We start from the raw sequence: 72,089 nt of genomic DNA on the forward strand, positions 1-72,089 counted from the left end.
GATGAGTCATTTGCAAATATCTTCTCCCATTCTGTAGGCTGCCTTTTAGTTTTGTTGATTGTTTTCTTCACCGTGCAGAAACTTTTTATTTTGTTGTAGTCCCAATAGTTTATTTTTGCTTTCACTTCCCTTGACTCAGGAGACCTATCTAGGAAAATGTTGCCATGGCCAGTGTCAGAGACATTACTGCTTGTGCTCTCTTCTAGGATTTTTATGGTTTCAGGTCTCATATTTAGGTCTTTAATCCATTTTGAGTTCATTTTTTTTGTGTGCAGGGTGGTCTAGTTTTCCCAACACCATTTGTTGAAGACACTGGCTTTTTCCCATTATTTATTCATTCCTCCTCTGTCAAAGATTAACTTGGCCATGTAATTTGTGGGTTTATTTCAGAGTTTTCTGTTCTCTTCCATTGATATGTGTATATTTTTATGCCAGTATCATACTGTTTTAATTACTGCCACTTTGTAATATAACTTGAAATCTGGCATTGTGATACTTCAGTTGTGTTATTCTTTTGCTTTGGCTATTCTGGGTCTTTTGTGGTTTCATACAAATTTTAGGGTTGTTTGTTCTAGTTCTATAAAAAATGCTCTTGGCATTTTGATAGGGATTGCATTAATTCTTTAGGTTGCTTCGTGCCATGTAGACATGTTAACAATATTTCTTCTAATTCATAAGCATGAAATGTCTTTCCATTCCTTTGTGTTGTCACGAATTTCTTTCATCAATATTTTATAGTTTTCAGAGTACCAGTCTTTCACCTTTTGGTTAAGGTTATTCCTAGATATTTTGGTATTTTATTGTTTTTGGTGCAGTTGTACTTGGGGCTGTCTGCTTAATTTTACATTTAGCTATTAGTATATTTTTCATTACTAGTGCTTAGAAATACAATAGATTTTTAAAAATTGATTTTATAGCCTGTGACTTTACTGAATTCATTTATCAGTTCTAGTAGTTTTTTGGTGGAGTCTTTGGGGCTTTCTATATGTAGTATCATGGCATCTGCAGATAGATGTTTGCTTCTTCCTTACCAGTTTGGATGCCATTTATTTCTTCATGTTGTCTGATTGCTGAGGCTAGAACATCCATTACTTTGTTGAATAAGTGGTGAGAGTGGACATCCCTGTCGTTGTTCCTGACTGTAAAGGAAAATCTCTGCTTTTCACCATTGAATACCATGTTGGCTGTGGGATTTTCATAGAAGGCTTTTATGACATTGAAGTGTGTTCCCTCTAGACCTATTTTGCAGAGTGTTTTATCATGAATGGATACTATACTTTGTATATTTGAAATCTTTAATGGAGTAAATCTTAAGTGTTCTCACTACACACACAAACATGGTAACTATGTGAGGGGATGGGTAGGTTAATTGAGTTGGTTGTGATAATTATTTCACAATATGTAAACATATCAAAATATCACATTGTACACCTTAAAGATAAGCAATTTTATTTGTCAGTCATACTTCAATAAACCTGGGAGGAAAAAAAAATAAACCCAGAAGTGGAAATGTTAAAAAGCAAAAATTGAGGGTGATTCAGAGGTGGGGACTGACAACACATGAATGGATATAAGTCAAGGAACAAAAATTCTTGGGTGATATCAGGTGATATCAGTTGAACCAAGTAGATTTAAGTACAGCCTGGTGGGAGAACAAGTTGGACTAGAAGAGATGTGATGACTTTTGGGAAAATGGAATAGACAACGTATTTTGATCACAGGCAGATGGGAAACAGGTTCTGTGATGGTGATGGAGCCCAGAAGCAAACGGTAATAAAGGTATTGTTCGAAGGGCATGCCTAGCTCTCCAATACATTTCTCAGGAATAGAGGTAACTCATTTTTGCAGAAGGAAAAATTGCAGTAGGAACACTTTTCATGCCTCTCTCGAGGGTGAGGGGGAGTGACTTCGTTGGTGGTAAGGTCAGGAGAGAAGGCTTTGCAACTCAGCCCCATCCGGGGGATGCCAGTCTGTCATCAGGAATCAGGGATTTTTGTTTTCTCCATGTGGGAGGACTTCCTACTGGGGTAGGTAAGCTTTAATCCAGGAACAAAAGCAGGGGGAACCTCATTACACCTAAGCCCAAGCTACATTCTCCAATTCAGCACCAACAATAGTAAGGCATCATCTCTCTGATACCTAAATTTCTCATGAATAAATAAATAAAATCTTTATTTTAAAAAACTTCTCAATTGATTCTGAACTTGGATGGAAGCAGGCTGCAACTGTCACCACCCTAAGTTCTAAGAGCCATGATGAAGAAACTTTGAGAGTAGAAAAGTTGTGAGCAGTTGGTGATATTCAAGGTGTGGCCAGCAAATGGACGGTCTGATGGAGAAAAAGGCCATGGAGTATGAGGAGGCTAAGAATCTATACACTGAACTAGTAATATCGTAAGTTGTTAGCATGACGCTAAAGTCCCTGAGGAAGATTTCAGGAATTAGGCAGATAAGGAAATACAGGAGTGTATCATCTGGGACAGAAAACAGCAATAAACTGTTGGTGAGGGTGTGAAACAATGATATATACCGTACACCTGCATCGAGAATGTAAATTGATACGATATGGTTTGGTATTATCTGGTAAAACTTAAGATGTGCATATCCTATGATGTTACCGTTCTGCTCCCAGGATCTACTTTCAAGAAACTCCTGCACATTAAGACAAAATACATGTTCAAATATGTTCATAGAAGTTTAGTTAGCATTAGTAAAAACAAATTGCCAAAAACTGCTCTCATAGGTTGCAGTGGACTATTATACAGTAATATATGGAATATTATATAGCAGTAAAAGTGACCAATTCTCAACTATGCTTAACAGCACTGTTCTGAACCAAAGAAGCAAGGCAAAGGAATATTTAAAGTATAGCTCATTTAAAAAGTGAAAAACTGGCCATATAATCTATATTATTTATCAAATAACTCGATTTTTGTTTTTCTTCATCGCTTACTCATGGTCTTCTCAACACTATTTGAGAAGGTTACCAGTGTACAGGTCATAATTCAAGCCATCTCACTTTAACTGCGCTATCGTTATTTAACCTGTTATCATGAAATTTGTACCAAAAAAAAAAAATCCCTCATTGCTGAGATAACCACTCTGCAATGATAGAAAAACAAGGAAAACAAAGAAGATGGGAGTAACATTGTTCAAACAATTTTGTCATTTATCTCTAAAAGTGTTAAGTGACTTGACCAAGATTCCTCAGCTGAGATGGAGAGAACTAAAACGTGAACGCAGGCGTCTTGCTCCCAATCACCGGTCCTCACACTTCAGGGGGCAGCCCACTCAGTGGCAGGTCTCACTCACAAGTGTCTGATGGAGTCGGTCTGGCAAAGGGCCTGAGTTTCCAATCCTACCATGCTTCCTGGTAATGCTGACTCTGAGGAGGACCAACTAGCTTAGGTAATGAGGATAATAGAGTCATCCTACAGGATACACACACACACACGCACACACACACTATAAAGGATTAATGATTCCACAAATGTAAAGCAGCTAACACAGTGCCAGGCACGGAATAGTCACTGTACAAATGTCACTTTTTACTATTATTACTGTTCCTCTAGAAGGAACTATCAGTGAACAATGCATCCACCCTGAACGGTCATGTCCAAGTCCTACTGGGTACGCCACCTTCCTCCCTTTTCCCACTGTATCCTCCAGAGCTCTTCATTTTTTTTTCCCTTGTAGTCGGGCATTTTTTTTTCTTCTGGATTTTCTCATTCTCATTCTTCCGAGAGGTTACTGGGTATGCCACCTTCCTCCCTTTTCCCACTGCATCCTCCAGAGCTCTTCATTTTTTTTTTTCCTTGTAGTCGGGCATTTTTTTTTCTTCTGGATTTTCTCATTCTCATTCTTCCGAGAGGTTACTGGGTATGCCACCTTCCTCCCTTTTCCCACTGCATCCTCCAGAGCTCTTCATTTTTTTTTTCCTTGTAGTCGGGCATTTTTTTTCTTCTGGATTTTCTCATTCTCATTTTTCCAAGAGGAGAATCTAAGAGGTATTTAAACTGCCCTTTCCTGCTAGAGGTGGCCTTCCATGAGCTATCTCTGACGTGTTGGTGTTGCCCACCCCCTTCCCAGCAGGGTAGAAAAGAACAAAAGGATTGAGAGGCTCAGAGCCCCACTCTGCTTCATTAAGATGAGAATCTGATGAAGTCACAGCCAAGCTAAAAATCCTTCCACAGCTCCTTCCCAGGAGAGAGACTCGATCTTCCCTGCGAGTGGCCCTTACCAGCTCGTTCTGCTCCTTCACATACCCATCGCCTGCGTCCCAGCCCCTTGGGGACCAACTGAGGCTTCTGAACCTGGAGGGCCCCTGCGTCAGGCTCCTTCTCCCATGTTCCTCTCTGGCACCATCTCTCTATTTTTCATCCACATGGCTGTTTATTTCCTACTTATCCCTCCACATCTGTTCAACCATTATTGCCTCAGGAAAGCCTTTTCTAGCTTTCCAGATTAGTGCAGATCACAGTTTTATGCTCTGGAGCACCTTCATCTTTGATTTCAGAGCATTTATCACCGTTTGTAATATTTACATATGTGATGATTTGGTTACTATTTACGTCCCTCACTACAGCAGTATTCGATGGAGCTTTCTGTGATAATTGGAATCTCTTATAATATTGAACCCTTAAAATGTGAGTAATATGACTGAAGATCTCACGTTTTAGTTTTATTTAATTTTAACAGCCACCACGTTAGACAGCAGAGTGCTAGACCGTAGACTCATAGGGAAAGGAATCCTAAGTCATTGCTCACTGTTGCATTCCCAGCTTCCATCAGTGCCTGATAAATGATCTCACTCAATATTTCTGAACTGAATGATCTCTCTAATGTCCGTATATTTTAATACTATAAAAGAGTTGGAAGTCTTTTTTTTCCTTTTTCCATTAGAATAATTTCCTGTTTTGTTTTTTTCTCCTAAGAAATTAAATCAAACACTGGTGATTTGCTGTGTGTGTGAAATTCTCAATCGTCTCAACCTTACGCACGACCTCTACGTAGGTGATGCCCACCGCTTCAGTCCACTGGAGAACTGAGAGCACACTTTAACATTCTTTGTAATTTAAAAGAGTGAATTTATTTGGAACTACTTTTTCTTTTCGTGAGAGGTTTCTTCTAAGTAGCGCTTATTTCTCAAAGCATTTTTAGCTTGGCTTATTTAGTCAGAGCATGCTGTAAGTCTGCGCTATCATTTGACAATTTAAAATCATTTCTTCTTTTTTTAAATTTTTTTTTCGTTTTTTCTTTATGAACAAAGAATTAGAGACACACGAAGCTTGTTGAAGTAGAGAAGTGGCCATAGGATGATTTATAAGTAAGAAATACTTTAGTTTCTAAGTATTATACCATTTGCCTACATTTCCAAAAATTACCTAAAAGTATTCAGGGATAAGGAGCTTTCTTGAATTAAAAATGCCCAGTCTCAATTTTTTGAAATCTAATCCTTACCATTGGGATGACTACACTCCCAGAAGGATCTGAACTAGCCCCTGGCATGCACTTGCAGGTCCTCAGAACATGGGTTTTTGTCATTCAGTGTGTTTGTCTCTGAGTAGAAGTGCCTACCAGGAACATACAGTAAAACCTAATGCTGTTCTCCCTGCGGGGAGGATTACCTATAATCCTACTGCTCCCAACTCCGTGAAGACTTTGAGGTTCAGGAGGCCGATGCTTGGCTCACTGTGGGGACAGCTTTCTCCTGCTACAGGTTTGCTTCGGCAGGACTTCTAAAGAAGCTCTTGCTCCTCTTCTTGCTTATGACTCTGCATCCTGAGTTTGAGACTGGGTCACACAGCCTCTGCCACGGACTGTTTATTAACGGGGGTAGGATTGTGTGCAGCTCATTATTTTTCTGGGACTGTACAGTCTCTTTAAAGGTCATCTTCTTTTACTTCCTATAGCAAGTCAGCTAGAAAAAAAAAATGATCTTACATTCTCAAACATACCCTGCTATTATTATTATCTTTTTTTTTTGCATCTTCTTTGAACTAAAAAAGTGCCCTTCTGTGATGGTGTATCTTTTATCCATATACTTGATATCTGTTTTCTGTATGTGGACCCTAGGAAAGTTACCACCATGAAAGTTAAATATTGCAAAATAAGATTAACATGAAAAGTTCAGCCTTAACACCAAGATGTAAAAGATCAGGCAAAGGTGTGCAGAGTCAAATTGAAGAGAAAGGTTTGTTCTCAGGCAAGAATGGGTGATACTCAATTAAAGGGTGTTTTCAACATAAAATACGTATCAGTCAGAAGAGGATAGGTGGGGAGATATCCACGGAAACCAAGAGAAAGGAGAATTGAGGCAGCAAATGTTGGCAGTGCCCGTTCCAGGGAACCGAACCCTGGCGTTTCCTTGGCTTGGCATCCCCGTGGGAGGGGAGGACTCGCTCCCCAAGGGAACACCGGGGCGATTAACATGGCTTCATATTAATTTGCCTCCGGGGCAACACGCAGAGAGAGGCTGGCGTAGGTGTCTGGCTCTCTCAGCAGCTGCATCTCCAACGCGGGACAGAGGACGTGGCCTACCGTCTGCGCCACGACAGCAGGTTTCTGAGCTGCAGTCTCGACAGTCAGTGCTGAACCCAAAACATTTCCCTGGTCAAGAGGTTTGCTAGCTTCTGCAAAGAAAACACGAAATGCCAGCTAAATTTGATTTCAAATAAATAAGGGATAATGTTCTAAAAGTCATTCTCATCTAAATTTCAAACTGAACTGGATATCCTGTGTTTTGTCTGATAACCCAGCTTGGTAGAGCTCTACACCCACTGCCTTGTCCCACGTACAGGTCACCCCCTGGCACCACACTGGAAGGAGTTCGTATTTGAGGGGGAAGCAATGGCCTGTGTTTGATAAGGTTTATGATTCTTTCCATCTGTTACCTGATTTGAGCTTCACAGTGAACATTGAGCTGCGCCAGGATTCGTGACAGGTGTCCATCATCATGAGAATAATGAGACCCTCGGTCACTCTTGTCCCCCGGCCTGCTGACTCAGTGGGGGCCCAATTTCGTGTCATTTGGTTCCATGTGCTTACCTGTTGGCTCCCCCTTTGAACACTTCCTCCAACATCATTTTCAAAGAGTCAGTCGTTTCATTTGCTTCCTGATTAACAAGGAAGTGCATTGATACCTAAGACCTTCGTGGGATTATGACACACGGAGGTTCAGAACGTGCCCCAGCAAACTCTTCTTGGCGTTGACACCGTCGAGTGTGGTGATTTTCTAATTCAGAAGTCTTTCCATCGCTACTTTTCCCCAAGTACTGAAGATTTCCTTAACTGCTGTTCCAACATTTCTTCCCAAACCTTATTTCAAGGAAAGACCTTTTTGCTCAAGTGACCTAAGGTCAAAAGCACCCAGTCATGGGATTGACTAAGTTAAATGAAGGCAAGTGGGCAGCCTGTAGGCAAGACTGATATGTTACTTTACTATTTAGACAGGGAGCATTTCAATTACTTTGAAAAGACTAGCATTTGGTCTTTATGCAAGGTGGAAGGTTCTAGGGATGTTTGTAAACTTCCTGTAAAAATTATTAAGATCAATAGATAAACTATGAAAAGCAGTGAATCCTGCCAGGACACAAAAGAGGATGGTATGATTCAGTCTTTTTTTTTTTTTTTTTTGCCTGGAAGTTCAATGAATTCACAGTCAGCAGGTCTATTGAGAAGCAGGGCTTGTAGCTTCAGTGTCTGAAATCTGTCTTTGAATCTAATGACTCATTTTGCGACTCTGGGCAACTTATTAACTTCTTTTTATTCTAATCTCATCTGCTGGAAAAGAGATTTAATAATAAACGATTCACAGGAGGCTATAATCCTGAGTCATTAATGCAAGAATCTGTGGGGAGAAAGTACTGCTGGCTGCTAGAGAGGGGGTGATAAAAGTGATTCTGAAAGGCGACATCTGAAAATCTGGAGACAGTAACAAAATAAACTTGCAACGCCACAATTATGGTTAAAAAAAAAAGCAGCAGCAACAGAGAACTTAGAATCAAGAAGTTGAGTCATTGGAAACGCAGGAAGATGCAGAGGCACATAGGGGTAGGAATGAACGTCCCCTACGACTGGCGTGTGGCCTGCTTGTCCCCAGGATCCCACGCCCTTCTGCATCCTGGCCCTCTCTGCCTTCCCTCTGCCCATGCACTGCATCCTGCTAAGGGCTCTCTCTCTTTCTCTTTGCCACCCCAACCTCAAAACTTGTTCCGGAATGCTCGTTTGTGCTGAGGTCTAAAGTAGTGAGTCAAAGGGGTATTTTGTAGGGATTGTTTTGTAGGCTGGCAGCAAAATGCCTTCCTAGAAAATCATATTTTGGGTTTAATATTTGAGAAAGAAAGGCAAAGCCTGCAAGTACAGGTAGGAAGGAGGCGACTGAGTTTTCAAAGAAATGACGCTGTGGGGTGAAGGATCCCAGCCGGAGCGACACAGGCTCGTGTGGGGAAACCTGGGTGTCTCGCTCCGGTCTCGAGCTGTCCACACTTCTGTTCTGGGACGGCCCACCCCAGGGCCGGTTGTGCTTTTCCCTGTGCGTGGAAGTGGATGGAGCATAGGCCAGTCCCAAGGAGCTCAAGTGGGACAGTGGGGGAGCACAGGTGACACGGCACCTGAACCCAGGGACTCGGAGGAAGTGGGCTCCTGAGGCCACAGGTCACCGAGACATGAAGCCCCTCACCTCTTCCAGCATGTGTGGCCCTTTCCGCCGCAGAGGGGACAGGGTCCAGCCCCTGCTCAGATCTGTGCAGCCGGGGCCTGCGGGCGGGGTCTCCCCTGGGCCCTCACGCCCCTGTCCCCAGGCAGGGTCTCCCCTGGGCCCTCACCGCCCTGGTCCCTCACCCCCCTGTCCCCAGGCAGGGTCTCCCCTGGGCCCTCACCGCCCTGGTCCCTCACCCCCCTGTCCCCAGGCAGGGTCTCCCCTGGGCCCTTACCCCCTGGGCCCTCATCCCCTGGGCCCTCACCCTCCTGCCCCGCTGGTCCCCCGCCCCCCACCCCTCCAGCCTGCTTCCGGGGCCCAGGCCAGAAAAAGGTTCCTTTGAACTCTGAATTGTGCATCTAAATTAACGTCTCACACAGCTGAAAAGTCATTCCTGTAACGTCTCACCCTTCGGAAAGATTTTCCTACTTTAACACAGACCACGCGGGGGCGGGGGCGGGAGCTGTGCAGTCGCCGGGTGTGCGAGGCCTCCAGGGATGCGGGGGGCGGGAGGGGGCGGGGGTGCAGGTGCAGGGGGGCTGCGAGGTGGGGGCGCGGGGGTGCAGGTGCAGGGGGGCCGCAAGGTGGGGGCGCGGGGATGCAGGTGCAGGAGGGTCGTGAGGTCGGAGGGGCGGGGGCGCAGGTGCAGGGGGGCGGGTGGCGGGGGCGCAGGTGCAGGGGGGCGGGGGGTCAGCCTGGGGCCCGGGGTGCTCCGCGGGGCCCGCGTTCCCGGGAGGCGGCCCCAAGGGGCAGGGGGCAGCGGGCCCGGCCGAGGAGCAGCGCGGCTCCCGGGAGCGGGTCGGCGGCCGCATCGCCCCAGGTGCGGCTCCAGCTCAGGGTCTTGGGTCCGAGCCCCGCGTCGGGGTCCACAATACCTAAAATCTTTACAAAAAAAAACAAAATTAAGATTTCACTCCTGTTCCTTCTTTCCCTTCAAACTGCTTTTTAAAAGCCCCGGAACATTCTTAAGCTGCTTCTTCAAAGGTGATGCTCTGGAGAACCGAGTTCAGGATCCTCGCATTTCTTTTCCACCGTTTGCTGCTGCTGGAGATCTCCTCGCTTTAAAAAATGATTTTTAAATGACACGCTCACAGCTCATTTTAAAATAGCCTCTTTCCATTTCTGCAGAATTGCCTTGGAGTTCAAACAAAATGAGTCACCCAAGGGGGAAAAAAAAATCGCAAGCCATTTTTATGCATTATCCAGAGCAGAAATTTAATTTAATGGCACTGATACAGAACTCCTTCGTGCAGCGATTTTAAAAGTCAGTTCGTTCCTTTCCTTTCATGACAGCTAACAAGTCCAGGTCTCAAGCAGCCGAGAGGGTGAGGGATGGTGCTCATGGGGGTGCTGGCGGCCAGGGAGGGGGCCCCCCGAATGCCACCGGGCAGTGATTCCCCGATGGAAGTTGGGGCAGGTGCCCGCAGTTCTTGCCGCCTCCCCGCGGGGTTAGGGCAGTGCCCCCGGGCCCACAGCTTCGTCCTCGCCCTCCTTCCCACTGGAAGGATTCTCCCATGGGAGACGGGAGGGTGGCCAAAGGGAACTTGAAACGACTTAAGATTCCTTTCAAAGTTCCAACTGGCCTTCCCCACCTCATGTCTCTTTGCCCCACATTTCAGAGACCCTCCCCAACGGGCCCGCTGGGAACCCCGGTTTCTGCCTGAGGGTCCGCTCCTCCGTCACAGAAGCAGATGGATGTGCCCGTGTGCCCATCCCTACATGCTCTCATTTTCCCCCAGAAGGAAATCTACACCTTTGGGGCAGGGGACAATGCTGGCCCAAGGGCTCCCGGTTACACGTTGGTGTGACGTCCTCTCAGGTGCACCATTTGATTTCTTCTTAAGGACACCTTCTTTATTTATGTTTTATTCAGTCCAGTGAACACATACTGTTAGGAGTCTCATGATTCACCAGTCCTGGAATTGCTCAGGGGTCATCACAGTAGGTAAGGCCCTGACCTGCTTCACTCACCCTGCCCCCACAGCTCCCTTCTGGAAGCCTCCACTTGAAGGCTTTGAAGCCTTGAAGCATTGAAGTCTCTCGTTGGGGTTATCCCCCCTTCCCTTGTGCATTGGTTGTGTTCTAAATCCTACATAGGGTGAAGTCATGAGGTATTTGTCTTTCTCTGACCGACTCATTTCACTGAGCATCAAACCCTCCAAGCCCGCCTAGGTCACTACAGATGGCAGGTCTCAAGTCCTTTCCATAGCTGAGTGATCATCCTGCGCGTGTGGGCACGCGCGCTCTTCCCACCCGCTCCTCGGTGGGGGACACTTGGGCTGCCCCCATGTCTTGGCTCATAAATAACGGGGCAATAAGCAGGGGTGCACGAACCATTTGTGCTCGCGTCTCCCTATGGGGAACACTCAGCCGTGCAACGACTGGATTATAGGCTAGTTCTGTCTGTCTGAGAAACCTCCACACTGTTGGCCACAGTGGCTACATCCGTTCGCTTCCCCAACAATACGGGCGGCTCCTTCGCCTCCACATCCTCGCCACCACCGCCCACTTCTTGTAGTTTTGGCTCCAGCCATTAGGACGGGTATGGGGTGGCGTGTCATCGTGGTTTTGATTTGCATTTCCCCGATGATGAGCACTGCTGAGCCCCTTTCCATGTGCCTGTTTACCATCGGTAGATCTTCCTTGACATGTCTAGTTGGATTATCTGCCCATCTTTAATAGGATTATTTGGTTTTTGGGCGTTGAGTCATAGAATTTCCTTATATATTTTGGATTTTAACTCCTAATTGGATATATCGCTTGTAGGTATCTTCTCCCATTCAGTAGGTTGCTTTGTTGTTTTCTGGATGGTTTCTTTGGCTGTGCAAAAGCATTTGATTTTGCCCTAGTCCTAATAGTTTAATTGTACTTTTGTTTCCCTTGCTTGAGGAGACAATTCTAGAAAAATGTTTCCGTAGCTGGTATCAAAGAATTTACCGCTTATGCTTTCTTCTAGGACTTTTGTGGGTTCGGGTCTCGCAGTTAAGACTTTAATCCATTTTCAGTGTATTTTGGTGTATGGTGTAAAAAAGTAGTCCAGTTTCTTTCTGCAGGTTGCGCTCCTGGTTTCCAAGCACCATCCGTTGAAGAGAGTGTTTTTCCCTACTGTATATTCTTGCCATCTTTGTCATAGGAAATTTGACCATAAAATAGCAGGTTTATTTCTGGGCTCTCTACTCCATTCTGTTGATTTATGTGTGTATTTTTTTGTGCCTGTATCGTACTGTTTTGATTACTATAGCTTTGCAGTATATTTTGTAATCTGGGATTAGGATTTGTTTTTTTCTCAAGATTGTTCTGCATATTTGGGGTCTTTTATAGCTCCATACAAATTTTAGTGTTAGTTTTTAGTTCTTTGAAAAATGTTCTTGATAGTATGATAGGGACTGGATTAAATCTGTAGATTGGTGTGGGTGGTGTGGACATTTTAACAATATTCGTTCTTCCAATCTAAGCGCATGGAATATCTTTCCATTTGTTTGAGTCATCTTCAACTTCTTTCATGTGTGTTTTATAAGCTTTGGGGTACGGGTCTTTCACTGCTTTGGTTAAATTTATTCCTAAGTGTTTTATTATTTTTGGTGCAATTATAAATGGGGCTGTTTTCTTAATTTCTCTTTCTGCTATATCACTATTAGTGTAAAAAAATGCAACAGACTTCTATATATTGATTTTGTATCCAGCGACTTTACTTGAATTTGTTTATGAGTTCTAATAGTTTTTTGGTGGAGTCTTTAGACTTTTCTGTATATAGTACAATGTCATCTGCAAATAGTGAAAGTTTACTTCTTCCTCACAAATTTAAATGCCTTTTATTTATTTTTCTTACCTCATTGCTATGGCTGGGATTTCCAGTACTATGTTGAACAAAAGTGGTGAGAGTGGACTTCCACTTCTTGCTGCTGCTCTTAGGGGACATGCTCTTAATCTTGCACAGTTGAGTATGACGATAGCTGTGGGTTTTTCATATAGGGTCTTAATAAATCCCTATATTGAGGTATATTCTTTCTAGACCTTTGTTGAGAGTCTTTTTATTATCATGAATGGATATTGTACTTTGTCAAAGGCTTTTTCTCTATCTGTTGAGATGATCATCCAGTTTTTATTTTCTCTTATTAATGTGATGTTTCATGTCGATTGAATTGTGAATATTGGACCAATTTTGCAACCCTGGAATAAAGCCCACTTGATCGAGGTGGATGATTTTGAAAAATATATGTTGGATTCTACTGGCTAATATTTTGTTGAGGATTTTTGCATCTTTGTTTATCAGACATATTGGCCTATAATTTTCTTTCTTTGTGGTGTCATTATCTAAATTTGAGATCAGGGTAATTATGACCTCAGGGAATGAATTTGGAAGCTTTTCTTCCTCTTCTATTTCCTGGAATAGTTTGAGAAGAATAGATAAAACTCTTCTATTTTGTAGATTTCACCAATGAAGTCATCTGGTCCTGGACATTTGTTTTTGGTAACTTTTTGTTTGGTTACTGATTGAATTTCATTGCTTACTAATTGCCTTCTTTAAATTTTCTATTTCTTCCTGATTTAGTTTTGAAAGGTTATATTTCTAGAATTTATGTACTTTTTCTAGGTTTTCCAATTTATTGACATATATCTATAATATTCTCATAATGCTCTGAACAAGTGTCTGATTTCATTTATCTGTCTATTGGGGTTTTTTTGGAGGGGAGTGGTTGGGTTATTTTGTTATTTTGTTTTTGTTTTAGTCTCTACCATTTATTTATGCCTTAATTTTATAATTTCCTTCCTTCTACTGAGTTTGGGCTTTGTTGTTTTTCTAGTTCCTTTAGGTGTAAGGTTAGGATGAGATTCCTCTTGCTTCTTGAAGTTTTGCTCTAATCTTTCCAGCTAGAACAGTTTTTGCTGGATCCCAAATATTTTGGACTGTTGTATTTTCGTTTTCATTGATCTCTCTCTCTCTCTCGTTGTATTTAATTTATTCTTTAAAAAAATTTCTTCTTTAATTCATTCATTATTTAATAGCATATTATTTAGTTTCCCTGTATTAATATTCTTTCCATAGTTTTTCTCATAATTGATTTCTAGTTTCATACTACTGTGGTAGGAAAAGATGCATAATATGATTTCAGTCTTTTTAATTTATTGAGACTTCTTTTCTGGCCTAATGTGCTCTCTTCTGGAGAATATTCCATGTGCGCTTGAAAAGAAATGTGTCTTCTGCTGTTCTGGGATAAGATGTTCTGAATATATCTGTTGGGTCCATCTGGTCCAATGTATCATTCAAAGCCACTGTTTCTTTGTCAATTTTCTGTCTGGATGACCTATCCATTGACATAAGTAGGGTGTTAATGTCCCCTACTAGTATTATATTACTGTTAATTTCTTCTTTTATGTCTGTTAATAGTTGCTGCGTGTACTGAGGTGCTCCCATGTTGGGTGCATAAATATTTACAATGGCTGTAGCCTCTTGTTGGATTGTTCCCTTTATCATTACGCAGTGTCCTTGTCTCTTGTTACGGTCTTTGAAAATCGATTTTGTCTGATATAAAGATTATTACCCCAGCTTTCTTTTTTGCTTCCATTTGCATGTTAACTATTTTCCTACCCCTTCACTTCCATTCCGCATGTGTCTTTACATATGAAGTGAGTTTTGTAGGCAGCATATGCATGGATCTTGCTGTTTTATCCATTCGGTAGCCCTGTCTTTTGATTGGAGCATTTAGTCCACTCACATCTAAATCAATTATTGATAAGTATATACCTGTTGCCATTTTTTCACTACTTTTATGGTTGTTTTAGTAGTTCTTTGTTTCTTTCTTCTCTTGCTATTTTTCCTTAGTAATATGTTTGGATTTCTTCCTCTATTTTTTGCCTATCACAAGTTTCTGATTTGTGGTTAACATTAGATTCATATAGAATATCTTCGCATATAGCAAACTATATGAAGGTGATAGTCACCTAAGTTTGAACCCATTATAAAACACTAAATTTTTACTCTAATACGCCCATGTTTTATGTATATGATGTCATACTTATATCCTTTTATTTTATAGATTCCTTGAATGATTCTCACAGATATAATTGATTTTACTGCTTTTGTGCTTTAACCTCCATACTGATTTTATAAGTAATTAATCTAGTATTTTAATTATGTTTGTATTTACTTCTGAAAGTTTTTCCTTTCATACTTTTCTTAGTCCTAATTACGACCTTCTCTTTCCACTCTAAGATTTTTCTTTAACATTTCTTATTAGCCTGGTTTAGTGGTGATGAGCTTTTCTAACTTTTGTTTGTCTGGAAAACTCTTTATCTCTCCTTCTATTCTGAAATATATCCTTGCTGAGTAGAGTAATATTTTTTTGCATGTTTGTTTCTTTCAGCACTTTGAATATACCATGCCACTGTCTTCTGGTCTGCAAAACTTCTGCTGAAATAACAGCTGAGACCCTTATATGGTTTCTCTTGTATATAACTATTTTCTTTTGCTGCTTTTAAATTTCTTTTTATTAATATTTTGTCATTTTAGTTATTATATCTTGGCATGGACTTCCTTGGGTTGATTTTGTTTGGGGCTTTCTATACCTCCCGGATATGGCTATCTGTTTTCTCCAAATAGAGAAGTTTTCAGCTCTTATTTCTTCAAATAAATTTTCTGCTCTTTTGTCTCTTTTCTCCTTCTGAGATCCCTATAATGTGAATGTTATGCTTGATGATGTCACTGAGTTCCCTTAACCTATTTTCATATTTTCTTTCTTTTTTGCTGTTCAGCTTGGTTGTTTTCCATTACTCTGTCCTCCAGTTTTCGAGCCATTCTGCTTCCCCTACTATTTATTTCCTCTAGTGTATTAATTTTGGTTATTGAGTTCATCTCTGATTATTTTTTATATTTTCTATCTCTTTGTTGAAGGTCTCACTGAGATCCTCTATTCTTTTCTCAAGTGCAGTAAATATCTTTATGACCATTGCTTTGAATTCTTTATCAAGCATATTGCTTATCTCTGTTTCATTTACCTTTTTTGATGTGTTTTTGTCCTGTTCTTTCCTTGGTTTATATACCTCAGTCTCCTTTTGTCTAACTTTCTGTGATTGTCTCTATGTATTCGGAAAGTCAGTTACGTCACTTGATCTTGAAAGTAGTACTGTATGAAGAAGAGGTTCTGTGCTACCCTGTAGCCATGTGTCCCCTCTTCACTAGAACCAGATGCTTCAGGAGTGTCTCCTGTTGTGTGTGCCCTACCATTATGGCCGAGCCCACTTGCCCTAAACCCAGTCAGCTGCAATGGCCCACCTCTCCTGTGACGGGATGGGTTTAGGGACTATCTGGGGCCACTGTGGACTTAAGAAGCTTTTGTTGGTGGGCAGGGCTGGTAGTCACGTCAGATCTCTGCCTCCAGTCCCTCTGTTGGGGATGCTGACACACTGATAATCAAGGCACTCTCTGTGCATTGCCAGTTCCAAGATTTAGCTACAAGGGCTGTAGTCAAACTAGTGTATATGGATATACTCCAGGCAGTTTCAACTGCTGCTTCTGTGCCGTATCTCTAAAGGATTATTTACATGGAAGGGACTCAGTTTCCTATTGCCCTTCAGCTCTCCCAGAGTTAAACCTACTGGTTTTTAAGGTTCCCACAGTTAAGTCTCATTGATTTTCAAAGCCAAATGTTAGTGGTGACTCATATTCCCAGTGTGGGTCCCCTGTTTGAATGAATGGAGTCTGTTTTCCCTTCTCTTAACCACTTGTGGTTAGTCTCATGGGGGGTTTGGTTCTCAACCACATTATTACCCCTCGTACCCTTTCCAGTGTGCCTCCTCTCTATGATTAATTATGGAAAGTCTGCTCTGACTTTTTCACGGGTCATTTTCTGGGTTGGTTGCACTGATGTGGCTGTTATCTGGGTGTATCAATGGGAGAAGATGAACTCAGGATTCTCCTACTGCACTATCTTCCTAACAGAACACGTTAAAAAAAAAAACCAACAACATATGGAACATGAAACTATGGCTAAAAATATTTGACTTCTGAAGCTCTAAAGAGAGCTGACTCTGGAGGCAGATCGACCACCCCGTTCACCTCCCACGTAGGCCCAGTTTCTAGATGTGTGCCCTTGGCAAAGTCTCTGAGATTCAGTTTCTTCATTTGTAAAATAAGATGATAGCATACCACAATAAGCACTAAACAAGTAAATACATCTAAAGTACTACTTGACAATAATATGAGCACTAATAATAATTATCATTACCTAGAATTAGGCATGAAGTGAACTTTTGGCTGTGATTAATAGACCTAGCTACCTACAGTTTACAAGTCATTTCAATGTACATTAGTCCGTCAGTCACAAATACTGTGGAGATATTTAGGATTTGTGTTTTTATTCTCATTTTATAGAAACCTAAGGTAACCCCCGCCCCCCCATTAAACCCACATCACATTTAAAATTTAAAATAAAATTGAAAATTCTTTGTAGGATGATTTATACAAAGCAATGGAGATAAGCCAAATATAATCAAGAGAAAATGATTTTAAAACCCCCTCCCTCTTGACATGTTTAAAACAACTACTAAATAGTACTCTTTCAAATGTCTTTGCTAATAGTTTTGTGAAGAAAGCATAAAGAATTATAGAAAATAATGAAAATACTAACAATCATAAATAGAATTTTAGGTAGGAATGTCAAATGTGTGTATGTGCATATGAATACACAGTCACACGTATATTCATATATATACACATATATATAGACATGAGTTAAACTTTGCCCAGATTGAAACCACAATATAAAGATGCCATACATAGCTACCTACCACACACCACCACTGCCCCCTCATCTGAATTAAAACTACTTATCCGATTTTAGATAAAACCCTAAATTGATATTTTTATAAGATGCCTAAGATTAACTGAAGTAAAATCAGAATGCTAAGCTATTTTTCTTTAGCAAAACATTATCACTTGAGGAAAACTTCCCAGTTTGTCCTTACATTTCCATAACAGGAAGGATTATAAGAAAGCTTTGGTAAAACTGCTGATAACCTCTCCCTTTTACATGAGCGATACACAATCTTGGGACAGCAGAAGCTGTCTCCCTAGGGCTCCTCCTGGTTAGCACACACATTTGGGTCCCAGTCCCCACTGCTCTCAGGTGTGCATCCTGAGGTCTACTGAAAATGGATCCCAGAAGGAAATGACTTATCAGGACTGACACGTTCTGAAAGGCCAGTGGGTTTTCATATCTTCCTAACTTGTACTCATGCTGGACTATCTGTCCCTAACCCTATGTCACATATTCTTCTTTGCTCCTTTTGAACTTTCATCTAGTTGTTTCTCCCTGGGATTATTGGCCCTCCAGAGCAGGCAGACAGTCTGTCCCCACAAAGAGAGAGAGAGAGAGAATGAGAGAGAGATGCTTGTCATTACTGAGGACATACATGCTCTCCTCTCTACCCCTGTGATAGTCTGAGGGACACTCTTCCTCCCAACTTCATGTCCTCTACCCCACCCATCAGGTACACCACCTGACCACCACTTGGGATTAATTTGGGTTTGTGAGAAGGAAGAACAGGAGAAAGGGACCCTGTGACAATGTCTGATATGACGGGATCAGACAGGCCTCTGAGGAAAGGACCACACCAGGAAACCACAGCACAATACCACGTCAGACACCAGAGCCAGTAAGTTCTTCACAAAGGCCATTTAATCTGCACACATTGCTCCAGGAGTTGCCTTCGGCTCCCTGTAGTCTGGGCCTGGACACTTTCATTGACCAGTGAGCTTGACAATTAAGTGGAAAACTCACCTCTTTTTCAATATTAGAGGGTTTGATACCTGATTCTTGAGAGAGAGAGAGAGAGAAGGAAAAAGCTACAATAGATAGCTTCCCTCTCATTAATTTTTTTTCTCCCTGCTATAGCATCTAATTATCTTGTCTTGAGGCTACTGGTTCTTAATCACTTTTCTAAATCACCTAAAAGCTAATTTTAGGTTAAGGAAGGGGATCATTTAAAACAGAGTTCTATCCTGCTGTGCCTGGGCACACCTGACTCCCCAAACTGCAGTGATGACCTGCTTTCTCTCTTCCAGAACAACTGATCCTGCCCAGCAGGGACATGCCCACAAACCTCATTATGCGATGCCTCTCTAGTCCAGCCCCACCCGCCACCAGTGGCTCCCTCCTGTCCCCCCCTCATACATCTGGAGCCACGGCCTGCCCCAGTCACCTGGCCTCTGAAGCTGGAGGCAGATGAGGACCCTGAGCACCTCACCCCTGCCCAGCTTGCTGCTGCCTGGTGGTTTTTGATGAGATGCTCAGCCTGACTCCAGCCACCTCCTGCCCCCATACTGAGCCCTTTTGCCCAGTCCTGGACCTGCCCAGTCCATATGCCCTTGACCACCCTTGACCTCACCTCTCACCCCTAGCCCTTCCAAATCTGTCTGCTCCCACTGGCTGCATCTCGTTCAGTGCTGACCCTTCTGTTTTGATGACCCTTCAGCTTACTCAGCCAGCAGGGAGTAGGGCGGCTCTGTCCTAGGTCTGAGCTTGGAGTAGGGGTTGGGATCCTTCTTCCCACCTGAAGCTTCGGCTGTACAATAATGTGCATAGTGTGGAAACACTAAGAGCTATAGAGTGACCAGTCCCTCATGAGCACCAGGGACTCCACAGGGTCCTGCCATACTTGGATGCACACAGCTCAGGGAGGGTCTAGTGGAGATTGTGGCAAGCTTCAGCCCGTGGGGAGTGGGTGCTCACACTCTGTTCCATGTACAAATTCTCCAGCGGGCTGCTCCTCCAACTTCCCCTTTTTCATGGAAATGAAGACTTAGTCTCATCATGTTTTTGTAAAACCACCTCTCCCATGCCCACCCTTGGCAGGGACATGCCAAGTTGGGGAGGAAGACCCACCACATCCATTGCTCAGGGCCAAGTCATGACCCTGTCTGCCTAGCTCTAGTAAAGGAATCCCTTGTAAAGGAAAAAAAAAAATATATATATATATATATAAAAATATATGTGTGTGTGTGTGTAAGTTATAAATGCTCATAAAAGGTAGCCTTCCAAAAACGCAGAGTTCAGAAGATATTAGAGTTAGAGAAGACCTTGACGTGCTCCCTTCTGTCTCCCTGAATTTGACAGAGCTGGATGTTCAGGCCCAGTTAGATACATGACGTGGTCATATTAGCCAGTTGCAGTGTTAGGACCAGAATCCAAGCCAGCGCCTTCTCTACGTGTCTCCACATGGGTGCACACGACTTCCTTTATCCACTTTGGATATGGGTAGATTTTTATCCAAATAACGACCATCTTTGTAGTGCTTTATAATATGATGTGTGCTTTTACCTTTATGATCTCATCTAGGATGTCTGTCCCAGCCCACTGGGACAATGCAGGAAGGTGGAATCAGAAAAATCAAACCACTGATTTTCAGGCTATGCAATATTAAGCTAGAAAATCTAAATCAAGAGTCAATGAATAGTATGGTGGCTGGAAGCTAGTAGAAGACAACTGGCAGTGAGAGGACTGACATGTGGGGAACGAGGCAGACCGAGGTGTCCTGATGTGGTACGGTTGCTCCACAACGAATATCCAGGAAGTTGGATTCTAGTGGCTGCGCCCCACCAGGTCAGACCCTCACTAGAGCTCGGCGAGGTAGGCGGGTTCTGTTACAAATTTCCTAGGGCTGCCAGGATAAATTACGCAGAGTGTGTGTCCTAAAACAACAGAAATGTATGCTCACCACTGTGGAAGCCAGAAATCTGAAATGAGGATGTCGTCAGGGCCTCACTCCCTCCACTGCCTTAAGGGGAGAGCCTTCCTTGCCTCTTCTAGCTTCTGGGGGCTGCTGGCGCTCCTTGGCATTCCCACAGGTCTGTATCCAGATGTCCCTCACCTTAGAAGGACACCAGTTCTTGGACGAAGCTCCACTCTAATCCGGTATGACATCATCTTAATTTAGTGGCATCTATAAACACCCCATTTCTAAATAAGGCCACATCCACAGGTTCTGGATAGAATATAAATCTGGAGAGGAATGCCCTTCAACTCAGCGCACGGCCCTTTTAGAGAAGCAGAGACTGAGGTCCACACAGGTTAAGCAGTTTTCCCATAACAAATTGGAATCTAAAACCAAATCTGATTCCAATCCTGTGTTGTTTCTGCTGTCCCATAAAGTATGAAAGTTTTTGATGTTATTTGATTCTCTATATAAAGCCTATAAAAAATAGGAATGCTGCAGCATGACTGTTCTCTATATTTTCACTAAGAAAAAAAAAATGGCTTCCCTGAACTTTCTGCCCCTTCTATTTGTTCCCATGGCAACCTATTATAAGTCTTTCATAAGTGTTATCACTTTATTGTGTTTGCCCAATTATTTATCTCTTTCTACTAAAAGCAGAGAAAAACAGCATTGGTGGTGGTGCTGGCAAACAAGAGGGGGACAAGAGGGCCCGCCTTTGTCACCTAGGTTAGATACAAAGCTTGGACTTGAACCCATCCTCGGCGACCGGGGCTTCGTCTCACGTAGCTCCTTCCAGGGTCCAACCCGTCCTCCTAGGTGCAGGGCCACCTATTCGTGGGTGTCATCAGCCACAGTGCCCATAACTGATGAATTTCATAAAGGCCAACAAAATGTGCGACACCTGGAAAAACACCACCCCGTTACAAAATAAAAGAACACAGCAGCACTAAAAGCGGCGCGCGCCGTAATTAAACTGTGATAAAATATATGAACAGAATAACTGCAGTAATCATTACAGAAATAAATATGCAGATCAGAATTGATCGAACACCTCAGTACATTCTAATTTACTTATAACGTGGAATAGGTGGTGGTGGTGGGGTCTCCAACAGTAAGAAGGCTTTGGGCCTATAAAGATCCTAAAAACGCCCGATGGCCACATTAAAATCAGCTCTTTTTATGAGGATCAAAACAACTCCAGATTGTCTGGCATATGAGACGGGAGAGTGTGAACAGCTCTTTTTTTTTTTTTTTTCTTTCATCACAAGTAAAGCAGCTTCTCCTTCTTATATAACCATCTTACTCAGGCTCAGTAATACAGCATTTGGTGAGGTCGTCATGTACTATTTGTGGCTCACTTAATCCTAGTGTTCCTCCCGGGGATAGGCCTAACCGAGAGATGTTTCATCTTGGTGTGTTTTTCCTGTGAAATTTTTGATCCAATTATCTTTTAATCTTTTGCTGCACAGTGTGTTGGGCAAGCAACTTAGCAGCGAGAGCCCTCGTCTATAATGACAATTAGCCCAAGAGACAAGAGGACTGAAAATATTTGAAATCAGGGACGGTGATTCTAAGCAGGAGAAAGCTTTATCATTTTCTTATCTCTCTGTTCCAGAGGACACCCAGCTAAAAGAACAACTAGATCTTCAGGATATTGTCAATTCTCTTAGTGAGGATTAATTTTAGTTCCAGCTCCCCTATATCCCCATCCATGCAATGAGTCTTGTTAATCCCTTCACCGTGAACATTTCCATGACATTCAAAGGAGATCTCGGGAATCGATGTGGACAACGTGGTTCCATACTGGGGAACCCTGCAACCCTGGTGGGCAATGAGGGCTTACTGTGCTTAACTACAACGAAAGCCAAGGATGTAAACGGACTCTGCACTTTTGTCACAATTTCCCAGCCTTCTACTGACTTCCCATCCTTTATTCTCTGGGCTGAACTCTTAGACCAGGATTTCATGATTCTCTTGCCAATCTCCCTAACTCCCTCGGCCCCTTGGCCTTCTCCCGTGCACATTTCACACACCCTTGTCCTGTGTTCATCCCGGGACCTGTCACTTGCTTCCACACGAAGTCAGCCGAGTACCGTTGACCAGATCCCCTGCTGTTCCACTTGCAGTCGGCCTCGGGAGAGTCCTCCTTCTCTTACCCTTTTATTTATCTTTGGTCAGCAGCCTACCCCAGTTCCAGTGCATCCTAAACGTTCTCCTCAGGTCCTCATCCCAACACTCAAGCTCTTCAAAAAGCTCACCCACCTCCACAGAAGCATCAGGCTTGTGCCCCCTCAAGTTTCCTTCCCAATTCTCAGAAGTCTCTCTCTGGCCACACCTTCTCCTCCAGTCTGAGAAAAGGGAAAGTCTGGAAATTACTGATTTAGATAGAAGTGAATGAAGGACTTTCCTACTAAATCTAACTTTCACTTGGTCAGCAGGGTAGTTCATACTGAAATAATTTGCCTTTTTTTTTTTATTTCTAGAGAAAACATCTCTTTTAGTTTAGGTTAATCAGCTCTGTAAACTATTAGTACCCATTATTTAAAATAAAAGGGAAAGTAGAAATAGAATAACTTCATACAGTGGCTTTTAAGGATTACATTCTAGGGTATATTCCGATGTCCATATGCTCTCATCTATTCTATATTATCTTTAAACATTTCTATTGGGGGGAATTTTGGGACCTGGGGAGAATTTTGGGACAATCAGAACTTAGGCAATTTAGATAATTGGACAAGAGCCCTCTATACCTGGAAGGTCACGTGCAAGTGGGAAATATGTCCCTGTGATACATCTATAAGATCTCTACTCCAAAGCATAAACGTGTCTTCTAATTCCTGTTAGTTTTGTATGGAATTAAGGCTCACTTCTAGCATCTGTCTCATTTCCCACATTGTGTGGATAAATTTTCCCAATCGGGATACGCTAAAACAAAGAGTAATTCTAACTATGGGTCACTCAAATAAGAGAAACGTTTTTACCCATTTTTTTTTTTTTAAAGACTTGTTATATGAGGAGAGCTGATGTCGGAAAGACTGGCTACTCAGCTGGCTATTAGAGCGTCTCCTGACACCCCCTCTTTAGTAGTGGCGACGTGGGTTTGCAGATTCAGGATGTGACCTATGGAGAGTCCTAAGGAAAGGAAACTCATGGCTGGAATTCCACCAGCGACGTGCCAAATCGCCCTGGCCCTGACCAGCTAGGGCCAACCAGTTCACTTGGGCAGCCCAGCGTTCTGGTTTCTGCAGGATACTTCTGGAAACGGTTCCGTTTCACCCCTTCCACGGTCTTGGGCTAATCTTTGCAGATCGAATGCCCACTGGCAATTTTGAAGGAAGGATCAAGTCTGCGACTGATGAGACTAGAACTAGTGTCAGAAAGTCTGGCATTGGGCAGCCCTGGTGGCTCAGCGGTTTAGCACCTGCCTTCAGCCCAGGGCCTGATCCTGGAGACCCGGGATCGAGTCCCACATTGGGCTCCCTGCATGGAGCCTGCTTCTCCCTCTGCCTGTGTCTCTGCCTCTCTGTGTCTCTCATGAATAAGTAAATAAAATCTTAAAAAAAAATTCTGGCATTTGTTGTCTCCACTGTAATTTTTGGTGGCATCACAGGAATATAGAAAGATATCAGGTATTATGGAACTGCAACACCCAACGAGTGAAGGCCAGGAATACAAGGTTCCTTTTTCACATTCAATGTATTTTTTTCTCTTGTAAGTACATTTCTCATAGTCATTGAAGGCAATGAAAAGTGCTACTGCCTGGTTTTAGGAAACATTAATATGACTTCTTAGGCCTTCAGAGAAAGAGAGAGAGAGAGAGAGAAGGACACCGTGTGTTGTACACAGCAAACTTGTTATTAAGTTTCCATGCCTTATTCAAGACCCAGTCTTAGGAATTCTGCTCCCTTACCAGATTATGTGAACAAATCCCAACCCTGATGCCAGCCATTATTCACTGAGCCCAGAAGGGGACATCTGGCTTGAGATGACTCACTGATTTTCTCATCTGGGAGTCTGAAATTTGTATCCAGAAGTTCTAGTTAATGTCATAGGAGCTTTTACTGTGCAGCCCTTCCATGTTCACTCAGAAACAGAAAGAGGCAAGATCTACAAAGGGGCAAATGCTTAGAAAGACGCCAGTAAGGTCCTGAGTGATAGGTATGCACATGAAGGGATGAGGGAGAAGGAGCAAGAGAACCTAGGGACTAAAAGAGAATGGAGACTAACTTAGCCCCCAGCTGCTTGCTTCTTGCAATTCTTGCCCTTAAATTCCATAGATCATCCGTGCATGCTAGTAAAAGTTATTTTGTTTGTTTGCTTCTGTGTTTTAATCCAATATACACAAGTGTGTAACTCCCAGCAAAATGATTCCTAGGAGAGTATGAATACATCCGCTAAGTAATTGAAGCATTCCTTCCAAACTACAATACCTTCCATATAATTTTTGATAATATTTTTGGTAAGCAAATTTTCTATTCATGTTTCAACATTTATTCTGTACTTAAAATATGTATACATATATGTATATGAAATATGTATATTCATATATATGTGCATGCGTGGGTGTATCCAATTTTTTTTAGGAAACACCCACAAGACATTCAATTAGTAATACCACTTATGTTTTGCCCATGTTAAAGAACCAACAAAAACTCCCTAGTAATATGTCTTTTGCATAGTGATTAAAAACATGGGCTTTGGTGCCAGACTGACTGAAATATTGGGAGGATTACATGAATTAATTTATGTGCAGAACTTGGAACCATTTCCCACATATATAACAAGCATTCAAAACTAGTATAGCTTATTATCATAATGTTCATTATCTTTATAATTATAATATATAATAAGCATTCAAAGTTATTGTTTTCATCATAATTACTAATACTATCATTATTAAAAAGTTGGTTTAGTCTCTGGAGAACTTGTTATAAGAGAGAACTACAAACCTAAAAGAGCAAAACCACCTTTTCAAGGACCATAAAACTATTTAAATTCAGAAAACAAATCAGCCAAAATCAAATATAAAAGCACTAAGCTTAAAGGATGAAGGTTTCTTCTACTTGGGAGCCAAATTAGTGGTAGAACATGAATTTGAAGAAGGTTGGACAAACTGAGTTTTGCTGCTTAGAGATTGTTTGGCAACATGGCAACAAGACATCAGCCAAGATCCTACGACTCCAAGCACCTTGTACTGCTTTATAAAATGTATGAAAGGGCTATTGACATCCTCTTGGAAAAAATAAGAGAACAAGGTGGGATCAAGGGTAATTGATATGGCCAGAGACTTGAGAAGTATGAATAAGAGCTCAAGCCAAATGCCTTCTTGATTATTATTCAGGCTATATGTGTGGCCCAAGAAACTAAATCTGTCAGAGAGTATCCTTTTTGCTGTACTTCCATCTTAAATTTACTCTCTTAATCATTAGAGCAGTACTTAAGATGACCACGATTAATATGCTTCCTAAAGAGTTTAAGAATGTCTTAGAATAATTATGAGTAAACTGTTCTATAAACCATCAAACCGTAAATACTCTAAATTTTGTGAGCCATTGTTTCTCTGTTGCCAGTACTCATCTTTTCCTGCCGTTACAGCCTGGAGGTAGCCAGAGACAACACTAATGAATGAGCTTGGCTGGGTCCCAGTGAAGCCTGATTTACAAAAACAAGAAATAGACCAGATTTGGCCTATGGGATATTGCTTGCCAGTGCTTGTCTTAGAAGATTCCAATCACTTTTCCCCAACAATCTTCTCTCTCAGTAAATACTTACTTAGAGACTTGGTAGGCACTTCAATATTGGTTAATCTCTAATGTTTGATAGAGCAAAAAAAGCCAGACCACTAGTGTTTGTATCTAAAGAGGATGAAAGCAAACAATTGGAATGGTAAGCTTCAGGTCATGCCTTGTAGTGGCAAGGAAGAGGAGAGACAAGATATGCCACTGCTCAGATTATCATGCATGTGCTACAGTGGTTCTTTAATGAATCTGGGTTAGAAAATAGAATTATAACACATCAAGCAGAGATATTCCTACTAGGTAAAAGGAAGAAGGCAGGTGCATAGGAAAAAGTCGGTGAATAGGGCTAATTTCCCAAAGGAAATGGCTCGGTCCTAATACAGGGAAGTCATCGGACTGTGAACACTACAGTGACAGAAAATATACTTCTTCACATATTTGGGACCCTAACACCGAGCCTGCACTCAGAAAATGTTTAATAAATCCTTGTTCAAGCATATCCAATCAAGTGGCAACAGGGAATATAATCTAATCATACCAATAGGGGATCCAAGCGGTGGTCATCACTAAACCCTGTGTCTTTACGTGGAAGATGTCCAGCTCAAAAGATGACAACATGAGAACAGAATCTAGTCCTAGAAAGTAGAATACAAAATCCAAGGAGAACTTTGTGAAGTAGGAAAGAAGAGAGGAGGAAAAATCTAGGCCCTACTCCAGAGCAGGTCAACACTAGAAGAGGAAGCCATTGGAATAAAGGTGTCTTGGGAAAATATGAGCATTTCATATCTACAGTATTGGATTCCCAATCTGATTGATAAAAAGGAGACTTAAAGGGGATCCAAAGGAAGTCAAACAAGGAACCCATCAGATGTTACTGGAACACTGACTTCTAAACCTAGAAGAAATTCTTAGCTTCAAAACTCAGTGAGGTTGATGATATAGTATCATAAGTCAGGGAAGATTTTTAGGGACGAATAGAACTTAAACACATGGGTATTGTGTAGAGGTAGCATATAGTTGAAGAGGAGAGGTTGAAAGGTTGGTTAAAATACAGTGTAATCCACTAGGATCATAGACCTCAGAGTCAAGTATCTTGGATTTAAATGTTGACTCTGCCACTTAATGCTTTCCCACGTTTAGCTTTCACTCTTAAGCAAGTTATTTAATATATTTATCTTCAGTTAGCATTCCTATAAAATGAGCATAAAAATAGCACCTGCCTCATAAGATTGCTATAAAAGCTTAATGAGGGAAACATGCAGAGTGCCTTTTGTCTGGCTATATAGGAACTTTTCAATAAAGGAAAGATTTTATTAAATAGGAAAAGGAAAAAAAAAACTAGTAGGGAAATAGGTCTAGCATGTCCTACATTAGTATTTGTTAGAATATATTTAGATTTATCAAAGTACAAATCTAGGAGCACCAAGTTCATTTTTATTTTCTTTTCTGTATTGGCAAGAGCCAGCACTCTTGGACTTTGCAAATTTTGCTAAAAGCAATTTCCAGGATAGATTCAGAGCCTCCAGCAAATCAGATTCTAATCTATGGGTTTGGGTTGAAATTTAGAGACTGCTCTACTATAAGGTAAACTGGCAAGCTCCTGGCTTGAAGAAAAATACACGAGCTCCAGCATTGCAAGGAAAACTTTAATTGTTCCTAAAACTTTCTCAGAATCAGCCACTCCTCAGTCCTTAAATTTTTCCTGAAACCAAAAAATGAGCCTAACATGAGACAGTTATCCTTTGGAAGGCTGTCAGAATCAGGCTTGTAGGCCTGTGATGACCTCAATCTGAACCTTTGGAGGAGTCAAGAGAACACTAGTGTGGCCTGGTATTCAGTGTATCAGTGAATTCATCAAACAGGAGCTTTTATTCTTTTCTTTTATTTTTTTTAAGTTTTGTTTATTTGAGAGAGCAGGGCAGTGGACCGGGACAAAGGGAGAGAGAATCTCAAGTCGACTCCCCACTGAGCGTGGACCTGACACAGGGCACAGGGCTCCATCCCACAACCCTGAGATCATGACCTGAGCCAAAATCAAGAGTTGGTCACTTAACTGACTGAACCACGCAGGAGCCCCCAAGAGCTTTTATTATTTATGGTTTTCTGTGGCACAGTGACCTCTCCCTCCTAACCTTGCAAAAGGCCAGATTTGGACAGAAAATAGAAAACTCAGGATAGGGAGAATGTCCTCCATCTCCCATACCTCCCTGGACACAATGGGCTTCAGAGACTTACTTCAGATATTCATTCTAGCAGATGGCATATTGCCTGATGCCAAATATCCTTTGGAGAAAATGAAAACGAAGCCCAAGTGCCATGAAACCTTGTCATAAAAGGTATATTCTTTTTCCCACATTTTTCTAGATGTAAGGTGGTTTGAGTTTCCAAATGAACTCTGTTAAACATTTAAAATATGTCTTCAATGTGATTATAAGTCACTTAAAACATCTTCCAGGCTACCTTTGTGATATTTAATTCATATCAAATTTAAATACATTTCATTTCCTGAATCGAGAGGCAAAAAATTCAAATAAGAAGGAAAACAAAACTTTGAGTTTCTGTATTTTCTTATTTGGAATGATTGAATGTAAGACCCACAACACCTTGAGGCATTGCAACACTTAAATTATGCTTTCACCTTGAAGAATCAATATGGTCATTTGTCATTAAACAGTGACTCAGAAGGAAAATATCAACAGCACAAGGACATTTCATTTGAATTTTCTCTCGGACCTCCTACATCAGAATCAATAGGAGTATCACTAAAAAGCTGTGATACATCACCCCCCAATCCCCCCAAAAAACCCAGTTAGTTAACTAGAATACCTGAAGTAGGGACTCAGAAATTCACTCCTTGCCAAAGTTTCCAGCAGATTCTTGTATACTATAAAATTTGAGAATCCATGACTCAGGGATTCTGTTCTGACACTAGATTCAATAGTCAAAAAGATTTTTAAAGTAAAATTTACATAAACTTTATAATTCATTTTTGTCCATAATTTCTGGCACATCACGGACTATTCTATTACATTAAAATATTGTATTAGTAATTTCTTAAACCCAAATAAAAATTTTAACTTTCAACCAAATATGCAAAATTTTGGTATCTTTTCCTATTGGAACTATATATAGTATTAACTGGAAATTTCAAAAAATAATTACCTTGTCTTTCACAAGAAAAAAAGAAAATTTAATAAAAATCCGTGGAATTATTATCAAGCATTGGGAACATAGGAGCAAGGGACCCTTCTTTCTGATAAAATCAGCACAAATGAGGTAAGCCCCATAATTTCCCTGGCTTCACTTCAGTAGAGTATTCTACGAACACAGTTCTGGGAAGAAGGACTGAAACAGATCAAGGAAGTTTTGTTGAGTTGAGAAAATAGAGATTCAACCGTGAGAAAGTTGAGGCAGGAAGAATTTTCAGGCCAGGGACCTGGAAGGAGTGAGTCATCAGAGGGAGAACCTCAGAAATCTGTACGGAGGTCTACCTGGGCGGGTTGCTAAAGACCACGTTGTATATGCGTAAAGTGAAGCTCAATGATACCAAGCAAAAATCAAAATGTTTAACTATACAATTTCTGAGATCACACAGGGGTAGAAGATATTCATCCTCCAACCAGCAGAGAGTAGAATGCTCAATAAAAATTCAGGGTATTTATCAGAGACCCCAGAGAGTCAGACCTTAGTAATAATGCTACACTGGGTAAAAGGCTATTCTAAAACTTTCATAACAAAGATTAAAACTAACTTAAAAAGGAGACCAAAATAAAAGGCTGACAAGTCCAGCTTGATGAGAAATGGCTTATTAAGGGGCCTTACTGGACAGAACCCTGTCTAGGCAGCTGCAAGATGAGTAGCTCTCTGTAATCCCCTCCCTTAAGACCTTCTGTACCCTAGAAACTGGGAGTACGTGCTGGGGAATCACCCGAGGAGAGAATGCTTAAGAACCGACTGTGCCATCCAGGTGCCCCTGCATTGTTTACATTTTTAAATAAACAATAAAGGGGAAAAAACATCCCCTTCCAAAAAAAGGTAGTATGTGTCACAGTCATATCTCTAGGGCAGATCAAGGGTGTTATGCCCTGGAGTATACTCAAGGGTAGTAATTAAACAAAAAGAAAGAATGTGGAAAGAGGGTCTGTGCTCAAGAAAGTTTCAAGCCGCAGCATGGTCTTCATGGTAGATTTGTTCAAGATACTGTTAGTCTGGTTCCCACTATAGATACGATGTATGTAATCATATCACAATGGCCGGGATCTGATCCAAAATTAATAGGATGTGAAGACTTGGAAAAAGGTCATCTATAACCATCTATATAAAAACAGGCATAGAAATGATAGAAATCAAAGGATTAATCGTTTAAAATTACATGTATATATACATACATATATATGGAAGATGAAAAAATCAGCTTGGTAGACTTAAAAGTAAGCTTGTACTTGACACTGAAGAACATACCAGTAGATTTCGAGTTCTGATAGTAGCAACCATCTAAACTGAGGCACACAGGCAGAAATAAAACAAAATGTAAAAAGCCTCAGTGATTTGTAGGACATCATCAAGGGGTCAAACATAGCTGTCATTTGAGTATAAGGAAAAAAAAAAAAAAAGGAGTAGGCCAAAACAATGTGTAAAAAAATAACAGCTAATTTTTTTTCAAAGTAATGAAAATGTAAGAAGCTGATAATATTGAGCAAGATAAACAGAGAAATCATACCATGGTATACACTGGAAAACAGTGATAAAGGGAAAACTTCAAAGCAGCCAGAGAAATAAGCCACAGTACATATAGCAGAGCAAAGATAAGGATAATCTCTGACTTTTCATGAGACCAAAAAAAAAAAGTAGGCAAAGTTGCTACTGACAAAGTTGCTGAAAACAATTAAAATTTTACATGTAGCAAAAAGTCCTTCAAAAGTAAAAGGAAACCAAAAACATTTGCATATAAATAGTACCTAAGAGAACTTGGTGTCTGCAGACCTACACTGTGAGACGTATTAAAGAAAGCTCTTTAGAGTGAAACCTTGATCTTCAAAAATTAAGGAAGAGAGTAAGAAATATTTAAAATGTGCAAAAAATATAATTTTTTTCTCACTTTAAAAATTCTTTAGAGTTGAGGCTATAGCATAATACTTATAACAATGAATTGAACATATATGAAAGTTAAACACGGCAACCATAGCGCAAAGAAAATGAGGGAGAAATGGAGGTATATTGTGGTGAGATTCATACATCATATGTAAGGAATGTAATAATATTTGAATATAGACAACGATAGATTAAAATTGTATATTGTAAATCTTAGAGCAACCACTAATGAGCAAAACAGAGAGACAGCTTATAACTCCAAAAAGGACATAAAATTAAATAATAAAAAATAATCAGAAAAAAGGACAAGCAAAGGAGAAAAATTAAGAACAGAAGCAACAAATATAATGATTCTAGACTTGAACACATCCAGATCAAAAAGTAAATATAAACCTTCTATGTAACTCCAAATAAAAGGCCGTGATTGCTGGACTGGTATGTTCGGTTTGTAAGAAATGCATTTAAAACATAAAACATACATATTTTTAAGTAAAAGGGTGACCAATCACATACTTACTAATAATAAGAAAGTGGCAGTGGCTATTGGATATCACAGAAGTAGACTTCAGGATGAGGAATCTGACCATTCCTCAAGAATAATGCTTAATAACAACAAAAGGCTCAATTCATTAAGAATAAAAATGCTTAACGGGAGCTCCAAAGCTGATGAAGCAGATACTCAACAGTTTAAAGGAAAAATAGGCAAACACAGAGTTAGAGTGTGGAATTCCAACCCTCTTCTCGCTAAAACAAGGACGTAAGGCTATCGGCAAGGATACAGTTGGTTTGAGCATCACTCTCTACCCGCTGAGCTAGTGGACATTTATAGAACAGCCAACAATACCAGAATACATACTTTTTTTCAAGTGCACACAAAACTTTAATAAGATGGACAATATGATGTCATAAAATTATTCTCAATAAATTTTAAAATGATTGAATTTACATGGAATATACTATCTGACTATGGTAAAAATCAATAAATTTTAAAAATGATTTTCTAAATATGTGGAAATCACTTTTTTGGATGGTGGAAATGTTCTGAACATTCGTCAAATATACTGCCTTATATTTTAAAATGGGACCATTTTATGGAATACTTTTATTAATTTGATTAAATATTAATTAAAAGTATACATAAAAATACTCATTTGACCTCGTTGAAGTGTTAGAAAACTTTTATTACTGGCTTCATCTTCTAAAGAGATTTATTTAAAAAAAAAAGAGATTTATTTGTACTCCACTCTCATTTCTTATTTTAACATCTGGCTCAAGTTCTTTTTTTATGCTGGAAAAGAATTCTGGAGCTACTACTCTGCAAGCTTGGGAGCATGCCACTAACCAGTGCACGACTTCGGAGGGGAATAGCCGTGGACTAAGGGAATGAACAAACAAATCTCCAGATTTTAAAGCATGAAGCAAAAGCCCAGAACTTTTTACCACTTCTCGTATATTAAGCTCTTTTTTGTTTGTTTCCCTTCTCTTTTCTTTCCACTTTATCATTAATATCTTGTACTGACCTATTTTCCTACTTCTTAATCCTTTTTTCTTCTGATTTATTCTGCCTTCAACACTATATTGAGCTCTTAAATTATTTAGTTTTCATTTCTAGAATTTTCTCTTTTTAAAAAAGATTTTTATTAATTTATTCATGGGAGACACCGAGAGAGGCAGAGACCCAGGCAGGGGGAGAAGCAGGCTCCCTGTGGGGAGCCCGATGTGGGACTCGATCTGGGACCCCAGGATCGTGACCTGAGCCGAAGGCAGATGCTCAACCGCTGAGCCACCCAGGTGACCCTCTAGAATTTTCATTTTGTTCCTTCTTAAAATAAATTACTCTCTACTCAATGATCTTATCAAATGTTTTCTTGAACCTATTGGTCCTTTCAAAGTCCATGATTGCTCACTCCCCAAAATAGGTCACCTATATGTCTGTTTCTAGTATACATATAAATATTTAACAAAAAAGAGAGAAATCTAATTGATACTGACAACAGATCAGTGTCTGGCTGTGGCCAAGGGCTGATGGAATAAGAGAACTGACTAAAAAGAGGCAAGTAGACATATTTTTTCCTTCTTCCTTTTTTCTTTCTTTCTTTCTTTCTTTCTTTCTTTCTTTCTTTCTTTCTTTCTTTCTTTCTTCTTTCTTTCTTTCTTTCTTTCTTTCTTTTTCTTTCTCTCTCTCTCTCTTTCTCTCTTTCTTTCTCTCTTTCTCTCTTTCTCTCTCTTTCTCTCTTTCTTTCTTTCTTTCTTTCTTTCTTTCTTTTTCTTTCTTTCTTTCTTCTTTTCTTCTTTTTTTGTGGGTGGGGTAAGAAAATGTTCTGTATCTTGATTATGGTGGTGGTTACATTTGTACATTCCTTCTGGTCTTATACCTTTTAGTTACTTATCTAGTCCTAGACCTTTTATGTAAATACAACTAAGCTACTCATTCATACATACATTTGTTCTTCTGTTGATTCCAACAATATTAAAAGCTACTGCATGCCCATCCTTTTACTAGGGACCCAGCCATAAACAGGACAGTCTCAGCTTCCACCTCGTGGAACTTTCATCCCCCTGGTGGCCCTCTATCTTTCATAGTTTTCTCACACTCTTTTGTTTATATAAAATGCCATGCTGTTTCCATCTATATATTCAAACTATACACACTTATTCAAAGTCAATTTTAAAGGCCACGGCCTAAGTGAATCCTTCCTGTGCTTGAAGCAATCTCAAGCGAGTCTGAACTCTCATGTTAAGTTATTTGTTCCTCTAAAGGTATTTGTGTAACCTATCTTGCATTATTAATGAGGTAGCCCATCTGACTAGACTTCAGATTCTTTAGGTGCAAGAACCTTACTTGGCACACTAACTCTTCTATGTACTTCAGTATTTAGAAAAGTGCCTGGAACATAGTAAATAGTGATTAAGTGAATGAATACAAAAATATATCATTGTAATGTGTATAAAATCATGGTCTGCATTTTCATATTTTCTACCTAGTAATTCACCAGATTCTCCACTTCTAATTATTGAGTTTGAGTCACTTATAACCCTACCATGTCTAATTCTAGCTTGCATCTTCTGTGATACTTTATGCTCACAAACCAGATAATCAAGCTTATTAAGGACTGTGTATTAAATAAATGTAATTAGGTACTTAGGGAGGCTATAATGACTTTTCATACATTAAAGCATGGCTTGAGAGTTTGGGTTTTAAATCTAATAGCTCAGAAGGACTATTTTGTCAACATTCACATTTGGTTTTATATTTTGAAGAATAGACAATGGTTTCCAGAAGTCTGACCTCCATAAAAATAGGGTACTGTATTGCTAGAAAAATCATTCCTTTTATAGAAAATGGCCATTCTAACACTGGATATGTGTCCTCTCTGACAAATGAATTCTAGTGTTCAGGACTCAGAACCAGACAGCTGTCACAGCACCACTGAGGATTCCTCTAAATTGGAGCAGATGGTGCTACTTATTTGGCCATCTAATGCTATTCTGAAGTATCAGTTGGCCAACTGCTGTGGTGGAGGTATGAAAATAGGAGATTTATTTAGAGCCAGAGGATGCAAGCACAAATGTTTTGGGATGCATAGTTTAAACTGATACAGAAAAATTGTATACAACAAATTGCCAAGCCAGATCTATTAGAGGGTGTGGTTATAAAGCCCCAACTCTCAAATGAAAGCAGTCATGGAAAATACAACCTCTTTGGCCAGCTGCACTGTAATCTATTCCATGCCCTTTTCCCCTGAGACACACACATGCTCACAGGCATACTCACACATGCACACAAATAGAGCACATGTATTTCTACACATACAGTTACTAATCAGTCTGACATTTAAATTTAATGCCGCTAAGTAACCAGCTGGGTCACCTGTGGCCAGTCTGTGAAAATATGCACAGCATGTGTCAGTGGCCTACATCAGAAGTGAGAGTTTTTCTCAGCTCTGGCTTTAAGGTAGCAGCTGCAGTCCTATGTAGCTTTTTATCAACACACAACAATCTGGGCTTTCTGCATTACAAGGATATCAAATATTCTGGTCATGCCTTTGGTCATCTCCATAGCAGCTATGGCTCATTCCTTATTGGAATTGTATCTACTTAAACAAAACTCTGCTTACCACTGTTCAAAACACAATTTTAACTCTAATTTATATCATTAACTATATATAAAGCCTAAAGATAGCTTACAATATCTATTTAATAGAATACCAGTGCATTGTAAACTCTTTTTATAAAGTCAGTAAATTTCTACTATGTGTATAGTGAACTTCTTACTTGAGAGAAATGAACTAATTAAATTATTCAACTGAGCAACAATTTAGATTGGTATGCTATGTTCCCTAAAAGGGAGTAACTTTTTTTTTATTTTTTTATTTATGATAGTCACAGAGAGAGAGAGAGAGAGAGAGAGGCAGAGACACAGGCAGAGGGAGAAGCAGGCTCCATGCACCGGGAGCCTGACGTGGGATTCGATCCTGGGTCTCCAGGATCGCGCCCTGGGCCAAAGGCAGGCGCCAAACCGCTGCGCCACCCAGGGATTCACAAAAGGGAGTAACTTAAAAAAAATACACAGAAAACTTAGAGATTATTTCCAGACATATGTATTGGAGACCAAGCATATACATGCCACATGAATTGGAAATACCAAAATGCTGATCAAAATGACAAATTAAAATAAACCTAAGTAAATCGATGGATCAACTTTGCATAGTCTATCAAGAAAATTGAGCCTTTCATGGATAAAGAAGGCTTTAAAACACAGAAGGAGTACCTAGCCATGGAAAGGGGAAGGCCCCCAAACTGATCAAGATCAAAGGCAACTAGGAACTCCCAGGAAAGATGGCAGAGTAGGAGGGTCCTGAGCTCACTGCATCCCATGGACACACTGAGATAATAGCCACATCAGTGGGACTAACCCAGAAAGCTACTTGAAGACTGCTGGAACACTTTCCACAGTAACTGTAGAGAGGAGGCCACATCAAAAAGGGTAGGAGGGACAGAGACACAGTTGGGAACCAAACCCCTATCAAGACTAACCACAAATGGGAGGAACCACAAGGACAGAGGAGCAGGATAATCAGCCCTCGCACCAGACACTCCAAGCATGGGGAACCTGCACTGGGAATATTGGCTTTGAAAACCAATGAGGCTTAACCACAGTACTTATAATTATTGAGGCTTAACATGGGTACTTTGAAAATCGGGGCTCAGCTCTGAGAGAGCCTTAGAAAACTGAGTCCCTGTCCTTAAAGAGCCAGTATAACAAATAACCTGGCTGAGCTACAGCATAGAAATGGCAGTTTGAGAAACATCTGGGGTATACTGCAGGTGATTTATGTACTAATCTCAGAATGTGCACTGGAACAGCAGGAAACTTTAGGAGACTTACCCAAGAACATAAGTTCTGTGGGCACCATTGTTCCCCACCCCTAGGTAGACTGGACACTTGGAGGAACCAGCAAGAATACTTGCCACCTGTTCTCCTAGCCTTGCATACCCCACCTCCATGCTCTCCTGTGGATTTACCCCATCCAACCTGACCCACTTGGCTCTCATCCTTCCAAAGCAGCTCCTGTCCCCACACATCCTACAAACAATTCTAGCAGGGACCTGAGCCACTTCAAAGTGACTTCTGCCCCTGGGAGAGAGAAAAATAACCACATATATCAATGGCCTATAGTCTCAGGTGCATGGAACCTTTAGTTGGTAGTACAGCAAGTACCCAGCTGATCAGTCCCAGACTAGGTGCCAGCATCTGGTATGGCTGGTTGCATAACCTGCCAAAGAAAGCCTTTCAGAAGACAAGGCAAGCAGAGTTCCCTGAAAGTGACTACAGCCCTAGCAGATGGGTTAAGGGCAAGCAACTGGTCTGACTGCTGACATTGCCCAACCACAGGACTGTGCCAGCTCCAGACTGTCACCTTAACAGCATAGAGACCAAACCCTGCCCAGTATACCCACAAAGGCCAATTGAGCCATTGCACCCAACTGGACTGAAGGCAAATGAAGCTCAGCTACAATAGTAGGACACATGTGACCTACATGGGAGAATCCATGAAGTATCTAGTTCTGGTAAACAGAGGACAATAAATAGTAGAGTAGAGGAAGCAGAACAGATCAGTGATCTGGAAGAAAGAGTAATGGAATGCAACTAAGCTGAACTGTAAAAAGAATAATAAAAAATAAAAATAGATTAGGGGAACTCAGTGACATCATTAAGCATAATAGCATGTGCATTATAAGAATTCCAGAAGGACGGGATCCCTGGGTGGCACAGCGGTTTAGTGCCTGCCTTTGGCCCAGGGCACAATCCTGGAGACCCGGGATCGAATCCCACGTCAGGCTCCCGGTGCATGGAGCCTGCTTCTCCCTCTGCTTATGTCTCTGCCTCTCTCTCTCTCTCTCTCTCTCTCTCTCTCTCACTGTGACTATCATAAATAAATAAAAAATTAAAAAAAAAAAAAGAATTCCAGAAGGAGAAGAAAGAGGTAAGGGGGCAGAAAAATTATTTGAAGAAATGATAACTGAAAACTGAACAATTCTGGGAAAGAAAAGAAACATCCAGATCCAGGAGGCACAGAGAGCTTCCAACAAATTAACCCAAGGAGACCTGTACCAAGATACATCATAATTAAAATAGCAAAAAGTAATAATAGAAAATGTTAAGATCAGCAAAAGAAAACAGTTACATATAAGGGAAACCACATAAAGGTCTCAGCTAATTTTTCAACAGAAACTTTGCAGGCCAGAAGGGAGTGGCATGATGAGGTCAAAGTGCTGAAAGGAAAAAACAAACCAACCAAACAAAACAGCAACAATGAATACTCTTCCCAGTAAAGCTATATAATTCAGAAGAGATAAAGAGTTTCATGCAAAATGCAACAATGAATACTCTTCCCAGTAAAGCTATATAATTCAGAAGAGATAGTTTTCTATGCAAAAAAAAAAAAAAAAAAAAAAAAAAATTAAAGAAGTTCCTCACCACTAAACTAGGCTTTCAAGAAATGTTAAGGAAAGGCCATAATCAGGAGTAAGAAAATTATGAAGGTAAAGAAAATTCACCAATAAATTCAAATATAATCAAAGTAGTAGAATAATCATTTATAAAACTAAGACAGAGGTTAAAACACAAAAACAGTAGGATCATTTAAATCTATAAAAATCAATGAAGAATTCACAAAATAAAGGGATGTAAAGTACGAATCAGGTGCACATAAGAAGTGGAGGAGTAAAAGGGGCTTTAAAAGGGGTTCAAATTTAAATGGCATCAATTTAATATAGAGAGATATATGCATAAAATGTTGCATATGAACCTGATGGGAACCACAAATCAAAAACGTATAATAGGGGAACCTGAGTGGATCAGTGGTTGTGCATCTGCCTTCAGCTCAGGGCATAACTCTGGGGTCCTGGGATCTAGTCCCACATTGGGCTCCCCTCAGGGAGCCTGCTTCTCCCTCTGCCTGTGTCTCTGCCTCTCTCTCTCTGTGTCTCTCATGAATAAATAAATAAAATATTTAAAAAAACAAAAACAAAAGCAAATACATATAGTACATGCACAAAAAATAGAAAGAAATCCAAGCATGTCCTTAAAGAAAGCTATCAAAACACAAAGGAAGCAGCAAGAGAAGAATAAAGAAATAGAGAAGAACTATAAAAACGGTGATAAAAACAAGTAATAAACAAGACATTGCACTTGTAGGGGACTTCAGGACTTCTTCAATAGAGAATTCAAATTAATGTCATAAAAAATATTCACTGGCTTTGAGAAAAGAGTGGAGGCAATAAGGACCTACCTATAAATAATTACTTTAAATCAGAATGGACTAAATATCCAATCAAAAGCATAGGGATACTGAATGCATAAAAAAACAGGATCCAATTGTATGTTGCCTACAAGAGATTCACTTTAGACCTAAAGACAGATGCAGAATGGAAGTGAAGGGATGGGAAAACATTTATCATGAAAAAGGAAGGAAAAAGAAAATTGTGACAGTAATGCTTATATAAGACAAAATAGACTTTCAAAGACTGTAACAAGAAACAAGGACACTACATAATGATAAAGGGAACAATCCAACAAGAGGATATAGCAATTGTAAATATTTGTGCACCCAACATGGGAGCACCTCTACATAAAGCGACTATTAACAGACATAAAAGAAGAAATTGACTGTAATACAATACTAGTTGGGGACATTAACACCCTACTTACATCAATGGGTAGGTTATCCAGACAGAAAATTGGCAAGGAAACAGTGGCTTTGAATGACATATTGGACCAGATGGACTTAATATATTCAGAGCATCCTATCCCAGAACAGCAGAAGACACATTTTTTTTCAAGTACACATGGAATATTCTCCAGAATAGAGCACATTAGGCCAGAAAAGAAGTCTCAATAAATTAAAAGGCCTGAAATCATATTATGCATCTTTTCCTACCACAATGGTATGAAACAAAAACCAATCACAAGAAGAAAATCCAGAAACAATATGCCACTAAACAATGAATGAGTCAACCAAGAACTTAAAGAGGATATCAAAAAATATAGAGACAAGTAAAAATGAAAGCATCAATCCAAAACAGGATGTAGCAAAAGCTGTTCTGAGAGAGAAGATTATAGCAACGTATGCCTACTTCCAGAAGCAAGAAAAATCTTAAATAAAACAACCTAACCTAACAACCTTAAGGAGATAGAAAAAGAGCAACAAACAAAATCCAAAGCCAGGAAAAGAAAGAAAATCATAAAGATTTGAGTAGAAATAAATAAAATAGAAACTAAAAAACCCAACAGAACAGATCCATGAAACCAGGAGCTGGTTCTTTGAAAATAAAACTGATAATCCTTTATTCATATTCCTTTAAAATGGAGAGGACTCAAATAAATAAATAAAACCAAATATGAAGGAGGAGAAATAACAATGAAACCACAGAAATACAAAGGATTATAAGAGAATATTGTGAAATATTATATGCTAGAAAACTGGACAACCTAGAAGAAATGGATAAATTTCTGGAAACATAACTCCCCAAAACTAAATCAGGAAGAAATAGAAAATTTGAACAGACCTATTAATAGCAATGAAATTCAACTAATAATGAAAACACTATCGATAAACAAAAGTCCAAGACGAGATGGCTTCACAGATAAATTCTACCTCATATATAAAGAAGAATTAATATCTGTTCTTCTCAAACTATTCCAAAAGGAGAAGAGGAAGGATAGCTTCCAAGTCCATCAACAAAGCCAACATGAACCTGATAACAAAACCAGATAAAGATACCATAAAAAAGGAAACTACAGGCCAATATCTCTGATAAACATAAATGCAGAAATTCTCAACAATATACTAGGAAATTGAATCCAACAATATATTTAAAAAAAAAAAACATTCAGCATGATCAAGTGGGATTTATTTCAAAGGTGCAGGAGTGGTTCATTATTCATAAATCAACAATGTGATATATCCACATTAACAAGTGAAAGGATAAAACTATATGATTATCTCAACAGATGTAAAGAAAAGCATCTGACAAAGTTCAATATCGATTCATGATAAAAACTCTCAACAGAGTAGGTTTAAAAGGAACATATCTCAACAAATAAAGACCATATATGAAAAGCCCATAGCTGACATCACACTGGATGGATGAAAAGCTGAAAGCTTGTATGTAAAATCAGGAACAAAATGTGGATGTCCTTTCTCACCACTTGGATTCAGCATAGTACTAGAAGTCCTAGCACAGAAATCAGACAAGAAAAAGAAAAAAAAGTTATTATACTTTGTAAGGAAGTGGTAATGGCACAAAAAATAGCACAATTTGTAAGGAAGAGGTAAACTTTTATTATTTACAGATGACATATACTGTATAGAGAAACTGTCAAGATTCTACCAAAAAGCTGCTAGAACCAATCAATGAATTTAGTAATGTTGCAAGATACAAAATTAATGTACAGAAAGGTGTTGTGTTGAATTTCTATACACTAATAACAAGATAGCAGGAAATGATTAAAAATACAATCCCATTTACAATCGCACCAAAAATAATAAAATATTTAGGAATAATAATCTTAACCAAGGTGATGAAAGACCTGTACTCAAAGAACTATAAAACATTGATGAAATAAATTGAAGATGACACAAATGGAAAGACATTCCATACCCAGGGATTTGAAGAACAAATATTGTTGAAATGTACATATTACCCAAAGCAATCTACAGACTTAATAGAATTTCTATAAAAATACAACAACACAGGGTGTCTGAATGGCTCAGTCACACATTTACCTTTCCCTCAGGTTATGATCCCAAGGTCCTGGGACCAAGTCCCGCATCAGACTCCCTGCTCAGTGGGGAGCCTATTTCTCCCTCTCCCTCTGACACTCTCTCTACTTGTGCTCTCTCACTCTTTGTCAAATAAATAAATAAAATATTTTTAAAAAACACAAAATACAAACAACATTTTTTACAGAAATAAAACAAATAATACTAAAATTTGTATGGAACCACAAAAGACCCTAAATAGCCAAAGCAATCTTGAGAAAGAAGAACAAAGCTGAAAGTAATATAATACTAGATTTTGAGATATAGTAGAAAGCTGTAGTAACCTAAACAGCATGGTATTGGCACAAAAATATACACACATATCACTGGGAAAAATAGCACAAGAATAAACCCAAAGGAGGTAAGAATATATGGTGGGCAAAGAATATACAATGGGGAAACTAGACCACTTTATTATATCATACACAAAAATAAACTCAAAATGAATCAAAGATCTAAATGTGGGACCTAAAACCTTAAAACTCTAGAAGAAAACATAGGCAGTAATTTGACATTTTCCTAGATATGTTCCTTCAGGCAACGGAAACAATAACAAAATTCAACTATTGGGATTACATCAAAATAAAGAGCTTTTGCACAGTGAAGAAAATCATCAGAAAAAGAAAAAAGCAACCTATTATATGGGAGAAAATATCTGCAAATGATATAATCCACTATAGGGTTAATATCTAAAATATATAAAGAACTTATATAACTCAACACTCCCCATAATAATCTGATTAAAAATGGGCAGAGCACCTGAATAGAGACTTTTCCAAAGAAGCCATAGAAATGGCCAGCACCCAATAGCACTAGTCGTCAGGGAAATGCACATCAAAACCACCATGTGATATCACCTAACACCTGACTAAATAGCTGGAATCAAAATGAAAAGAAATAATAAGTATTAGTGAGGACGTGGAGAAAGAGGAACTCTTATGCACTCTTGGTGGGAATGCAAGCTGGTGTAGCTACTGTGGAAAACAATGGGTAGATTCCTCAAAAAATGAAAATTATATTCACCATATGATCCTGAAATTCCTCTACTGGGTATTTATCCAAAGAAAATGAAAGCAAAATTTTGAAGAGATACGTGCCCTCCTATGTTTCTTGCAACACTTTTTACAATAGCCATGATATGGAAGCAACTCAAATGTCTATACATAGTAGAATGGATAAAGAAGATGATAGATAGATGATGATGATGATGATGATGATGATGATGATGAAGATAGATAGATAGATGATAGATACACACAACAGAATATTACTCAGTCCTAAAAAAGAATGAGACCTTGCCATTTGCAACTGGATCTACAGGGTATGATGCTAAATGAAATGATTCAGTCAGAGAAAAATAGATACTATATGATGTCATTCATTCACAGGTGGAATTTCAGGAATAAATGAAGAAAGATAAAAAATGGATTCTTAAATACAGAGATCAGACTGATGGCTGCCAGAGGGGGAGTGGGCAGAGGCATGAATGAGTTGGATGAAGAGGACCACTGATCTCGATGAGCACTGAGTAGTGTACAGAATAGCTGAATCATACTTTGTACTGAAACTAAGATAATGCTATGTGTTAATTGTACTTCAATAAAACAGTTCAAAGGCAACTAAAAATGGAAATTGCTTTAAGTACGTACGTACATACATACATAAACTCTTACACTAAAATTGAGAATTGTCCCAGGATGACCTTGTAGCATTAAATGGGTAAAACTTCTCCGACTGGCTTACTTCACTCAGCATAATACCCTCCAGTTCCATCCACGTTGAAGCAAATGGTGGGTATTTGTCATTTCTAATAGCTGAGTAATATTCCATTGTATACATCAGAAAGGGAGACAGAACGTAAAGACTGCTAACTCTGGGAAACGAACTAGGGGTGGTGGAAGGGGAGGAGGGCGGGCGGTGGGAGTGAATGGGTGACGGGCACTGGGGGCTATTCTGTATGTTAGTGAATTGAACACCAATAAAAAATAAATTAAAAAAAAAAGATAAAAAGAAAAAATAAAATAAAATAAATAAAAATGTTAAAAATAAATAAATAAAAAAAAATAAATGGGTAAAACTTAAAAAAAAAAAACAAAAAAAAAAAACAGGGATGAATATCAACTATAGAATCGATGGAGAGAGGACACTCATGATCACAGCAGGCAAAGTGCCCTGGGGACAGTGAGCTAGAAGCAGACAGACCTGTGAATGCTTTTCTCCTTGTGGGAGAAAATATTATCAAGGATGTCTCTACCAAATTATCTTTCCAGTAGGTTCTAAATCCTTGAAACGCCTGTAGGGAAATTTAGGGGCAAAAGTGTCATCCATACTGTTAGGACAGTAAGAGCCAGCAGAAATAGCAGACTCCAAGCTGTTGGCATTTATCAGCACAGTCTCTTGTCTGACAGGTATGGTCATAACTGATTTCTTTTTGTCCCAGGTTAACTCTTTGCCCTGACTTGAGATTTATGACTCAAATTATTTAAATCCTATTAATTTCATTTCACAGAAAAAAATCTATTGCTGACTTGCTTACTGATTTACTTACTGACTGGCTGGTTCAACCTCCACCCCATCTCCTGTTCTTTGCTACCATCCCTTCTACCAACTTTCACCAGGTAAATTAGGCCTGATACTCAATTTGCTGAATTTTAATTTCAAGCTTGTGAACTATACCTGTTTTGCAATCCATTTCCCATTATCTGGAAGAAGTGCCGTAGACACAGATTCAAAATGGTAAAATTGCAACATACTCAGGTAAAATGAACGAATCAGACTTAGAGAATCCATATTATAATGGTTAATATTTATGGAATACTAAGGGATAAGGTCTGTTTTAACTTTGCATGCCTATGTCACTTAATTCTCTGACAGCTCTTTAACATAAGTAATAACCTCATTTTACTAACGAAGAAGCTGAGGAACAAAGAGATTAAATAATATACCTGCTACTGCTAGAAAATGGCAGAGCTAGGATTCGAACCTAGGAAGTTTGGGGTCAGAGCCTTTCCTAGTAACTATTAAACAATCTTCTTGAGAAATGAAAAACACTAAGGAAAAAAAAAATAGGGTGCTCTTAGGATAGTGTGTAAATCATCATTGCAAATTACAATCTTCAAGAACATCTTTGGATCACTAACGCCACAAACCCATACGTACTCATCAAGAAATTAGGTTCTGGAGAGCCTGAGTAACTTAGATTGATGAGTCTGTAGTTGCCATATCTAGACTGAATATAACGAAAGAATCTCTAATGACAGGGGGAATCCTAGACAGCTTCCAAAGCTTTTAGGAAATTGAAGTGGTTGTCTATTTTTAGTTGTCAGGTGTATCTTTAGTTCTATTCGATCCTAAGCTTCAAAACAAGGCAAATGTCCCTAGAAGTTATATGCCCATAAGAGATTTTAGACACATAACTGGGATTGCTATTCCTATCAAGGGAGGATATAGTGCTATTTTACCACACAGAGTGAAAATCCATGGTTTACTGTTGAGCAGAGTGTCAATAAAACACAATATCGAGCTTAAAATGACAAGGTTATATGATGAATTTGATGTAGCCTTAATCATTAAATAGCGCTATAGCTCATTATATAAAGACTCTGCAGCAATTCTAATATCTTGGGGGTGAAGGACTAGGGAGAGTCCATAAGCTGATAAGTATAATAAGACATGTCAATACTTTGCATGATGATTGGTGCTATGATTTGAATATTTGTGTTTCCCAAAATCTGTATGTTGAAAACTTAATGCCCAATGTGGTAGTATTAGGAGGTGGGTGATGATTATAGAAGAGGCCCAAGAAAGCTACCTTGTCTCTTCCGCCATGTAAGGATACAATGGAGAAGTCAGCAGCCTTCTGTTAGGAAGATGTCCAGCCTCTGGACTGTGAGAAATAAAATTCTGCTCTTTATAAGGCCCCTCATCAATGACCTTCTGTTAAAGTAGCCTGAATGGACTGATGTGGCTGACAATCTATTTTTACTTATGTTTTCATGTAACAGGGTACTTTGTAAGCCTGTCTGTATGGCCTGAAGTTAATCTGGGTAGTCATCTCATGAAGGGAGCATGTTGCCAGGATTAATACTAGAAAGTACTGTTGAATCAGGAACATATTTGGAATGAGTGAGGATGTTCTGAGTTGAGAGTAGATGGCATTGTGAAGAAAGTGTTAATATTTTCATGTTTTTGCCTTCTCAGAGCTTTCTGAGCAAAGATTACTGGCAACATGGGTTAAAGGATGATTGATTAGAAATGAGTAGACACCTCTAGAAAAATTTAAATATTTATTTTCTTGATCGCTTGTGTTTACAATTCATAGAGTAATAAAATCTGGAGCCCTTTGTTTACATTTAAAAGAGAGGTTGTTATAAAAACCTAGATTTATTTCTTCCCAGAAAGAGTTTGTTTTCATCAGAGAAAAAAAAAATTTCTCTTCCTCTCTCTGGGAGAGAAGTTCCTATATAAACTATAAAATGTATAGTTTTAGAGTTCCTTATCTATAGTGTAAAACCCGCTTTTGTGCATGCAGGTGACATCTGCCCTCATTACCTTACCATACGCAGGGGAAGAATATTAATGCTGAGGTTGTTATATAAGTAAATAATTTGCCTTTCTCTGATGCAAAAACCTCCAGGATTAAAAAAAATACAGATAATAAAAAAATAACTAGTTATATTGTAAATAATAATATTCTAAGGTCTGATTAACCAGTGTGTTTGTTCTATATGAATGCCTCCGAGAACAATTGCTTCTCAGATTTGATTGTGCAAGATGTTCATGTGTTGCAGAAGTAAAAAAGGTCACTAATTAAGTCAATTTGGGAAAAGTGATGTAGCATATCCCTCTCTAGGATATTTACAAATTGGGGTCTACAGACTCAGAATTTAAAAATGTGTTCAGTGTTGATTTAGGATTTATAATCAGAAATACCATTGTAGAATGACCTCATAGCGTTATCTTCTCCCTCTAAATGTGTCAAAAAGAGTATCTGGAAGTTAGTGCCATATTCATGGGTTTATTTTCTGCCTAAATGTCCTGGAAGAGTTACAAGTTCATGTCATCTTTTATTGCATTGTCCTCAGAGTCTTAGAAGTTACTCTCTTGACCATGTAAAAGCAGTGACTATTCACAAAGAGCAGGGCTTTTCAATACCAACAGCACATTAGAATCATCCAGGCAGCTTTAAAAAAATACCAATGCCTATGTCCCAAATCACACCAATTAAGAGAGCCTCTGAGGATGAGTCTTGGAATCTGTAAGATTTAAAAGCTTCCCAGGTGACTAATGAGCAGCCAGGCTTGTGAACCACTGATACAGAGCAGCGGCTCTCAGATTTTAATGAATGTGGGTATCACTGGCATATGAATGCAAATATCTGCAGAGCTTATTATTCAGCAGGTCTGAGGTGGGTAGAAAGCTGCTTTTAAGACAGATATTCTAGAAGACTCTGATAAAGTTCCTCATTGACCACACCTTGAGATACATTAGTATAGGCCAAACATAGCATTATGTCTGCTTCTTGACAGTTAATCAAGAATCCCACCTTCTAGAAAACAGAGAGTGATTTTCCAACTCTCCCTATTGTACCTCTCAATCCACGTCCATTTGCAGACACAAGGGGTTTGAAATTACTTTTAAAATTCTAACAACAATGTCCTGACCCATTTTTATTGTCCCCAGCAGAACTCTGGATAAGGATGAAGAGTCTAACTTCCAGCAGCTAGACTCAGTTGTAAGAAGAAAAGCCCAGCCACCCTAGGAATACTCTCCCTTGACAATTCATAAATCCAGCTTCTCTGGGTAGTCTCTCCACCTGTAATATACCTGCTTTAGACCTCAATTACACATGAAGGAGAATGAGATATCCCAAAACATGAATTTCTTTTAGAAAATATGGGGAGAAAAATTTCTCCTTTTGGTAATACTCAAGTAGTTCCTATCAGATCAGACAAAGATGCTATAAATAACAACTATGATCTCTGAGCAGAATATAGAAGACTCAAGGGACTGGAAGGAAAACAAAAATGCCCAAACATCAGAGAGCAGTCAGCACATAAAAAAAAAAAAAAAAATCAATGAGGTAAGTTTCCCACTTTTTATAGTTGCTAGCCTAAGAGCAGACCACCACTGGCATGCAAAGTAGATAAAGCCCAGGAATAGACACCAGAATATGCAGGAAGCAAAATGCAGAATATGGAAATCCATAGGATCTGGAAAGTGAAGCAGAGGATCCTGCAAAGAAGAGAACATGGGAGCCCCAAATTCTTCAAATAACTCTGTTCTAATCTCTGGCTAAACCTTCAACTATACATTCAAGAGGCAGCTTCCAAGTAGCCCAGTTAAGGCTTAAAAAAAACCCTGAATGATGAATTCAGAATTTGTAGTTTCCCTGTAGGAATATGTCAGAATCCAAAACTACAATATCTGATTCATAATATCTAGCATACATTCCAAAATTACATGATATATTAAAGCTACAAAAATATGACCGATTTTCAAGAGAAAAAGTAAAGTCCAAACTCAAGATAATGCAGATGTTGGTTTTTAAGCAGCTTTTAAAAATATGCTCAATGAAGTAAAGGAAAATATACTTGTAATGTGTTAAAAAATAAGAAGAAATCCTAGTAGAGAAATAGAAATATAAAAAGTAACTAAGGGTTCTGACACCCGATTCCAGTGTGTGGAGAGGAGGGGTTTCCCTACACATACAAGCAATTCTCAGACACCAGCTGGATATCCTATAATTCAGTTCAATTCTGATGCTAGCTACCTGGAGATAGTATCAGATTCCACAGGGTAAGGGCTCAGTCCTCCCAGACTGCCCCCACCTCAACTTCAGAGGCCAATTATAAGACTAGATTGTCATTTGTGCTTCTGGCCAGCTGTAGAGTGAAGATATCAATGACCTCACCCCCTGTACCACCACCTCCTGCTCCTTAGTTTCCATTAATTTGCTACAGTGGTTCACAGAACTCAGAGAAACATTTTACATACTAGATCACCATTCTATTATAAAAGGATCTAATTTAAGAACAGCCAGAGGGAAGAGATTCCTAAGGCAAGGTACAGAAAGAGGAAGAGTTCTCATGACCTCTGAGTGCACTCTCCAAATTTCCATGTGTTCACCAACCTGGAAGCACAACCTTTTGGAGGCTTCTTTACAAATGCGTGACTGATTGAATCGTTGGCCATTCATGACGATTCAACCTCTAGGCCCTCTTCTCTCCTAGGAGAACAGGGGGATGGGTCTAAAAACTCTAACCTTCTCATCATGTGTTTGGTTCCCCTGACAACCAGCCCCTGACAACCATGCTTAGGTTAACATAAACTCAGGTGTGGTTCAAAGGGGTTTGTTATGGATATTAGGACACCATTATCATTCCTATCACTTAGGAAATGCCAAAGGTTTTAGGAGCTCTGTGCCAGAAATGGGGACAAAAACCAAATACATATATGTTATATTAAATAAATATATAATATATGCATCACGTGTTATAACATATATTACCTATTATTTTATATATTTATATATATTTAACATATATTTAATCACAGTATCACAAAAACCAATGGAATTCTAGAAATAAAAAGATGCAGTATCTAATATAAAAAATTCTGTGGATATGCTTAATTAAGTAAAATGAAAATTTCTAAAGAAGGAATCGGTGAATTCAAGAATACACCCATAAAAAAAAAAAAAAAAAAAAAGAATACACCCATAGAAATTATCCAATCTGAAGGAGTACAAGAGAAAAAATAATAATAATGCTCCAGAAACCTGTGGGGCAATACTAAAAGATACAGAATACATGTTAATCGAGTCCTACAGGGGCTTTCTGAAAAAGTATTTGAAGACATAGAAGAGTCAAAACTTTCTTTAATTTGGTAAGAGACAAATTTATAAATTTTTCAGCAAACTCCAGGCAGAGTGAATACCAACAAATGCCCTCAAGGACACCAGTAAAACTACCAAAGTTCAAAGATAAAATTTTCAAAGTAACCAGAGGAAAATGACATTGAATAAGAAAAACAAAAATTCAGTCAACACTGGCTTCTCATTGGAAACAACAGACCCAAAGACAACTAGTGTGTGGAAGATGACCCAGGCACAGATATAGGAGTGGGAATGATGGAAATGCAATAATTTAACAGGTCCACTGAGATGACAATGAAGAAAATATTGAAAACTCAAGATTGTATGATATGACTAAATATTATAGATAAAAATGAGATATAGGAGAGAAAATTCTCCATCAGTCGTAGAACAAAGGAGATATATCACATTAACGCGACACACGTCACCAAAGAGCAAAATGCATATATTATCCCGAGGTTACGTCTGAATCAGGACCTGCACAGTGTTGCCCCCACCCCCACCATGGCATCATAGAAAGAAGGCCATGGACTCCACGTACCTGTTCCCTGACTACACAAACACTCTGTTCACCGAATGAGAATAGCTCTCCAATGCCAGTTCTGCTCCATTTGTACTATATAATATACTTGTATGTTTCAAAAGCCTCTAATATTTGTATACTTTAACACAATAATTACAGTTTGATTAATTTAGTCCAAGGAAAGTGTGTGAAATGCGGACAAACATTTATACAGAAGAATACTCATGGGAGTTTTATTTATAGACATAACAGGATGATACTGTTAAAGTAACAGGATTACTTTGTGGGTAATTTGCAAATAATTCACAAGAACCATGTATATTTAATAATTAAAAAGAAAAGTAGAAAATAAATATAGTTCTTAGAGAAACAAAGACAGTTTCAGTTGTGAGCTAAAGTAATGAGGCTTGGTAGGGGGAGTTGGAGTCTAGGTGAGACAGTGCATTGGAAATTAGACGGGGATCAGAGACCCACGTGTATATTGCTAGTAATATAAGAGTTAGGACACTCAGGATTTAGGGAAATCAGAAAACTGGCAGGTACAGGCCATGGAAGGAAGGAGGAAGGGAGGGAGGGAAGGAGGGAGGAAGGAAGGAAGGAAGGAAGGAAGGAAGGAAGGAAGGAAGGAAGGAAGGAAGGAGGGGGAGGAAGGAAGGGAGGGGGAGGGAAGATGGATAAAACAGGACAGGCAGCAAGTACTCAAGTAGAAAGTCAGAAACAAGGAAGAACGAAAATCACATGACTGCGGGCAAGGGGACATTGAGCTCCGGAGCCGGGAAGCTTCCCGTGTGCCCTAAACTAGAATACAAACCCATCTGAGGATCTGGCCAGTTCAGAGTCCGCATGGGAAAGCACATAAATCAGTAAACCTACCAAGAGAAAGGTAAAGATGGAGCATGGATTCCTAAAATCTTTTATGCAGCTGACACCAGGGAATTTGAAAGGGACAAGAAGAGGAGAGAGGGGCAGAGAGAAAAGGAGAGAATATGAGTGAGGTTAAGGGTCTCCAGAACTTGCCTCACCAAAGAGCAAACCAGTGAGGAAAATCAGGGCACTGGGACTTCAGATGTGCAGTGTGGCTTAGCCACCGGCGTGCGGTCTGTGACACATGCAAGAAGAATGACGTTAAACTGCAGATTGTATATACTTAATATTTGTAGTGAATATAGTGTTTATTATCTACAAAATGTCCCTTTCGTGTTTCAGCAGAACAATTTATATCCCGGTTCGTTATAGGAACGTATAAGCACTTATTGTATTTTTCAGATTACTGTTCACTAACATACTGCCATTCGGTTCCTTGCTAACATTCTACACTAGAAATGCCAATTATTAGAATTTGCTGACTACATATTTTTGATATATTACAAAGGTCTGCTATGGGTGCATCCTTTGGAAAGCTCACAATCGCACAAATGAAAATTTACTATCTATTATTCAAAGTGAATAGAGAATCTCTAGATATTTCCCCATGTCTTTAGAGCTTTTCACAGATTCAAAAGAGAGACTTTGGCCTTGCACTGTGCCTGTAAAAATGCCTCCTTCCCTCCTGTCAATGTTAATAACAAAATAAAGTTCCTATGACGATTTCTTTCAATTTAGAGTTTATCTCAATCAAACGTATTAATAGCTATATTCAGTTCATTTAAAATTAACCACATCTTCTGTTCCGATGTTTCTGGAATTGACCTAGAATGTCTGCAGAGATAATAAGATTAAGGTGAATGAAGTAGTGAATAGTATAACACAGCCTAATTATATACCATACTCCCATTCACCTTAATTTGAGAAAGAACAGAAGCTGGATGGAATTCAAAAGGCAGCAGATTGAAAATGGATAAAAAGACTTTTTATGTGGTGCATAATCAGCTTTCAGAATTCACTGCTGCAGGATATTTCTCAGGCTAAAATTTAGTAAAGTTTCAAGATAAGAATAAGAATGGCATCTGTGGGTACACTAGCTGGATGTGAATTTATGAAAGCCATCAATCCTCATGCTGGTAGCCATAAAATCATCACCAGCTGGTGCTGGGATGGAAACTCTCCCTGTGGTATCCCGCCGCACAATTGGCCAGATGCATGATGTGCTGTTGTTGTCGTACAAAGACAAAAGAGCCCAGAAAGCCTAAGGCATTAGCCTTTGCAAAGGAAAGACTGTGCGCGTGATGGAAACTTTCACGCAAGCCACGAGCTGTGTTCCTGAGGTTCACAGTAACCTCCTCTATCTGTTTTTTGATCAAATGTCATTTCTCCCATCATGGTAATGCACAATGATTCCTCCTTTCCACAGAGTTTATTCAGTGTTATCCCTGAATCGGTGTACGTTATCGGTTAGAAATGCACGTAATTTCTGCAGTGAATAACCAGGCTACCTTTCATTTAAAACTGGCAGGTCCCAAACATCCCCTTTTTAAAGTGGTTACAATAGTGACAGCGGTCATCGGGGGCTTTGTTAATGGACAGCATGGCAGGTCTATTTGTTGGCATCCTCCCTGACACCCTGAGCCATTTAATTCTGTCTAACAGATTCAGGCCATGCTCCAGATCTCACAAAAGAGGCAAGAGAGAGTATTGATCCTCCTGTTATTGTTGGTGATTTACCGTCCCATTCCTTTAGCAAATTCAAACACACACGCACACATACAAACACTCACTGCTGGGGTCACAGCTGCTGGATGGAAGAGTAATGAGTGATTATTTTCTTATCTCTCCTAAGCTCTATAAGTAACTCCTCTTGTGGATTCATGACAGTTCTGCAGATTTAAGCCAAATAAATAATATCTTTTCAACCTGGGGTCAAAGGGTTCCTAAACATGGTAATAAATATCTGCTTAAAATAAAAACCCATACGTGTTGAAAGCATGCTGAGAACTGAAATCGGCAGGCTACAAATCACATTTTTTGGCTGTCCTACAGTCAAAAACAAATTTGAAATGTGCCATGTTAGAGTAGTCTAACAAAATGTCACTAAAAGGATAAATAATGTGCAAGTGCACATTTAGGTGTATTGTTAAAATCATGACATGAAACTGCTTCTTCTTCCAAAGCCCAGATGTTCATCATGGAGATTGTTCCTCTTAAATGTTGCAGCCTTAGGAGACTCTGCTAACGTTAAACGTAGTGCTATTGTATAACCTCCTTTTCAATGTTTTTCTTTCCTTTCCGAAGTTTCTTTTTTCTTTCATTGCATTATATACTTATAGTACTTTTGCCCACAAAACATGATATAAGCAGGTTATTTTATTAATGTGCATGGGATTCCATAACAAAATACCATAGACTGGGTAGCTTAAGCCACAGATTTATTTTGTCCCAGTTCTGGGGGCTGGGTATCCAAGATCAAGTTTCCAGCAAGGTGGTTTTCTGGTGAGTCCTCTGTCTTAGCTTGAAGATGGCCCCATTCTCCCTGTGTCCTCACACGGCCTTTCCTCTGTGTGTGTACAGGAAACAAAGAGAGAGGGCTCTGGTATCTCTTGCTCCTCATATACGGGCACTCGTTCTATTGGATTAGGACTTCACCTTATGACCTCATTTACCTCTTAAAAGTCCTACCTTGAAATATATGTATATTGGGAATTAGGACTGCAACATGAGTTTTGGGGGGAAACAATTCAGTCAATAACAATCATCTTTTTTTTTAGTCTCAAATAATTCTTTCCCTATACAAAAAATATCAATTTTTTCTTGAGGTGGATGACACTCAGTATTTTGATAAATGCCAATTTGTAATAAATTGAAAAATATATCCCAGACTCTTAAGGCAATTCCAAAAGAAGTTCTAAAGATGTGCTGAAAAATTCAGCATTTGCCAGAATAAAATTCCTAAGATGACTACATCTGGAAAGAATAATTCATAAAAATTAATAATTTCTATTTCTTCAGAAAAAAATTCCATCCCATACTAATACTCCATTTATTCTATAGAAAAAAGTTGTCAAATGGCTGAATAAGCTCCAAACAGCTTCAAACATTCCTTCTGCCAATAAACCGAGAACAAAATACCACAAACATGTTGAGGGCTTTGAAAAGGAGATAAGGCAGGCAGATTCTGCAAAGGAAAGAGGGAAGAGTACTACATATGTTTTCTGTTCCTATGGACTTGGCTGCGTGAGGAGTGGCTAAAATTCGAATGTTCTGATAGAAAGACCACCATCTTTATGTGAAACCAGGAAACGGAAGAACCAGGGAATGGCTCCAACAAACAGAGGTGATAGAGAGAGGGATGGGATCATGGAAAAGAGAGATTCAGAAAAGGGGAATCTCTAAATTGTGCGTATAAAGTCTGCCCCAAGTCTTTGGCAAATCCCTGAACTAGGCACGAATAGGGAAAGCTAATAGCAGACAGACCATCGGTAGATGTCACCTACCACAAGTGAGCCAGAGTTTGCAGTTTGAATCTACCAAGTTAATTGCCTTCAAAACCAAATACATTAATACCCCTCTAAGGAATACAGTAGAATCTAGAACTACACAGAATTACATTTATAATGTTTAATGTGCAACTAAATTATGACACATAGAGATAACCAAGAAAGCTTGAGTCATTTTCAAGGGAAAAGACAATCAACAGAGTCCAACATGGAGATAAAAAGTTGGAATTCTCGGACAATGACTTTAAAGCAGGTGATATAAATATATATTCAGTGATATGAAAAAAATATACCTGTAATAAAAAAGACAGTAGAAAATATTAGCAGAGAAATAAAATACACAAAGAAACAATCAAATGGAAATTTTAGAAGCAAAGATATAATAATATTAGAAATTCAGGGCAGCCCGGGTGGTTCAGCGGTTTAGCTCCGCCTTCAGCCCAGGGCATGATACTGGAGACCCAGGATTGAGTCCCACGTCAGGTTCTCTGCATGGAGTCTGCTTCTCCCTCTGCCTGTGTCTCTGCCTCTGTGTGTGTGTGTGTGTGTGTGTGTGTGTCTCATGAATAAATAAATAAAATCTTTAAAAAATAAAAGAAATTCAAATATAATTCACTTAATAATAGAATGGAGATGACAGAGAAAAAATCCGGTGGATTTGAAGTGAGATCAACAGCAATCATCCAATCTGAAAAGAAATAAAATAGATTAAAAATAAAAATTAACAAATAAACAGAGACCTGCAATAGATCAAAATATCTAACATATGTATAATTGTAGTTCAGGAAGAAAAAAAGAGTGAGCAGGATAGAAACAAATCTGAAGAAATATTGGCCGAAAAGTTTACAAATTTGATGAAAGCCAGATTCAAGAAGCTTGGCAAATCCCAAGCAGAAAGAATACAAAAACTCCCCAACACATACTCTGCCAAGTATATCATACTGGTGGCAAACAAAAAGCAAGGGGAGAAATCTTGAGGGCAGGAAAACATACTTATATAACATATGTACATACATACTACATACAAGGAATAACCGATCTTAAAAAAAACAAAAAAAAAAAAAACAAGGAATAACCGATAAAGTAACAGAGAATTTGCATCAGAAACTGTAGAGGACAAAGACAGTGACCATTATTTTAACTTACCACAGCAAAAAACAAAAAATAAAACAAAACAAAACAAAACAAAACAAAAACAAACAAACAAACAACAACAACAAAAAAGAAAAAATCAATCTGGAATTCTCTATCCAGGAAAAATATCTATCAAGAATAAAAGAAATACATTTTACATAAAGGAAAACAAAGAGTATTAGTCACTTGTAGATCTACACTAAAAGAAAATTTGAAGTTCTTCAGGCTGAAAGTATATGAAGCTGGGGACAATTTCAGATCTTCAGGGACAAGTGAAGAGCACCAGAAAAGGTAAATATCTTAGTGAATGACAGGCTATTTCCTTATTTTAATTTCTTTAAAATGCATCTGACTGTTTATGAAAATTTACAAAAGACTTCAGGAGGGTAGGGTAGGGAGAAAAATGACCTAATCATAAGGTTTCTACATTTCACGTTAAGTTATATTAACTCTGATTACAGAAAATATTTGGGGTGAAAGTGGAATTTTTCTTTTCTTTTCTTTTAAAGATCTTATTCATTCATGAGAGACACACAGAGAGAGGCAGAGACACAAGCAGAGGGAGAAGCAGGCTTCCTGGGGGGAGCCTGACGTGGGACTAGATCCCAGGACCCCTGGGATCACACTCTGAGCCAAAGGCAGATGCTCAACCGCTGAACCACTCAGGTACCCCAAAAGTGGAATTTTTCTCACTGAAATATTACTCATCCATTTAGCAACATGATTTTAAAAATTATCACCCACACCAAATACATTTGGATTTTACTTCATTTCTAAATATTGCTTGCTGCATCATCATCAAATATACTAAAATTATGATAATACAAGAGAAGAGTAATTTTCCTACTAGTAGAGCCAGGATGATGTATTTACAAGTAATTTAATAATTTACAAATAATTTAATAAGAATGTAATGATAAGATTTACTCACTCTTTCAAAAAAATTCTTATGGAATGCCATAATGGAAAAAATATATATTTGAATTCCTCAATCACACACACATATACACACATGTTAATAAGAGATAGATTAAAAGCATATGAAAAGGGATGGAAACATTGTAGCTTTCAAATAAAAACATGCTTTGTTTTAAAACAAGACAAAGAAAGCACTAATAATGAAATAAATTAAGAAAAAATGGGTAAACAAATACTTACATTGGAGTGGTTTTGCATCAAGAAATATTATAAAATACACAAAACAAAACTCAGAAGAGAAGAAAATTAAAACTATTCCTAAAAATCGGTGAGTAAAAGAAAAACAGTTAAAATGAAAAGATATGAATAGATACAAAAGAGATAACCAAAGTGATCAATAAACATAAATATATAATATATTTAATATATAAATATATACTTTCTATTAATAATTAGTGAGATTTGAGTTAAACCAGTGAGATAACATCTTACCCCATCAAATTAACAGATATTAAAATACTTGACAATAATACATTTTAGTAAGGATGAACAGTAATGGAACTCCTATATTGCTGTGATAGGTAAATTGGTAAATTTACTTGTTTAGATAGCAATTTTGCAGTATCAGATAAATTAAATACAAATATGCTACTCCTCAGCAATTTCACTTATAGATACATCTAGACAAATTATTGCACAAAGGCATATGCATAACAATTTTTGCAGCACTATTGATAATAGAAAAAAGTCCTTGAAGGGAATGATTATGATTTTATGATTAACTTCATAAAAAAGGACATTATATGGTGGTGAAAAATAAAAATTAAGACAGGTAAACTTTTATAGATCTACATAGATATATCTCACAAGCATAATGTTAAGCAAAAACCAGCTGCATTTATATCAAATTTTAAAACAGAACAAAACTATGTATTGTATGTGTGTGCATAAAGCTATAGTAAAATTCTTAGGAAATGCATAAAATTGTAGTCAGGAATATTAAATTCAGTATAGTGATTTTTCTTGGAAGAGGTGATCAGGGAAAGATACATATCACAGCAGAGAGGACAGTCAGGAAGCTATTAAGCTGATCCTCACAAGAAATAGTCACTTGAACTAAAAAATTATGGAGCTAAGATATGAATTCTGCTTTTTTTTTTCAACTTGCCATTTGAACTTAATTCACTAGTAAGGGATCTCATTCTCAATGAGTATATGTTTCTCTTTTCATTATGTGAGAATCCTCACACTGAGCCCAACCTTCCCTCATTACCAGAAAGAAGCATCTACCTCCTCACCTTGTCACATGACTATCCAACAGCACACAGCTATCATCAGCGTGTATAATTAACACACTGCACAGCTGTTTAGATGTTCACAGAAAGCAGCAATGTTAAAACATATCGATAAAATAGATTTGGTGAAAGCTTAATGTATGCTAAATATTTGAGTCACAATTTTGGCAATATAAGTTTTCTGCATGTCCTCCCTTCTTTCATATGTAGTGCTGAGAAATGAGATTTCATTAATATTTTCTGTAAACTCAATATCTGGCCACATCTATCCCTTCAACATTTCATTTTAAGTAGCACGCTTTACATCTGAAAAATTGCTTGTCTTGATATAATTCCCTAAAAATTCTCCGCACATATTTCAGTGTGATGCCTGTCATCCAGGGATTTCAGAATGTTTCAGTCATGTTGACACACTAAACACGCATATATATTTAGTAAGCCATTTTTTTTACAAGGTACTCCAAATTCTTTAGCTAGTAATTCATAAGTTTTATTTCTTAGAACTGTGGTACTTGGGAGCAAGTGCCTCTGAATTTGCTGTGGATAACCTGGAAAGGTCAAGAAGGAAAAAAAAATTAATCTCATCTTTTTCATAAAGAAAAGTTCAGATATTCGATTATTGAAATTTCTCATATGCACTTGAATAAATGCATTTTCTAATGGAAAAAAAAAAAGGTTTGAAGGCCACTATTCTGCACATGCAGTTGGAGCTCCAAACCAAACTTTAAGCATAAGAGCTTATTCGGATAATGGCATCCTGTGGGTCAAGATTGAAGCTAATAGGTAACTACCCTAAAGAAAGATTCACTCCTGGAGAAAAAAATTCCTTCAAAACTCAGCCTTAAAACAAAAATTCTAAAGTTCATAAGAAAGACAAACATTATGAAAATACCCTACAGCAATAATCTGAAGAACTTACATCAATGAAACAGAGATGGCACATGTATTTTTAAATCCTTAATTAGTAAGACATTCAAGAATGCAATATTGGATCTATGAACAAAGTGGTTTAAAAGAATTAAATATATATAGGCCAGTGAGAAATAGCCATAAAAACCTCAGTAGACCATATATAGTAGAATAGCACATATGAAGAGAAGATTTGTCCTTCAAATAAAGCACTGAAAAGGTCTTTAGAGATGCATCACAAAGACACAGAAGAAACTTTAAAAATAAAGGAAAACTTAAAAGACAGTGAAGATGGAAAGAGAAGTTTAAAATCCTTCTAGTAGCAATCCCAGAAGAAAAGAATAAAAAGAATGGCATTGAAGCAAAAGGATATCTATTATTTTTTGAGATAAATAATAACATGTATTCTCAAATTGAATTGGTTTATCATATACCAAGCAAGATTGAACAATAAAATAAATGAAGGATGGAAGGAGAGCCGGCCAGAAGGAAGGAAAGAACATAGATATATTACACCAAAGCTATAGGATTTCAAGAAAAATCTTAAAACATAAAGAACATAGAGAATGTAAACAGAAATTAAAATCTAATTATGCCAGATATATATTTATGGTGTCTTGGCTCCAAATTCATACTTTATTACCTGCTATAAAGAAACAGAGATTTGAATATTTTCTCTTGCCAGCTGATTTGAGGCTAAACTTTGCCAGTAAAGGGCATTGAAGTGACATGGGAAATAGAGGTTTTGCTTCTTGGTTCAGCCTGCTTTTTTTATCAGGCTCCTACGATATATGTCTAGCTCCCACAGCACAGATGGCTTCTCCAGAACCTGGCGACAGCTGCAGCTTCCCCAAACCCCAGCTTCTGCAGCACGGTGCAGGGAGCTTCTCCGGTGCCGCCCTCCTGTACCTCAGATGCCTTCCTCAGGACCCACCTTCTGCAGTGCTCAGTTGCCAGCAGCACCCAGCACCCCACACCTTCCCTTGGCACCTCTCTTGGATGGTGTAAAATTAGAGAATAATTCACAACACCATCCTCACTTCTGAAACCAACTGCAAGTTTGAGGCTCTCTACGACCACTTTTAGGTGTGATAATTCACTAAAGGTACCTCTGGAACTCACTGAATGTTGTTGCACTCACATTTATAGCTTATTACAATAAAAGGATATAGATTACAGCCAGCCAAGGGAAGAAATCCATGGGGCAGAGTCCAGGAGGGTTCCCAACACAGAGCTTTCAGTTGTCCTTTCGCAGTGAAGCCATGATCAGTGTGTGTAACAATATTCTGTGAGTGTTGCCAACCAGGGAAGTTCACCCAGCCTTTGGTGTGCAGATGTCTTGGGTCACGTAGACATCATTGGCCACCTGTGGGGCTTACCTTGGTTTCCATCCCCTCTGGAGGTTGGCTGATATGACATGGCCCAAAGCCCCTACCGTAAATCTAACCACATTAGACTATCCAATATGTCAAACAAAGATACTTTTAGGAGGCAGAGTATTCCAAGGTCTCATAAACAATATATCCCAGGAGCCCAGGGCAAAGGCCAGACCTCTCTTTGGCAATATTCAATCTCCACTACCCAGATGTCTTCACTGCAGGGAGCCTCTAATGACGTGACTCCCCACAAAGAGCTTTCCTCAGCACCCTACAAGGCAGATTTCCAGAAATGTCCACCATTGTGGTACCCCCAAAACTGTGATCCAGTGAGTCATGAATGTGTACAGTTCAACACGGTCTGAATCTCAATCTGACATTAGACATTCTTCATATTTGTTATTCTTATATTGTTTATATTCTACTTTCTTTCTCATTATCAAATTCCTTGATATTCCAATCCCATCACAGTTGATGATTCTTTATATTAAACTTTCCCTATTCAAATTTCTGTGTGGTTCTGGCCCCTGATGGCTTAGGATACACTGATTAAGTACAGACTTTATAGCTGTCATGAGAGTCTCCAGAAGACAGTGGAAAATGTCTTCATAATGCTAATTAAAATTAGCCACCAACCTCAAATTCTATGCCAGGAAAAAAATATATTTTGAGAATGAGTAAAAATATTTTATGACATTCAAAAACTAGAAGATTTTATTGAAAAGACTGCCATTAAAAGAACAACTAAAGGACTTAACATCTATGAGAAGGAAGATAAACACAGAAGTGAAGAATATGATGCAAGTTATAAGAATGAACAGAAAAATAAAATTATACTACTGGTAAATAAAATTAAATTTTCCTCTCTCCTTTCTGCCCTCTCCTCTCCACCCCTTTCTTATTCCATGTGTGTGCGTATGTGTAAAACCAAACTGGAGCTAAAATTATAAACAGTCTCATTCTAAAGATTTTTTGGAAATGTAAAGGACAAATAATAGTCAAAATGATTTTAAAACACAAGAACAATGTTGAATGACCAACAACTGATTTTAAGATTTATTATAAGTTTACAGAAATAAATGTTCTGTAGTATTGGCAGAAAGACAAAAAAAAAATAAATGGTAAAGAATTGAGACTTTGTAAGTACACATACATTTCTGGACAACTGATTTTTCACAAAAGTGAAGAGGCAAATCAGTACAGAAAGAAAAGGGTTCTAAATATATTGTGATGGAATATTTGTGTAGCATTAAAAAAATTAACCTCAGTTATTAAATCCAAATATAAAACCCAAAACTATGAAACCTCTAGAAGAAAGCAGGACAAAATCATCCTGATGCTGAATTAGGCAAAGGTTTCCTGACTACAATACCAAAAACATGATACATAAAAAGCAAACTGAAAATTAAATTCTATATAAATACGAAGTTTCTGCTCTTCAAAAGGTGCTCTTCAGGGAATGAAAAGATAAACCACAGATGGAGATAAAATATTTGCTAGCATATATAAAACAAAGGACTTGTATCCAGAATATATAAAGAACTCTCAGAAAGTAAACAATGGAAAACAACCAAATCGAAAAATGGCAAAAGATTTGAATGGACACTTCACCAAAAAAGATTTATAAAAGGCGAATACACACATGAGAAATTGGAACTTTCACTTTTGGGAAATGGAGTAGATGGACTTTTTCCTTTTTCTCCTAACTGGATATGCTAGGCATTATGTATAAAAATAAAAAAAAAAAAAGAAGAAGAAAAGAAAGAAAGAAAGAAAGAAAGAAAGAAAGAAAGAAAGAAAGAAAAGAAAGAAAGAAAGAAAGAAAGAAAGAAAGAAAGAAAGAAAGAAAGAAAGAGAAAGAAGAAAGAAAGAAAGAAAGAAAGAAAGAAAGAAAGAAAGAAGAAAGAAAGAAGAAAGAAAGAAAGAAAGAAAGAAAGAAAGAAAGAGAAAGAAAGAAAGGAAGAAAGAAAGAAAGAGAAAGAAAAAGAAAAGAAGAAAGAAAGAAGAAAGAAAGAAGAAAAGAAAGAAAGAAAGAAAGAAAGAAAGAAAGAAAGAAAGAAAGAAAGAAAGAGAAAAAACTTTAAGAAGACAAGGAGACTCTGAGGGTAAAGAACAGAAAACAGAGGGCTGGACCCTCAGGACCTGAGGAACAATATGGTGATGAGTTTCCTGGGTTCCCTTTTTAACTCACACGCCCCAGTCTTGAGAAGCCAACAACGTGGAAATACCTACGGGCACATAACCTAAAGCCCTATTGAACACTGTCTTCTCCAGCTAAAGGACAGGGAAGGGACAGCCTAGCAAGACAGGGAACTTCACGACAGTAGCCTCTCTAGCTAAACACTAGTGAAAAAGCTACGGCCCCATGTGTGTCCTCACTAGCAAAGGCTGGGTTGGGAGGCGACACTCTCATGTTCAAGAGGCTGTAAGGAGGCATCCAGCATCCTTCCCAGATTGGTGGAAGAGAAGGCCATATAGGAAGCTGGGATTTCATCCCTTCCAGCCAGTAGCAGGGCAGGTCCTCCTCCCTCCAGTGTCCGCGGGCCCACGTAGGGAGTCTGGAATTGTGCCATCATCCAGGGGTAATGAGGTCACCCTGACCACACTGTCAATGGAAATCACCAAAGGAGCTAGAACTCCCACTCCTCCCTGCCCCCAGATGTTCACGGAGGCTGATGGGAAATCGGCACTTTTATCTGCATCTGGCTTTAGTGCAGTAGTATCGCCGCTAAAAAGGCTGCAAGAAGAGATACCCTGGAAAAGCAACATAGAATAATGAAAATGGAATTGTGAAAAATATTCAAGTCATTCAGAGTGAGCCAACAAAGGGAACACAGAAACAAAAAATAGAAGAAAAAAAAAACACAGGAAAAAAGCAGTCGTAAGTCCTAACATCAATATAATTACCAGTCATCTAGATATAATTAAAAGAGACTGGAATAGAGTAACAGGGCCCAACTCTATGTTGTCTGTAAGAAATTCACTTGAAATACAACGATATAGGTACGTTTGTAGGTAAAGAATGTAAAAATGTATTTCACACAAACATTAATCAAAGAAAAGCAGGAACAGCTATATTGACACCAGACAGAGTAGACTTCAGAGTAAAGATAATTACCGGATACAGAGAGAGATTACGCGATAAAACTGTCGATCCACTGAGAAAACACAGCAGTCTTAAATGTTTATGTGTCAAAAATAGAGCCGCAAAATATGTGAAATAAAAACTAACAGAACTGAAAGGACAAATACAAGAATTCATAATTATAGTCAGACATTTTAACACCCTTTACTCAAGAATTAATAGAAAAAAAAAATAGATCATCAACAAGGAATAGAAGAACACTTCGCCGAACACCATTGAACAAAAGGATCTAATCCCCGTTTCCAGGACGCTACCCGACAACAGCGAAACACGCATCCCTTTCAAGTCCCCACGGAACATCTACTGAGATGGATCCTGTGCCGAATCATAAAACAATCTCAAGGAAGTAGGTTTTCCAGCTTCCATGCAATCAACTGGAAATCAATAACATAAAGACAACAGAGATAATAGCTATACGTGCTAGCAAAGATAACAGAAGCAAAACAACATATTCTCAATAATCCATAGTTCAAAGAGGAAATCTTGAGGGAAATAAAAACAAATATTTTGAAAAATGAAAATAAAAATACCACTTATCACTGAGTGTGTGGACGCGCTAAAGGTCCACGGAGAGGGAAACATAATGGCACTAAATGGACCCATTAGACAAGAAGAAACGGCTCCAATCAATAATTTAAACTCCCACCTCCAGAACTTAGAAAAAGAGCAAAATAAACCCAAAACAAGCGAAAGGAAGGAATAAAACAGATAAAAGCGGACATCAGTGAAATTTATATAACAGAAGAATACCAGAGGAAAATCAATAAAATAATTAACTGGTTCTTCTAAAAGGTCAATAAAATGACAAGCCTCTACTAAGAGGCTCTACAAAAACAAACAAACAAACAAACAAAAAAAAAAAACAAAAAACAAAAACCCCCACAAATTACTAATTTCAGGACTAGAACAGAGAGTCCTCCCACAGGGCCTGCAGACATTAAAAGGACAATTAAGAGACAGTAGGAGCAAGTGTAGGTACATCTACTCATTAATTGACAACTTAGACAAGATGCATCAATTATGCAAAGAAAAAACCCGCTAACGACCACAACTCACCCAGGTTGGGAGCCGTACCTGGAGCAGCTCCTAAGGAAACTTAGCTTGTGATTTAAATACTCCGCCAAGGGGCACCTGGGGGCCGCCTGTCGGTGTCGGTTCCCGGAGGATCTCGGGGCTGGGAGGCCGGCTGTGTGCGCTGTGGAACCTGCTTAATTCTCCCTCCCTCCCCCTGCAGGCTCGCCCGCCCTCTCTCTAAAAAATCAAAAAATCCTGCCCCCAGAGAACCCCACAGAGCAGATGGCCCCCCATCATTTGGAGAAGAGCTAGCCTGACTTCTACACAGTCTCTCCCGGGGGGGGGGGGGCGGGTAACACTTCCCAATTTATTTTACGAAGCTAGTATTACAATCTTGATGCCAAAATCAAAGAAAATCCCAAGAAAGGGAAAAGAAAACTACAGATTATCTTCGCCAACAATTTCCCCAAGTCGGGGCACCGAGGAAGAGCAGCGGTTTGTGCATATTACCTGGGAGACTCCGAGTTAGAGACGTGGCCTGGAGTAGTAGCCGCCCCCCCTCCCCGCCCAGTCCACATAGAGACGGGGATCAGGGGACAAAGGCCTCCTGTAAACAGGTGGGGGCCCCAGCAGACGGCCGAGGTCCCTTCGGGGACCCTGTCCCCTGATCTTGCTCTTCCAGAGCTTTCACGTATTTCTGAGGCCGCTCGCTTTGAAGGGAAGAGTGAGCTAGCAGGTGGCGCCACCCCGGAGCCTGTGGCCTAACCTCGCACAGGTGCGCGGGGAGCCCCTGGAGCCCAGGCCCTGCTCTGCGGGCCCAGGAAAGGACGTCCACGTCACGATGGCAAAGTCCGAAGTTAGAGTCGTCCCCAGCTGGGCACCTGTATCCGGGCACCTGTATCTGGGCACCTGTATCTGGGCACCTGTATCGGGCACCTGTATTGGGGCACCTGTTTTGAGGTACCTGTATCCGGGCACCTGTACTCGGCACCTGTATTGGGGCACCTTGCTGGGGCACCTGTTTTGGGTACCTGTATCGGAGCACCTGTATTCGGGCACCTGTATCCGAGCACCTGTATCCGGGCTCCTGTATTCGGCACCTGTATCGGGGCACCTGTACCTGAGCACCTGTATTCAGCACCTGTATTCGGGCACCTGTACCTGAGCACCTGTATTCGGGCACCTGTATTCGGCACCTGTATCGGGGCACCTGTATCCGGGCAAGAGGCACAAGCAAATGTGATGCCCTTGACTGGCATGTGGAGGCCGAGGATGCAGGTGGGAGGAGGTGAGGGTTATGGCCTCAGACCCAGGGAGCAAGGTCGTGGCATCGTGAAGGGCGACGGTGGCCTCCGAGAGCCCAGGGCCGGGGCCCAGTCGCTCCCCACGCGGTCCCCCCGGGCCACGGACGCTGCCTCCTGCGGACTCTGCTCCCCGTCCTGATGCCCGAAGGACGGTCTTATGCAGGTGGTTGAATGAATACACGACCCCCGCCCCGCGGGGCTCCGGAGCGGCTACTGATTTAACAAAGAGGTTTGCTAGAGGGACCCTCGGCCTCCTGCTCCCACGCTGCACTGCCAGGGACTGTTGTCATCTGCACGTCCTTCCTGAGCTGCACCTGTTTCACCCGACACGAGACACGACCTCAGGCTTCCCGTGGGCCACAAAGCTCACTCTTGCTGCGGCCGAGGCCTGCTCAGGTCGGTGCTTCCACCTCCACGGGTGCTGCAGATGGGCCGGGACCCGCGTCACGGGCTCTGTTGAGGGTACCGGCCGCTTGCAAGCCGCTTCCATGTGCAGAGCCCCGTTGGACCCCCTGCCTCGGCGAGCTCGGGGTTGCTACCGATGGAACAGACCAGGCGCCCGAGGGAGGGCAGACGTCCAGCCACTTGACCCCAGGTCACGCAACCTCTCACTCTCTGCTTTGCTCCCTTGCTTTTTGTTTTGTTTTCAACAGGGAGGGGCAGGGAAGCAGTGGGAACCCAGCATCCCCAGGCCAGGCCGTGCTGTCGCCCACTGACTCTCCTGTGACTGGGCTGTTTCCATTCGGGGTTCGCTAGAGGCCCTGGGTGCGCGTTTGCTGGGGCAAAAACGGATGAGTGGAGACAGATCCGTAATAGGCAGTTTATGTGCTTCTTCCGTTGCTTAAAGAGCAGATGCTCTGACTCTGATCCAGCAATTACCTTTGTCCTTAAGGAGCCGTCGTACAGGTCTGTGCCATCACACGGTGAGTGGTTACGTGATAACCCAATGTCACCAATAAATAAATAAAGTCTTTTTATATGGTGAAACCTTTTCCTCCACCTTGCCAAAATCATAGTTTCGAAGCAAACAGGCATGAATTTTTATTTATTTTGCACCACGGAAGTTAAGCAGATTATAAATCATGCGCGTGCACAGACACGCGTGCGGCTCCAGCTATCCTATGTACTTTTCCATTTTCCCTTCTGAAATTGTTTCTGTCAATATTTTGATTTAGATCCAACCGAAAGGGGAGAAAGAGAAAGATTTAATCAGAAGATTGTCAAATGCCTACATATGCCTAAGAATTAGTGGATATTATAGTATTTGAAGTTTGATACGTGTAATTCTTGGGAGATGCATCTCTTATAAGCATTGCTTTTCTTCCACAAATGTGTTTACTTATAGGAATTCCAGATACAATTTCGTATCTTCAGCAATCGTCTATTCATGTGACGAATGTGTGTGTGTGTGCATGATTTATATATTTACAGTTCAGCCTGGATAGCAGTCTGGGCCTGAACATCAAATAATTAGAGAACTGTTTTATTAAAAAAAAATTAAACATGGAATTTTAGTATACGTGACTATAGGTCTTATAGATGTGGAAATAAGCTTTTTAAATAATGAAAAGCTCAAGACTCTTTCAGGCCACAAGTAGGCATGAAGGTTTGGAGCTTGCGTGAGCTAGTATGTGACTTAAACATTCAATTTTGAGGAATCCCGAGGCTCAGCGCGTTACCGTATTTCCAGGAAGGAGGATACGGCTCTTTCCGTGCTTGGTGATGCTTACGGTGACCTCTTCTGGGGGCTAATTATTAAAGCCTCCCCGTGGAGGTTATGCCTGTAAGGTGTGAGGGATTTAAGGGCTTTCATTGTCTGGTGTCAAATTTCCCGCCCAGCCTCATCTTCCTCTGTCTTACCCATGAACTCCCAGCTCCAGCGAGGCCACGCCACAAACCATTCCTTCACTTTCCAATGGTTAAGTTATTACTCACTTGACCAGAAATAAATAAGACATGTAAACAATTAATTTTTTTATTCCTCTCTGGAACAGGATGTATCAGAACAGGGTATTTGATAATCGTGTTTCCTATCAAGCAGGTGATTGATTAAATGTTTCATTTTTCAACCAGTTTAATCTGGGTATTTTTATGGTGATTGGATTCTAGAAATCTCTTTTCCTGCCTGTATCTTCCGTACTGTGTCATGGTGGAGGTGGGAGAGAGCCATGTGATTCTTATTCTACATAAAGGATTAATTGTTGATTTCAGAGGAAGGGAGATGAGTTGGAAAAAAGAAAAAAAAACAACCATAAGATTCTGCTTCTCATCCATGAACTGAGAATAAGAAAGTAAAACAGGAAAGGTGCTAAGGGGCACGTTCATTGCGCTGAGGCATTTTCAGTGGATACTGAAATTAGTAGATTAGATACTGGAAATTAGTATTAGAGGTAAAAATACTTCACTGGTACATTTAAAAGGAAAAGAAAGAAGTACTAGATATTTGTGTTTTTCTTTGTGAAAAACTATTATCCGAAAATCCAAATTGCAAAAGAGAAAAAATGTAGAGAGCTTTATTGGCATTATGAAATACCATGATGAGGTCATAAATATAAGGATTTTTAGAAGTCAAATTGAATAAATCAATAAATATTTCTTGATAATTTACTGTAATTAATTAATAAATTACATGAAACACACACACACATGCATACACCCTAAACTGTATTTTAAACATCATGAATCAAAAAAATAAAAATAAAAAAAATAAACATCATGAATCGGTTCATTTCTGTTTAACAACATTTTTGTTTAATTTAGACTTTGCATGATTATCATTACCAGATTAATAGCCACACATTTTTGTCTGCTATATATGACATGTACTTTATATGTTTTCTTTAATCCCCAACTGTCTATTTATAAGGTAGGGGATAACATCCCTAATTTATGGATCATAAAAATTGGCATTCAGAAGTTTAAGAATCTCACCTAAGTAAACATCAGAACTGGGCTTGAATCTATGTTGTTCTGACCTGAGTTGAAAACCAGAATCTCTGTCCAGTGTCATGGTTCCTCTGCTTGGAGAAAGTATTAGTACTACCGGATTTTGATGACAAAGTTATAAAAATATTAGTTTTAAATGGCATTAAACAGGTATGTTTGGATCAATTAATATCTAAATGGATAAAATTCTTTTAAAGTAAATCTGAGGAGATGCATCTAATTGCCATAATTCCACGTTAAAAGATGATTTGCAAGTACATACTTCCTCTTTTAAGCAATATACTGTGATAATTACTTGGACGACAAACTTCATTAAGAATATCTTAAATAACTGGATGACATTTGGCTAGCACATTATGTAATAAATGTCTTATTGAATTTAAATTAAATTCCTATTTGAGCAACCAAATTGAAATTACAATCTGGCTGATGAAATAGGAAAACCTAAATTGTAATAGGCAAGCATGAAAAATTACTTGACAATGGAAAACTCTATGAAAATTTCAAAGATTTACATTTGTGCATTTTTTTTTTTTAGTTTACAAATAAGTATATATTTGGGATGATTATGCTAAATTAGTATTTTAGAGTTAAAAATATTAGCCAGCATAATTCAATATCTTCCTTTTGAGGAAAAGAAACCTAAAGGCTAAAAGACTTTTCAAAGTCAGTTAGGGAGAGAGAGAGTATTAGGATTATAAATAATCTCTTGTATTCTTATTTCCATTGTACCGTATGTCTTTTATATATTAACCAGGGCATATAACCATGACACGTTGCCTGGTACGTAGCGGTATTAGTGCCCACTGAATGTCACTAGCCTGCTCTCAAAGGTTTGCTTGGCCTGGCTTCCACTCTTCAGTGTTATCTCCTACACAAGCACAGGCATCACCTGGGATCTGAGATTCTGCGTTTCCAACAAGAACAAGAAGCTAATACCGCAGAGTGAGGACAGCCCTGTGAAGAGCAAAACCTTACAATTTACCTGAACTTTCCCTGTATGCCAGACTCAAACTTCATACCTTCCCCAAGGGTTTCCTGCTTCCATAGGCCTCCAACATGAATGCCCTCTCTTGATCTCTACTTACTGAAATTCTATCCATCTGTCCATGCACTCACCTGTCTGTCCATCTAATTACCCGATACCATTTGTTCATGAGTGCATTTCTTGGTCATTTCTTCTTGAAGATGTCTATTATGGCCATACCAGCTTCCCACATCTGTATGTGGTCTACCTGAAAAGTTGGCTCAGCTTAGTTCCCTAGTTAATCTCTAGGTTGCTCTTCAGAAACAAGGTTCAGGTGATGAGTGGTTCTCAGCCCTGACTGCATATTAGAACTCTATAAAGTACTAAATCCAGGTCCCATCATTCAGAGTCTGATTGAATAGCCAGTTTTGGGGTGAGACACAGATATTGGTATTTTTTTTTACACTCTCAGTGATTCAAGTGTGAAGCCAAGATTAAGATAAATTGGTTTGTCTATGTGACCCTACTAATCCCGGTCTTGATGGTTGGAAAGAAGTTATTTTAACAGGTGGTACATTCAGATGCATATGTGGACAAACCTCCAAAGCTCACAATTTGTTAGGTTTTCTGAGAGATCAAGGATTTTGTATAAGTTGTTAATGAAAGTTAATTTAAAAGAAAATGGGGAGGAAAGAATGGAACTATATTAATCCTAGCAAGAAAGTATAAAGTAGTACCAATCACCTTCCTACATTTTATTATTCTACGGCCCAGCAATGACTGCCAGACCCCAGGAGAGCTTCCAAATTCCCTTCTAGAGTATAGTACTTCATGGAGTTAGGCATGAAATGTGGAACATGGACTATACCTAGCAGTAGTCTTGGAGATTTCTGTGTTTAGTCATGAAATAGGTCATGTACCAAATCCAAATGCTACAACAAATAATGGGGAAAAAATGTGAAAGCAAGAAGGTCCAAAATGTCAACTAGTTGATGGAGAAAACGAAGCAGTGTGGGAGCTAGGAAGGAATTCTTGTGCCTGGCAAGGCCATGAATACAATGGTGTGTGTGTCTGTGTGAAGCTGTCATGAAGGTTATATGGGGGTACTCCACGGGATCAAGGGCCTAAACTTGAGCAAATACTAGCCTCGACTCCTAATGCACCAGTCTCATTCCAACCTGTTGTCTCTGATCAATTTCTAAGTTACAATAGACAACCTACTCCCACTGCAACTTGTATTTCTGATCATCATAACACTATGTTGCTCTAACATTTTTAATCATTTTCACGTCTCTTGAATTAAAGCGCAAGAGTCTGTGCCTCATCATCTTTGGATATGACAAGGTATTTGGTGCAGTTTGTTTCCATTGGCAGATTGGTATGCGGTAAACATTGTTCTATTTCTCTATAAACATTGCTTCATTATAATTTTTGGTTTGGATATCTATGCCTCTCCTTCCTCATCCTCCTCCCCACCCCGGCACGTGTTTTCTCTCAAGACAGAAAGGCAAATCTCCCAAAACACATCCTTGCTTAGAAGACTCTTAAAGATTCTTCAAAATATGATCACATTTGTCCTCCTCTGTGGAGACATCGCTAGCGTCTAAGTTAATGTCTCGTCTCTTCCCTAGGTACTGTAGCTCTATCTTAGATGTGCTTCTATTGGTAGCGATATCACGTTGTATTTTAATTATTTAATTGTATATTAGTGTTTCACACTAAAGGAACCACTTCGTGCATCACTGCTTCATCAGCATCTGGCAAGATTCCTGGAGCCTCGTAGGTACTCACAAGTATCTCCTGAATTGAAATGAATATCTTTGCATAAAACGCATAGTCAGCTCCATGCATTTTATACAATGGATGCTTCAGTAAAATTTATCAAGTAAAGCAGGTATGAAAGATAAAAAAATTCAATAATCATTAGAAAACAACTTGCCCATAATTAAGACAGTGCTTTTCTGTGTTGATGTTTATCATTACTACATAAATAATAGAATCATGGCTTTATTCTTATATCTCCGCACTAATGAGAACATGGGACAATCTCCCTATACTGTAGTAACTATACTGATAAAATCCATGTGAAAATTTTTTTTTTCTCAATCAGCCAGGGCATAAGTTAAGATGCATTTGCATCCATTAACTTTGAGTTAAGTTCTCTTTGCATTACTAGACAGGTGGCAAATGCTTTTGTGCTCTTCTGCATATGAACAGCTTCGAAAATTTAAATCTCAATTGATGCTTCAAAAGTTCTTGGGTGACAGGCAGTTAACAGAAAGGAGAGTTTACTTGCCAAAGGGTGATGGATTCAGTGAAGCTATGAAGCATCATAAGAAGACATGGCCATTTTCCATATCATTAGATAACTCCCTCCTGCCGGTAAGCATCATTTCTATCTTGCTTAGAATAGGCTGTCGACCATTTTCTTTCATCAAGATCATTCTTTCAAATAGAGATGGCAATGCAAATCTACATACAAAGGAGAAGCATGGACTGAAGTACTGATGAAGTTGTAACCAATAATGCCTACAAATATCTACTTAATCTCTTAAATGCTGATTTTCAGGGCTAGTGTTAAAAGCAGATGATTTGGTTATCTAAGTAGAGTGAATTCTGCATAGAAGGGAAGAACCACCCTTTCCTCTCTAGCCTCTGTCACATTCATAATCCACACTCAATTCTCCTTTAAACAGTGAATGGCTCTGAAAACGGAGACAAGTTAAGCCTTATCGGTACTTTA

General features: G+C 39.3%; 1 long non-coding RNA gene across 1 annotated transcript; it reads right to left on the minus strand.

Moving 5' to 3' along the window:
• Window positions 1-20,419: 20,419 nt before the first annotated feature.
• Window positions 20,420-48,728, minus strand: LOC140622476 (uncharacterized). The gene is made up of 3 exons (XR_012022239.1): window positions 48,702-48,728; window positions 22,675-22,760; window positions 20,420-21,313 (listed from the first exon to the last, which is right to left on the minus strand). It is a non-coding gene; the product is annotated as an uncharacterized lncRNA (long non-coding RNA).
• Between the last annotated feature and the right edge of the window lie 23,361 nt (window positions 48,729-72,089).

This window comes from Canis lupus, chromosome 31, assembly GCF_048164855.1.
Source record: "Canis lupus baileyi chromosome 31, mCanLup2.hap1, whole genome shotgun sequence".
Classification (NCBI taxonomy): domain Eukaryota; kingdom Metazoa; phylum Chordata; class Mammalia; order Carnivora; family Canidae; genus Canis; species Canis lupus.